Below are 72,089 nucleotides of genomic sequence, written 5' to 3' on the forward strand. Positions count from 1 at the left end.
ATATATATATATATATATATATCAAAATCTTTCATTTCCTAACAATGCCCATCAGTAGTTAGTGCCTTCAGTAGTATGAGTCTTTTATTTAGCTGGCAGTAGTGGCGCTCGCTGTATTGCAGTAGTTCGAGTAACCAATATTTTTGTGAGGTAAGAGATTTGTGAAAGGAATAGGTTAATGTTAGTCAGGGCCATTCTTTTGTAGGGATTATTGAAAATCAGATTCCGTTGCGCTAAAAATATTGTGTGTCAGTTTAAGCACAGTCATGTACAATTTTTCTAAGGGGACGTTTCAGAATTACTACAGTAAAGGGTTGCCTCAAAACACAAAAGGCAATATTATTTCTGAAGGTTTGAAAAGCGGAAATTGTACCTGTATGAATACGGAAATGATATTATCTGTGCCCTCATGCGATCGTTTCTAACCCTCTTGGCCGTTATTGCTGAGCGGCGCCTGCTACTCCGACAGTGGCCAATTAACTTCTAGGCGCTCTTCATCCGCTGACGCGGTGGGTACCCTAAAGAGGCTCTGCAGAGTGACACGGGTCGGTAAGAACGGTGGCCACCTGCCGTATTGGGAGGCTTTGTCCCTCCGACGAGTCGTAAATTGCTGTCTCGTTCTGGAAGGAGCGCGACGCCGAGGTTCCAGGAAGGCAGGTCGACCTGCAAGCGGCAAGAAGAGACGGCGCCGCCGCCATGGGTATGCATGAGGAGAGGGCCGCGGTTCGCAGCCCGTGCGCTCCCTACATCGCTCTCTGGGACCCGCCATGTCCGCTGCCATGTCGCCGCTGTAATTACCCTGTGCGTACGTAATTCTTGTGTACGAGTGAAGGCGGGCTAAGGCAAGTAACGTGGGACAGCACCGTTCCGTGGTCAAACTGCGCTACTGAATATCAAAACTTCTACAACAGGAGGGATATCAAATAAGAAAATTTACTTATTGTTGTGTCACCGCCAGACACCACATTTGATAGGTGGTAGCCTTTAAACCGGCCGCGGTCCGTTAGTATACATCGGACTCGCGTGTCGCCACTATCAGTGATTGCAGACCATGCACCGCCACACAGCAGGTCTAGTCTAGAGAGACTCCCTAGCACTCGCCCCAGTTGTACAGCTGACTTTGCTAGCGATGGTTCATTGCCTACATACGCTCTCATTTGAAGAGACGATAGTTTAGCATAGCCTTCAGCTACGTCATTTGCTACGACCTAGCGAGGCGCCATATTCAGTAATCAGAATGAATTCTGAACAGACAAACAATCATGTACCGTCAAGAGCGACGTTCATCATTAATGGATTAAAGTTAAGTATCAAACTAATTACGTCCGCTTTCTCAATTCTAATTCCTTGTCATGTTGCAGACCTCATGTCGGTATAGCTCTTTCCTCCTCACGTCAGCCTGCGTGAGCTAAAACGCGTGCATTTCGGCCTCCTCTAGTAACACGGTTTGGCTCTTCTGCCAACACAAAACTTATCGTGTGCATACAGTCATAAAGTGGTGTTTGGGTGGAGTGGAGTTCGGGTCTGGCGGTTGTACGGAAGTGGGGCACAAAATTTTTGTCACCGCATTATGTACCTCAAAATTACCAGTCTAATAAGTTAGAAAACATTTGTAAGATGGCTATTTTTTGATGACGTTATTGGGTGTGTTAATAGTTGTAAAGGAAAATGATATATCTGAAGAACTGTGGTCGGACAAACAGTCGTGTCTGCGATGGCACCACTGTGGAGTGGTACAATCTTTGACAGTGCGGTGTCCAGCAGGTAGGATTCGTTGAGTATACAGGGTAATGTATTTATGTTCAACAAAAGCAAAACGAGGATAATTTAATGTAGTCGAAATAAGTCGGGTGATGCTGAGGGATTAGGAAATGAGACACTTAAAGTAGTAAAGGAGTTTTGCTATTTGGGGAGGAAAATAACTGATGATGTTCGAAGTAGAGAGGATATAAAATGTCGACTGGAAATGGCAAGGAAAGCATTTCTGAAGAAGAGAAAGTTGTTAACATCGAGTATTGATTTCAGTGTCAGGAGGTCGTTTCTGAAAGTATTTGTATGGATTGTAGCCATGTATGGAAGTGAAACATGGACGGTAAATAGTTTGGACAAGAAGAGAATAGAAGCTTTCGAAATGTGGTGCTATAGAAGAATGCTGAAGATTAGGTGGGTAGATCACATAACTAAAGAGGAGGTACTGAATAGGATTGGGGAGAAGGGGAGTTTGTGGCACAACTTGACTAGAAGAAGGGATCGGTTGGTAGGACATGTTCTGAGGCATCAAGGGATCACCAGTTTAGTATTGGAGGGCAGCGTGGAGGGTAAAAATCGTAGAGGGAGACCAAGAGAGGAATATACTAAGCAGATTCAGAAGGATGTAGGTTGCAGTAGGTACTGGGAGATGAAGAGGCTAGCACAGGACAGAGTAGCATGGAGAGCTGCATCAAACCAGTCTCAGGACTGAAGCCGACAACAACAACAACAGTGTAATGCATCGATGGACTTGTGGAACCATGCGAGTCGCAGATTCATTACGAAGAGGAATGATGACTCGGTGCAATGGTTCGCAGCATACGGACATGAAAAAAGGTTTTCAAATGAAGAACAAGGTATTATTTTATGAGGTAAAAAGTTTATTTTTATTTTTGTAGTCTTGTACTGCTGGTACACTCCACCCTCGTCACAGTCGAGTTTTTGATAATTATTCTATTGATTGATCTTCTGTGCTAATTTACTGTACCATGGAAGTTATTAGATTAAACGAATTTTCATATTAGAGCCTACAATTTTTTTTAGTTCCTTTCTATCTGAAATTGAGTCATGTGTTTCATTGGCACTCTGTGTCAGTATCATGAACCCAGTTTCCCTGGACCAACCGTAGTAAGGCGTCAGCAGAATTTTTTTAGGTGTTGCGGAGTGTTGCTGTCTTGCTGTTTCTGCCAGTTTTTTGCACGCGAGACTCGTAATACGTGACTGTTTAGTTTTCTTTGGGCGATGTAGGTTCTGCCAGTTTCTTTATTTTATCATGGTCACTTGTCAGTTCAGAAATTTTCTTGTGTTTGTGGTTACATTCTTGTACAGGCAGACATTACAGTTCCTCCTTTTTTTATATAAGTTACATTTTTCTTTCAGACAGTTCGCACTGACTAAGTCTACTGAGCTGCAATTATTGGTTTGCTTATTTACTTGCTTACGAATAAGATCGGTTTTCACAAGTACTGGATTCTTTTCAGTTTCATGTAAATGATGTGGCTTTGAGCTTAGTGACACATTTAGGTTGTCACTTAACATTCCCAGGTCCTTATTTACGGTAACACACACATAAGTAAAGGCTACTCACTTACTCACTATTATAAACGAAAGAGGTCCTAATAAACTTGAACTGCGCTTGAATAACATAAAATATCTTATATATGAAATGCATTAGCAGTTGCGAATATGGACAACCGTCAGTTTTATAATGAAATGACGACAATGAAAATTTGTGTCAGATGGGGACTCACTTGTTTGGCCTTTTCTGCCTACGTCCCGTTCCTAATCAATTTAGTGCAGAAACATTTCTGTACGACTTTCTTGCAATCGCAGCGCCAATTTTCACCTGATGGCTAAAATTGGAACTAATTTTTTTCCAGCGTAAATCATTCTGCATCACACACCAAGTTTTGCTACCGTTCGGTAATTGCAGTCCTTACTGGACCTCACTGAATAGCTACTCTTCACTTGTAACCATCCGGTATGTACATAATGTATGTGCCTTTACTACTGCCTTATTTCTGCAGTTCCGTCGAACGCTAATCATGTGCGTACTCAGTTTCACGCGAATTTGATGTCTGTTGCTTGGCGTATTCAATGTGTTGCAGTTTTAATAGCGTCGAGGCGAAGCGATTATCTCTCCTTGTTGGACCGGAATTAACAGCGCTCATATTGTCATAATATTTAACCTCAAAGGCCACCTTTTGTAGATTCACAGTACTTAACGAATTGAACAATCACTCTCTGTGTAATATTTCATTTCTCTCTATGCGAGTGGGCAGCTCTACAGTAAAGTCTGTGTGTTAGCTCATCTTACCGTAGCTTAATTTTCGCGGTGTGTGATGGAGCATTATCTAGGTAGCTGCAACACAATTTCCACTGACAACAGTTTTCGGAATTTCTGGAGCGAGTTTCTAGAAGGTACGGCAAGTCTTGCTTAAAATGTTTCCCACCTGAGATTTTTCTATTGTAGATCTGAGTGGTACACCTCTAATCCTTTTCAGGGCAATCAGTAAGAACAGTCACCTCTACACTCAGTAAAATATGACTAAACTTGAAGGGTGAAAAAACCGATTTCACTTTCTGTGATGTAGGATTCAGTATCCAGCCAAGACGCTACGATTCACGTCTCATTCACAGCTACAAGTCGGCGCACAAAATTCACTGGTTTCATTTTTATGTAAAGAATTCAGAACTGTTTTATCGCCTATGCAATTCATCAGCAAAAATATAGAAGGAACTTGCCATTATGCTTCTGCCCGTAAGTGTTTCATACATATAGAGTTTTAGTATAAAAAAAAAGTAGTGATTAAAGATATTTTGAGTTTATTGCTTAGACTTATCAAAGGTAATATATTTTGTATTGCTACTTAGCTAATCACGTGTTTAGTAACCCCTTCACGAAAAAAATGTGTGTGAAATCATATGGGATTTAACTGCTAAGGTCATCAGTCCCTTAGCTTACACATTACTTAACCTAAATTATCCTAAGGACAAACTCACACACCCATGCCCGAGGGAGGACTCGAGCCTCCGCCGGGACCATCCGCACAGTCCATGAACCCCTTCAGTTCAGTGTTACGGCGACTGTCTTATTGTTTTTGTTCAAATGCCGTATCTTCTGTTATCGCATTGGAAAATGTATTCATATTCCACGCACTGTTGGTATAATTAGAAAGTTCAAATTCAATAACTGAAAGCTAATGGATGTGTCCTTATCTTTTATTGCTGTTGCTTCTATTTACTTTTCGATGGACATTACTGAAAGTAGCCTGTTAGCTGTCCAATTTCAGTGTTTCGTAAACCATTCGAGAAGCTGGTAGATAAGCACTTGCCTTTACCAGTAGCAAAAATATCCGTCTTCATGGTTCAAATGGCTCTGAGCACTATGCGACTTAACTTCTGAAGTCATCAGTCGCCTAGACCTATGAACTAATTAAACCTAACTAACCTAAGGACATCACACATATCCATGCCCAAGGCACGATTCGAACCTGCGACTGTAGTTGCCGCTCGGCTCCAGACTGTACCGTCTTCATGTTGCAACTGTAAATTTAAGCTGCATATCTCACCAAAAGCCGGGTCAAACTGCCGTGAAATATTATTGTTGGTAGTCGTAAGATGGTCCACGGAAAAACTGTGCGATGTGTGTTTGGTTAACGTTAGAAAATTAAATCAAGAACAAGTTCAAAAGCCTCTTTACACCCGTACAACATTAAATCAGGAATAATTGTAAAAGCCCTTTACACCCACAGGCCGAATAAAGTGCTGCCAATGATCAGTGCGAGCTTATGAGACACGTGAGAGCTGTTGATGTGGATACTTGTAATCTACCTTTAGACTGGTTTGATGCAGCGCACCAGAAATTCCTCTCTTTCGGGAATCTCTTCCCCTCAGTGTATCACCTCCACCCAACGTCTTCAGTTACTTGTTTGAAGTATTCCAGTCTGTGTTCCGCTTCAGTTTTTAGTCTCTGCAGCTCCCTTGAATGTCGTGGAAGTTATCCACTGATGCCTTAATACACCCGTGTCTCCTCTTGTCAATGTTTGCCTCCTCAACGATTCTTTGGAGAACGTCCTCTTGCCTTATCTTGCTGTGCGCATAATTTTCAATATCCTTCTGCTGTATATCACCACAACTCAAACTCCTCGATCCCCTTCTCTCCCGATATTCCCGCAGTCCATCATTGCATACAGTGCTGTTCTCCACATATAAATTCACGGGAATTCTTCTTTAGTTGAGACCAATGTTTGATACGTGTGGACTTCGTTTGGTCAGGAATCCTCTCTTTCCTCTCTTTTCTCTCTTTTGCTACGGTAGTCTGCTTTCGTTTCCTACTTGCTTCGTCCGATGTAACGCTATTTTGCATCCGAGGTGGCCGAATTCTTTCACTTCGTCTACTTTGTGGTCCCTAATCTTGACGTTAAGCCTCGCGGGATTAGCCGAGCGGTCTAGGGCGCTGCAATCATTGACTGTGCTCGGCGGAGGTTCGAGTTCTCCCTCGATCATGGGTATGCGTGTTTGTCTTTAGGATAATTTAGGTTAAGTAGTGTATAAGCTTAGGGACTGATGACCTTCAGATTTCACACCCACAGACACACAAACACACACACACACACACACACACACACACACACACACACACACACACACACTCAATTGACGTTAAGTTTATCGCTAGAACCATTGCAACAAGTTTTGAATTGTGCGCATACACAGCTGTAGAATCGTACCATGCTGAATAAGACCGGTTCAGCTGTATGATAAATCTTTATTTATGATTCAACTAATTTCTCGGCGTTAGAGCGTCATCTTCATGGATACATATTTATTTCAAAATCTATTCAAACGATAACCAATAAATGATCCAACATTCCTTGTCTAATGGTGATAAAATATTTAAACGTCAAGAAGACGGTAGTCCAAAGTAAAATATAGCAGAACGTAGGGATCATCATCTCGACACAGGAAATCTTAGGCTTAACATCGTCATGACAACATGACGTCCCCCTGATCACCTGCTACTGCTTATTACTTCCGTCCTTCTTCTAGTCTTTATCCATATTCTGTAGTCTGCAGATTGTTCATTCTAGATAGTATGTTCTGTAATCCTCCATCACTCTCATTGAGGATAAGATTGCCATCAGCGAATATTGTTGTTGATGTTCTTTAGCCCTAGAGTTTAATCCCACTAGAGGGCCTCGTTTTTATTTTCAGCATTGCTTGTCGGATATACAGAGTAAACAGTAGGGTACGAAGACAACATCTCTGTCTTTCACTATTTCAAATCCGAGCATTTCCATCTTGGTCTTCCATTCTTACTGTCCGTTCTTGGTTCTTATAAGTATTGTATATTACCCGTCATACACTATGCCTTTGTCCTAGTAGATAACCGAGTGAGGTGGCGCAGTGGTTAGCACACTGGACTCACATTCGGGAGGACGACGGCTCAATCTCGCGTCTGGCCATCCTGATTTAGGTTTTCCGTGATTTCCCTGAATCGCTCCAGGCAAATACCGGGATGGTTCCTTCGAAAGGGCATGCCCGACTTCTTTCCACGTCCTTTCCTAATCCGATGAGACCGATGACCTCGCTGTGTGGTCTCTCCCCACAAACAACCCAACCCCCTTGTAGATATTGTAAATTACCCGTCGTTCTCTATAGCCTACACCTGTTTTCCTGCGAATTTAGAAAAAAAAATGGCTCTGAGCACTATGGGAGTTAACATCTGAGGTCATCAGTCTCCTAGAACTTAGAACTACTTAAACCTAACTAACGTAAGGACATCACACACATACATGCCCGAGGCAGGATTCGAACCTGCGACCGTAGTGGTCGCGCGGTTCCAGACTGAAGAGCCTAGAACCGCTCGGCCAGTATTTAGAACATCTCTTCCCATTTTCTTTACCGAACGTTATATCTAGCATGAAAAATTCTGTCTGTGTGTCTCGATTTTTGTTGTGTTGCTTCCATCGCCAAGCGCAAGTTTAGAACTGCCTCTCTGGTGTCTTTACCTTTCCTAGAACCAAACTGATCGTTATTTGACAAGTACTCAATTTTCTGTGTTTAGTAGGCAGAGGAAAGAAAGGTCTCTGAGAGACAATTAGTTTCAGATATATCCATCCGAGCAATCCTTCCAGTGAGTTTATGGTAAGTCTACATCTACATGATTACTCTTAATTGACTTTTAATCCATTTAACCACAATCACACTATTTCTGTACCATTCCACTCCCGAACAGCGCGCGGGAAAAACGAACACCTAAACCTTTCTGCTCGAGCTCTGATTTTTCTTATTTTATTTTGATGATCATTCCTACCTATGTAGGTTGGGCTGAACAAGGTATTTCCGCATTCAGAAGAGAAAGTGGGTGACTGAAATTTCGTGAATAGATCTCGCCGCGACGAAAAGCGTCATCGCTTTAATGACTTCCATCCCAACTCGCGTATCATATCTGCCACACTCTCTCCCCTATGACGTGATAATACAAAACGAGCTGCCCTTTTGTGCACCCTTTCGATGTCCTCCGTCAATCGCACCTGGTAGGGATCCCACACCGCGCAGCAATATTCTAACACAGGACGAACGAGTGTAGTGTAAGAAGCTGTCACTCTAGTGGACTTGTTGCATCTTTTAAGTGTCCTGCGAATGAAACGCAACCTTTGGCTCGCCTTTCCCACTATATTATCTATGTGGTCTTTCCAGCTGAAGTCGTTCGTAATTTTAACACCCGGATACTTAGTTGAATTGACAGCCTTGAGACTTGTACTATTTATCGAGTAATCGAATTCCAACGGATTTCTTTTGGAACTCATGTGGATCACCCCACACTTTTCGTTATTTAGCGTCAACTGCCACCTGACACACCATACAGCAATCTTTTCTAAATCGCTTTACAGCTGATACTGGTCTTCGGATGACCTTACTAGACGGTAAATTACAGCATCATCTGCGAACAGTCTAAGAGAACTGCTCAGATTGTCACCCAGGTCATTTATATAGATCAGGAACAGTAGAGGTCCCAGGACGCTTCCCTGGGGAACACCTGATATCACTTCAGTATTACTCGATGATTTGCCGTCTATTACTACGAACTGCGACCTTCCTGACAGGAAATCACGAATCCAGTCGCACAACTGAGACGATACCCCATAGCTCCGCAGCTTGATTAGAAGTCGCTTGTGAGGAACGGTGTCAGTTGGAGCCTAGACCGCTGGAAGTCCATATGAGACTTGATTTCAGTCGGTAAGAGCTGGTGGTAGGGTAAGAGTGTGGCGCAGACGCAAAGGAGCCATGGACATGGGCCCAAGTTATCAACGAGGCAATGTGCAAAGTGGTGGTGGCTCCATAATGGTGTGGACCGTGTTTACATGCAATGGACTGGGTCCTCCGGTTCAAGTGAACCGATCATTTACTAGAAATGGTTACGTTCGGATACTTGGAGACAATTTGCAACCATTCATTGACTTCATGTTCCCAAACAACGATGTCGTGTCTCCGGGCCGCAATTGTTCGCCATTGGTTTGAAGAACCTTCTCGATAATTCGAGCAATTGCTTCGGCCACCCAGATATACATCCTCATAGATATCCCGCAAACCACTGGACTGCACGTGGCGGAGGACCCTTTACCACTACTAGTGGCCCGACATGAGTCCTGCCGAACATTTATGAAACATAATCGAGACGACAGTTCGTAGCCGGCCGCTGTGGCCCAGCGGTTCTAAGCGCTTCATTCCCGAACCGTGCTGCTGCTACGGTCGAAGGTTCGAATCCTGCCTCGGGCATGGATGTGTGTGAGGTCCTTAGGTTAGTTAGGTTTAAGTAGTTCCAAGTCTAGGGGACTGATGACCTCCGATGTCAAGTCCCATTGTGGTTAGAGCCATTTGAGCCATTTGATAGTTCCTACACAACACCCTGCACCGGAAACACTTTCGCAATTATAGACGGCTCAGTATTTCTGCAGGAGACTTGCAGGTCGATTTGCTGCACTACGCAGGTACTTGAGAACAGTACTATTTATCGAGTAATCGAATTTCAACGGATTTCTTGTGGAACTCGTGTGGATCACCTCACAGTTTTCGTTATTTAGCGTCAACTGCCACCTGACACACCATGCAGCAATCTTTTCTAAATCGCTTTGCAACTGATACTGGTCTTCCGATCACCTTACTAGACGGTAAATTGCAGCATCACCTGCGAACAACCTAAGAGAACTGCGCATCTTTATTGCGGGTCGTTGGCGGTGTTGTGCTGGTTGACGGACGTCCTCGGGGCGCACCGCGGCCGTGCGTGGTAACCACGCGACGTGCGTGCGTGCGTGCGTGCGTGCGTGCTGCGCTGGCGGTGCCTGCGCCGCCTCATTAGGCTCCAAGGGCCGGCCACGCCGACCAACCCCGCCTCCCCCGCAACCGCTCGCCGCCGCGGAGCTCCGTTTTAATTAATTCCGCCGGCGACGCGCCTGTCCGCTCCCGCTGCAATTAACGGCCGGTCGCCTCCAGAACGAGCCGCCGCCGTGATTCCCACAAGGTGGAGACGCCGCACCGTGGCCCCCTGAAACTCTGCCTCAACTGCCCCGCCGTCCTAACTCCTAACCAGACAACTTCAGCAGTCTAACGGCGCGTAGGCGCCGCCTTCAGTGCCGGTGTCTGGCGTCGTCTGGTTGGCGGGAGAGGGTATAGCTCTTGGAAGCACCAGCCTGAGACAAGTACTCTAACTCCCATCAGGGCTCCAAAAGCTCTGGTGTTGGCAGAATAGTTTGCGCGATCAAGTGTCCAAGCACACGTTACAAGGAACTGATTTCACTTCCAGGTTTAAGTCTTACGATCCCTGTATTTAGTTCGAGCTTAACCGTGCCTCTCGCTGAATTAGCTTCCAAGGTACAAAATTATAATAGCTTCGCTGGTAATGCAGCGTACATCACTTGAAATCAGGGTTAGCAGGACAGAGCAGATCAGGTTATGGTTGTGGAAAGGGGGCCAAGATCAGTTTCTGTTAGTTGCACAAAACACACAAACTTTATTTTGCTGAAAAACACTTAATCACAAATGACCTTAAGGGGGGCAGGACGTCAAAGGCGCCGACTTGGATCAGGAGAGGCACCGCAGGACATTTAAATTTCCAGTGTCTGCAATTTTACAAATAAATTCATAAAACTTTGTCAGCACCAGCAGGAAAGATTCAAGATTCACACTCGTTGCATTGGAAGTTCGAAAACATAACAAAATAAATTTTTTACGTGTGTAATTTCATCATTTTTTCACTTGCGTGTGTAATTTCATCGTTTTTTCACTTACTAATGGCTGAATTTGTTGCTATAGGTACACTTTTCTTCAGAAGTTAGAGACATCCTTCGATGAATTTTGCGCAGCGTACATACCATACTCACAGGTGTATGAAACTCTAGAATTTATTTAATTTATGAAATAACAAATGAACTGTTATATTTTAAACTTCATGTTCAGAAAAAAACACAAATTTTATACTTAAACACATCAATTTTTACCACAGTTTTTAATAGATTTGGAAAACTCTAGAGGTTCATACGCCTTTAAGTATGGTTTGTATGCTGTGCAAAATTCATAGAAGAATCTCTCTTACTTATGACGAAAAGTGTACCTGTAGCAACAAATACTGCCATTAGTAAGTGAAAAAATGATGAAATTTCACAATTAAAAAACAATCATTTCGTTATGTTTTAGAACTTCCACTGCTATCAATGTGAATTCTAAATCCTGCCTGGTAATGTTGACAAAGTTTTATGAATTTGTTTGTAAAAGTATAGATATAGGAAATTAAAATGTCCTGTGGTGCCTCTCCTCATCCAAGTCGACCCGTTTGACGTCCTATCCCCGTTAAATGGATTAAAAAACAATACGGCTGAAGGCCCGAACACAAGTTATTAAAATTTCCTTAAGGAATACACACGGCTGGAGGCCTTAGTTACAAAAAAATTATACACAAATGCTCGGCTGAAGACCACACACTGGACATAGAAGAACTGAGGGCTTAAGGAATTTCAGACAGAGAAGAAAATTTTACAATGTTTTAAACAAGTGAATTTTCAAATTTTAATTTAAGACGGCTGAAGGCCTTATCTTAAAAATATTTAACATAAAGCTCTGCTGAAAGCCACGTGCTGAACATAGAACAACTCAAGGCTTAAGGCCTGGATAATAATAAGGATTTAACAAAATCCCCCTTTATTTAAAAAAAAAATAGTTTAAGCAAGAACCTTCAAAGTTTTAATTTAAGACGGCTGAAGGCCTTATCTTAACATCGAAACAAACTAAATTAATAGACGGCTGAAGACCTCACACAGTATTTGAGACTAAAAGAAAATCACAATCTAAAACAACAGAACAGTGGTTTCTAGAATGAAATTTTCACTCTACAGCAGAGTGTGCGCTGATATGAAACTTGCTGGCAGATTAAAACTGTTTGCCGGACCGAGACTCGAATTCGGGACCTTTGCCTTTCTCGGGCAAGTGCTTTACCAAACGAGATACTGGCAGAAGTAAAACTGTGAGGCCTGGTCGTAAGTCGTGCTTGGGTAGCTCAGTTGGTAGAACACTTGCCCGTGAAAGGCAAAGGTCCCGAGTTCGAGTCTCGGTGCGGCACACAGTTTTAATCCGCCAGGAAGTTTCATATCAGCGCACACTGCGCTGCAGAGTGAAAATTTCATTTTAGAAACATCCCCCAGGCTGTGGCTAAGCCATGTCTCCCTAATATCCTTTCTTCCAGGTGTGCTAGTTCTGCAAGTTTCGCAGGAGAGCTTCCGTGAAGTTCGGAAGGTAGGAGACGAGGTACTGCCGGAGTTAGGGCTGTGAGGAAGGGGCGTGAGTCGTGCTTGGGTAGATCAGTCGTTAGAGCACTTGCCCGCGTAGGGCAAAAGTCCCGAGTTCGAGTCTCGATCCGGCACACAGTTTTAATCTGCCAGGAATTTTCAGAACAGTGGTGCTCAGAAGTACTCCAAAGGTCGGCCTGAGGAGGTAACTCTAACATAAGTTTAGGTGAGACAGGCAGCCAAGCGTAATACTAAATAATCGGATGGCAACCCGACCCAGTAACCGCTGAAGGAACGACCAACAACCTAATCAATTCCCTTCCGCCCAACCAACAGCACGATAACGGAAAAATGAGCGAGGACGAAGATATCAGCAGCACTATGTCTTCATGCATTGCGTTTAAATACAGCCAAGGCACAATAACCACTCAAAAATATAAACAAACACCAAAGGGTGTGTAACTACATGCCGTGCCGGACAGCATCAACATGGCGAGGAACAGACTCGCTGCTCTGTCCCAACCGACAGACTGGCTACACCAGTTTGCAGACAGCATTCATAACTGCTCAGAGCAAATTACAGAAACTACACACAGGTCCACGTAAACACTTGCAACAAGAACCCAATACACGTCGTCCGATGAGAGGACCGACAGAACGACCAACCAAGGTCGTCCCAAGTTATGAGTGTCAGCAACGGTCAGGTGAGTCATGGCTGTCCGGAGCTCACTGCAGCTCCATCTCGACTCCCTTGATGTCCGTTCGGAACTCGGAGACACGGCGACCCGCGCACACTGGCTCAGACCCAACCACGCAGAGGGAACACTTGTCCATTGGCCACCCGACATCTCTGCACAAGGAAGGAATCTACCCACGTCGGGCCCAGAAACGGTCAAAAGACCAAATACACGTCACCCGATGAGTCGACCGACAGAACGACCAACCAACGGTCGTTCCTGCTCCAGACTCCTGCCGTCGGACAGTACACGTGTGTTGCGAGCGGTCGGCGAGTACTGGCTGTCCGCAACTCACTGGCGCTCCGGAAATACTAGCGGTCGCTTCAAACATAATACGACAGTGCTCTTATGGATACGCGCTGCTGCTGCCACTCACGGGCAGGCAAACCAGCAACTTAGTGACGCCAGTAAATCGAATAAGAAACGAGGCGACAGTTCCGCAAAAGAGAAGCTTTTAAGCAAGAAATTGCACGAACATGAGCCGCGCACGGCTCATCTCATTTTGTCCGAAGCAGGGTAAGGTTGGGTAAGAGTTCGCAGTGGCATTTTCTCTACATAGGCAATACTGACCGACGACGAAAAACTACATTCAGTAGTTGCTTCTATAGCCACGTTATCACATGTACTCTTGAAGAGCTCAGCCAGATTTATAGGTTATAGCACGTGAATATAAATTTCTGTTTCAAATTATGTAATTTAAAGTTGTACATCGTAAGCGATAAGCACTATCTAGATATGCGCGAGAAAATAAAATTTTTTGCCCCCCCCCCCCAAAAAAAAAAATCTCAGTTCTGTGACGAACAAATCACGGCACGACAAACAGGGGAACCAAGAAGTGATTGCCGTTTGTGATTTTTTTTTAACTGTGTGATGCATCGTTAAGAGTACGCTGTATAAGATAGTGGGAAAGACTATGTATGTACTCTTAACCGCAATCACTTCCCTCTTTGTATGTAACGGTTACTATTCCCGGAAGACGCATTAGGCAGACAGATGTGAGTGCTTTGTTTCGAACTGCATATTCTATAATTGCGCAATCCAGCAAATGAGAAATCCTTCGAGACAACTGGAATATTCCCGTTCAATTCGCATGTCTTCGCAGCAGAAGACTTTTGTCCATAAAAAATCACTGAGAGCACCGAATTTCCAACAACTGAAGAAGGCAAAAGAGTTCAACATGAGCCCACGAAAAAATGTTGCACCTTCATGACAAATGATTACAATGGGTGTCCGTACAAAAATGCATTGTTAGAAAAAAAGCTCAACCAGACAAAACACAATGAGATAAAAAATACTAACAACGAACAACGCAGAATCTCTAGGGCTGCTATTGAATTATCCGCGGTATCACCTTTAGGAACATCCAGGTCTAAATACAAGAACGGATCTGATATTTTGAATTGCCCATGGTGTGGAAAAGCCTACAAGAATCCTATCACGGAAGAGTGGATTGTGATAACAGCTCCCAATGGTGGCATAAAGAATACACAGGTTATGAAGGTCATGGTGAATTTTCTTGTGATTATGTTACTGAGTACTCTTTGATACACCTCGCATACCGTTACGAGAAGATGCAGCTAAAGGGACGAACGAACAGTATCTTACAAATGTTGACGTTTAAGGTTAGTGTTAAAAGTTAGGCAGCTGTAACTGGGATACATTGTTTCTACTTTGTTGAAAGAAAGATTTGCTTTAACCATTTCATATACTAGATAAGCCCGGTTAAATACTAAGTGCATACTCTTTCCCGACTGTCCCCTCCGTTTGATTTACAGGTCGGTCTAATGTTTCTTACAATTAGTTGAGAACAGGGGTACAAAATAATATCATCTAGCAACAAATTCCAATAACATCTCTGTAATGTTAGTACAGTTGATTGTATGTAGCCATAGTAACCAGCGATATAATAGCACTGCCCCCGCACACAGACATACATTACAAGACTGGCAATACTGGAGTCACTTTAGAATCGCGATACGGCGAAGAGTGTAAAGGACACGTAAACAGCTGTTTATTTACTGCTAAAACAGTGGTAAGAAATGGGGATACACTGACCTTACTACGTTATCTTGAGAGTTTTGACGTAATGGTCAATGCATGCTTCGTGTTTGGTTCAAATGGCTCGAAGCGCTATGGGACGTAACAGCTGAGGTCATCAGTCCCCTAGACTTACAACTACTTAAAACCTAACTAACCTAAGGACATCACACACATCCATGCCCGAGCCAGGATTCGAAACTGCGACCGTAGCAGCGGCGCGATTCCGGACTGAAGCGCCTAGAACCGCTTGGCCACAGCGGCTGGCGCTTCATGTTTCACTGTAAGTTTTCATACCGCAGACGGCCCGATAGGAACATGTCTCAATGCAAGCGTAATTAGAAACGTCTCATGTATGTTTGCTTTTGTGCTGTGTGTAAGCGTAAATAATTACATTACAGTTTGTCTTACCTGAAGTAACAACAGTGTTTAAATAATTTTTGTATGTTTTAAGGAGTTTAATAGACCTAGTGTTAATAGACGTAACTGAGTGGTGTGTTTTTAACCAGTTTTGATCAACTTCTGCTTTTCTTCGAGTAGTATGCTCGCTACGAAAGGGATCCTATACATAGATGATCCAAAACATCAAAACATTGTGACCAGTTGCTAGATGGCTTATTTATCCGTTTTGGAACAAAATACGTCATTGATCGTGCGTGTCAGGGATCCGAGAGTTTGTTGATAGGTTTTGGTATTAAATGTCTACGCACAGATCATGTAACTCGCGTAAATAAGGGGACCGCTGATCTGCGGACGGGGTGATTGCGCCTGATAACGGCTCAGATGGGCTCCATACATAAGGCGAATTTGGTCGCCGATATATATATATATATATATATATATATATATATATATATATATATATATATACAGCTGCAGGTTAACTTTATCATTTACCTAGGTTTCAACGTTAGTAATAACGTTTTCTTCAGAACGTAAAATATTATTCAAATGTTTGCCTAAAACAAGCCATACAACGGGCTTAAAGTGAATTTGCTACAGCCTGCTTAATAGAAGTGACAAAACCTTATGAATATGCATCAAGTTTTCTAAAGTTGACTAAGGACATGGCTTGTTTCAGGCAAACATTTAAATAATATTTTATGTTCTGAAGAAGACGTTATTACTAACGTTGTTACCTAGGTAAACGATAAAGTTAACCTGCAGCTGTAGGGTGCATATTCTTATATAAACAATATCAGTTGATGTCGCTGCATAAAAATGTTAAAAATTATGATCGCCGATATATCAATTCGAGTCCACTATAATGCTCCTGAAACCATTGTAGCACGGTTCTAGCTCCGAGAAACGGGCGATTATGCTGCTGAATGACGTCACCGTCGGGGAAGACATCAAGCATGAAGGGACGCAAGTGGTTCGCAGCTGTCAGCGTGTCTTCAATGACTACCACAGGTCCTATGAAAGCGCAGGAGAATGTCTCTCATAGCATCATACTGCTCCCACCAGCCCGAGTCCGTGGCGCGCTGCACGTTTCAAGCCGACGTTCACCTCGCTGACGGCGTTTGTGGAGACGACCATCGACGCAGTGTAGCAAAAAATGTGGTTCACCTGAAGTGCCGATACATTCTGACTCGGAGCTCCGTATTCAGTAGTGTACGGTGAACAGTGTGCTCAAAAAAACTTGTCCGTGCTCCAGCATCGTGCTCATCCGGCAAAGATGCCACAGATCACCATCTATCGTGCTTCACAGAGCAGACGAGCCTCCGAACACCTCGTTCTGCCAAGAGTCGTGGACATCCAACCATTTAGCGCCTAGTGGTAGTTTCATTATCCTCCTACCTGATTCCGTAGATGCTCACGACAGTGGCGCGTAAACATTCGACCAGCTCCATAGTTTTCGAGATACTCATTCACTGCCTCTGCGTAATAATAATCTGTCCTTTGCCAGAGTCGCTTATCTCAGTGGGGTTTCCCATTTTGCAGTCCACATCTTCGCTAGGGTGGTCCCCTGTCCGTGTCTGCTCCGCTTACGTACTTTTCTTACCGAGTCATGTGCCCGCAGCGACACCAGATGACATCCAAAGTCGTTATGGGCAATGGTCACAATGTTTTGGCTTAACAGTGTAAGTGAAATGTCCTGTTTGTCGTTGATAACGTATGTCTTTATTCATTTGAGTCTTCTTACGGAAAGCACAACGACTTTAAACATATGTCTATGTAACTTAATGTTCTTTTTTGTGTTAGCTGAAGAGCCAACACCGTGTTACGAGTGGAGGCCGAAATGCACGCGTTTTAGCTCACGCAGGCTAGCGTGAGGATCGAAGAACTATACTGACGTGAGGTCTGCAGCATGACAAGGAATGAATTCAGAAAGCGGACGTAATTAGTTTTATACTTAACTTTAATCCGTTAATGATGAACGTCGCTCATGATGGTTCATGATTCACAATATTATCTGTTCAGAATACATTCTTGAAGATAGTTCTTATAGTAACTGAATATGGAGCCTTGCTAGGTCGTAGCAAATGACGTAGCAGAAGGCTATGCTAAACTGTCGTCTCTGTAAATCAGTGCGTATGTAGACAGTGAATCAACGCTAGCAAAGTCGGCTGTGCAACTAGGTCGAGTGCTAGGGTGTCTCTCTAGACTATACCTGCCGTGTGGCGGCGCTTGGTCTGCAATCACTGACAGTGGCGACACGCGGGTCCGACGTATTATAACGGACCGCTGCCGATTTAAAGGCTACCACCTAGCAAGTGTGGTGTCTGGCGGTGACACCACACTTTTCATAACACGATTCTACAGTAATGAGTTAAACTCAACTAGTATGCAAAAGTTTGCTCAACTGTAGGACTTGTTTGGCCTACCTCGTAAAGCTTACAACATCGTATCGTTCCAGAAAACCGTAGTAGTATCATAAATGAACTTCCTGACATCGTCAGACTTTAGTATAAGATGGGCCTACGCCGACGTAGTAGTATCATACACGAATTTCCTGATACCGTCAGACTTCAGCAGTATAAGATGGGCCTATGCCAGTCTCATGATGTACTTCAGTCGCCGTGCAGCTGTTTTCATTAATCTCTGTATACAGATAAAATTATTTTCAATTAAAATCAAACTGTCTTTTAAGATGATTTGATCACTTTTCAAAATATTAAGTTCAAATGGTTCAAATGGCTCTGAGCACTATGGGAATTAACATCTGAGGTCATCAGTCGCCTAGAACTTAGAACTAATTAAACCTAACTAAAGACATCACACACATCCATGCCGGAGGCAGGATTCGAACCGGCTACCGTAGCAGTCGCTCGGCTCGAGACTGTAGCCCCTAGAACCGCACGGCCACTTCGGCTGGCAAAATATTAAGTATTGTACCTTTCAATGATGGTTATCTCATCCCTACTTCCTTTAAGAAAATATGAAGTAAAAAAATGTTTCAAAAGGCTCTGAGCACTATGCGACTTAACTTCTGAGGTCCGCAGTCGCCTAGAACTTAGAACTAACTAAACCTAACTAACCTAAGGACATCACACATATCCATGCCCGAGTCTGGATTCGAACCTGCTACCGTAGCGGTCGCTCGGCTCCAGAGTGTAGCGCCTAGAACCGCACGGCCAAAAGATGAAGTAACGTCTAATAAATCTGAATCGACGTGATATCGTAGATCTACGAATAAATAAGTTATTTCAGTTTGGTGTCGTTTCTACTTTTAGCGTCACTTAACTGAAACATGTCTCCAGTAAACAAATTTAAAGCTAATTACGCTTAGATGTTTTCATGAAAAATGATCATACGGACACCTCTCAGTTTTCAAATAATAGCTTCCAGTTGGTTTGTGCACAGAATAAAATATGCGCCAAAATCATGACATGTACGCAAAGAAAGCGTGGCTTAGTCATAACTGTTTGCTGAATGAGAATTTACATTTTTTTTCATGATTAACACAATAGTCACAGATAAAAATCGCAACCAGGGGCCTGTTCTCACGATATACGGCCATCGACTAGGGCAAGATTTTATCTGGCGACGTGGAATTTCCTTGCTGTCCGAAGGACGGCTGTCAGCTCTAGCTCGATCTCCGCTCGTACAACCAAGAAATACATAGCAAAGACTTCGTAGTTTTTTATGTTACATTTATAGTACTAAAAATCAATAACATGCACAAATAATTAATTATAATCTGAGATTACTATACTGTGTGATCAGAAGAGCTTGAAAGGGGCGGTTGTGCTGAGAAGCAGTTGGTAAGGAAAAAGCAGATACGCTACGCCGTTCGCGAGTTATTTAGCATTTGGGTTAGCCAGTGAGTTGATTGTGCGCGGAAGTTCAAGCAGTGGGACTCGCTAAAATGCGCAGACAACTGTGAGTCAGTCAGTAACCACTTGTTCAGAGGCTCATTATTAGTTAAAATGTCCCTTTATTGGAAGTGATAGATTTAAGCTACGTGAGCAAAACCTACGTATCTTCGATTTGTGAACAGCGAACGGAGAATCCGTTCGTTGACACCGTCCCCGGTAGGCTACCTTAAATTTGTGCAAGACGACCTGATTGCCTAACTTCAATCCTAAAGACCTCGGAAAAGGCGCAACGTATAGAATTTTTTTTGAATAATTATTTCTCAATACAACCTTACCTAAACACTCTTACAAAATTCTCAGACTGTTTCTGACCACTTTTACATCGTAGAGGCGATAGAACTACACTGTGGTTGTGGTTCATCGTGATACAAGGTGAATGTTGTAGTTTTTCGGCAAAGTCTTGCTCATACTTGGAGCTTTACATTAATTGCAGAACCTTACTTCAAGAAATATTTTTATTTTAACAGCTTATAGAAGCTTGTTCGAAGATAATTATTTAGATAGCAGTCCTTTTCAAGAAAAGTAATCTACAAGTAATGGGCTCTACGAATGATTCCAAGGAAATTGAAGTAAGAAAGTAAGTTTTATTTGGTTCAACGGGTACGCTAACACAAGATGTAACGAAAAACTCAATGATTTAGTGAAGACCGCCGCTCAAAACTGCACGTTTAGTAACACTATCACTTTAGGTGTGAAGGACACGTTGTATAGTAGAACAGGGGGCCAGTGGGGAGACGAATATCAACCATCGATACGCAATAAAGAGAAATGTTAAGGACAGCACAGCCAAACATTCCTTAGAAGACCTAGTTCTCTAAAATTAAGCCAAAAAAGTTTATAAATTCCGTAATTTAGATGAGATTTAATCGTGAGTAATTTCGTAGCCATCTTTACCGAATGCATATTCGAGATAATCCTTACAGTAACCGTGATGGAGTAATGACAGAAGATGTCAACCAAGTTTTTTTCGAATGTTAATTATACGTCAACCAGCAAACTGATTTCAAACAACAGTTTAGCAGAACTCAAAAAGCTATTGCCGTCCAATGTAGTACCTCTCAGTCCCCCTAATTCTGAAATGTTTAAGTAAATTTGACCTTACCATGCATAATACTATACAATTCATGCATCGTTCAATAGAAATGACTTTCGATGCCAGCATATAATGTATGGATGACTGGCATGAACTAACTTACGGAATGAACGGTGTGAGACAGCAGTCACAGGCACCCACTAAATTCCTTGGCACTATACCACAGTACCGAGTAGGTTTGTCTGAAACAGTACCAACTACCGACTCTTCTGCCCCTGGGGCGTGCCTTAGCGGTCCGACCTCTCTCTGCTGTTATACAGTGTACCACGCAAACTGCTAGGTCACCTAAAGCACCTGCCCTCGTATGCTGTACAGCATGCTAGTCGAGAACAGATTCTGTCTTAACTTGTTGACAGCGACTAGTATATTTCATTTTTTTCACAATTTTGTCGCTTTGTTGCAGCATAATTCCGGTAAAGGTATATATATATATATATATATATATATATATATATATATATATATATATATGTGTGTGTGTGTGTGTGTGTCTTTGTGTGTGGAGAGAGAGAGAGAGAGAGAGAGAGAGAGAGAGAGAGAGAGAGAGAGAGAGCACAAGTGCAACTTGGAGGCTACGTGTGGTTCGAAATACGCACCAACATATTCAAAGGATTTCGTACAGTCGTAGGCTGGTAGTACAACCTAATCTTTCGCCCGTTTGTGGTAAAACCGGAGACTCTGGTCACTCACCAAGGGTGGATGTATAATTCCACTGAGCCCAGGTACAGAATTTGACAACAGGTCCCATTTTCTCTCCTCTACTGCAAGCTAGAGGCTTGCTTCGCAACAATAGTTCACCACAGTTATTTTGGGTCGGTAAGTTACAGATGCACTTTTCTAGTTTTCTCTGATTTTATGGACAAATCGTTGTCTTAAATTATGCCATTTGATCCCCGGATTCGATTCCCGGCGGGGTCAGGGATTTTCTCTGCCTCGTGATGACTGGGTGTTGTGTGATGTCCTTAGGTTAGTTAGGTTTAAGTAGTTCTAAGTTCTAGGGGACTGATGACCATAGATGTTAAGTCCCATAGTGCTCAGAGCCATTTGCGCCATTTTATGCCATTTGATGTTTACAATTAACTTAGAGGAGTTTCTCGGTATGATAAAGCAATTAACGCGATTTGTCGAGTTCCACGAGTCGTGCTTTGTCTTGGAAGAATGACCTGGGGCTATTTGATAATGTTTAAAGATGAGATACATTAAAGAGAGCCCGTGTTCTATCTGCGCTTTGCGTTCTATCTATCCATTTTACTCAAATATTAGTCGCCTTCGCTTTGTGTAAAGTGATAGATTTTCATCCATCAGCCCTACAGGTATGTCTTAGTAAAAGACTATCTCTTTCCTATAATGTTTGATGAATAGAATTCACGTATCTCGTACTGCCTGTATGCACATCAAATATTAAGTTGAATCGTAGAGCTATTATCCATTGGGCATCTGAAATAAATCTCTTAACGAATAACTCGTTTAGATGTTGTCACTACATATCTTATTATATTCTCTCGATTGGCGTACGAGTTGCTGAAGAACACACATGTGATCCAGATCTTGTTGCGAGAATAGCTAGGCCTGAGCAAAAATTAGTAGTGAATGAGATTAGTTTACATTAGGCGATTACTTTCCCACCAAGTAGGCGTATTTCACTGCAAATTCAAATTTCTTGACATTGTTTTTTACGCAGGGATTTCCAAACATTCATCGTCAAAAATATACAGGTGGATGCTAAAAACATACAGGTGGATCCTGAGCAAGGTGCTTTCCATAAGGGGCTAGCAGATGGATGTGAATATTTAGTCTTTGTTGCCATTAACAATTTGCATCTTTTAACAGTAACTTCAGCTCATAACTCTTTAACATGACGAGCACTAAACTGAATGCCTACATTACAACGGCGCATAAAATCTTTGAATGCCTTTGTCTTTTGTCAGTGAGAGAAGCAACAGAACCCTATCAACCAGATATGACATATATTACTGTGTTCTAGAGAAGAAAATCGGATTTGCTAAGGATATTCCGCAGCTTTTTGGATTTGTAGCTGCAAGGCAATGCTATATTCCGTGTAGTTAATTTTAGTTAAGAATTGAAGAGTTTTGGCTATAGAGCATTGTTGCTACAATAGCAGGGAGAAGTAATCTGCCTGAACTACTGCTGGCACAATTTATCTGTTGAGTTGGTTCACCCTAAGTTTGCTATTGTGTTTCAGGCAACTAATTGGTAATGTCTGCTCTTTTTCGCCAATATTGTTATTAATTTTGTTCTTACCCTCTCCTAAAATGTGCATTTTGGATGTGTTATGATAGCCATCTGTAGATGTGGGACATAAATAGATTTGTTAACTTCATTCTTCCGTTTGTACTGAAATTTTAGTGCGTTTGGAAGCCTGCACTTTCCTGCATAAAGAAAACATTGAAAGAAATATTGAATTTCTGGAGAAACTGGTAATATACCAACACAAATTGACGTTTATTCAATGAATGTAAGCCATGTATGCACTATTCTTCGTTGAAACTCCTCCATGGTCTCAAGTGTTATGCTTTAATCCTCACGTCCCCTTTCCAGAGAACGTACAGAGTGCCATAGTCTAAAACTAATTTATTTTCGAGATGTTGTTGTTGTGGTCTTCAGTCCTGAGACTGGTTTGATGCAGCTCTCCATGCTACTCTATCCTGTGCAAGCTTCTTCATCTCCCAGTACCTACTGCAGCCTACATCCTTTTGAATTTGCTTAGTGTATTCATCTCTTGGTCTCCCTCTACGATTTTTACCCTCCACGCTGCCCTCCAGTACCACGCTGGGGATCCCTTGATGCCTCAGAACATGTCCTACCAACCGATCCCTTCTTCTAGTCAAGTTGTGCCACAAACTTCTCTTCTCCCCAATTCTATTCAATACCTCCTCATTAGTTATGTGATCTACCCATCTAATCTTCAGCATTCTTCTGTAGCACCACATTTCGAAAGGTTCTATTCTCTTCTTGTCCAAACTATTTATTGTCCATGTTTCACTTCCATACATGGCTACACTCCATACAAATACTTTCAGAAATGACTTCCTAACACTTAAATCTATACTCGATGTTAACAAATTTCTCTTCTTCAGAAACGCTTTCCTTGCCATTGCCAATCTACATTTTATATCCTCTCTACTTCGACTATCATCAGTTATTTTGCTCCCCAAGTAGCAAAACTCCTTTACTAGTGTAAGTGTCTCATTTCCTAATCTAACTCCCTCAGCATCACCCGACTTTTCGACTACATTCCATTATCCTCGTTTTGCAGATTTTCCAGATAGTAAGTCACATTTGTACCAAGTTTGCTTAAAATTACTTCCAGCGTTACAGAGTTATGAAAGCAATTTTGCTGCCCTGGAAAGAAATGTAAAGAGTAATGTGGGTGGCATCAGTGGCGATGCAGTGATGTCTGTCCAGATATTTCAGATATGCGTACCCAGTAGCAGAACCTCTGGAAGTAGTGTTCGGAAGAAATAGTTCATAACATCAGTAACTGTTAACGGTTGAGTAAGGCCTACAGGTGTGGTCCGGTGCTTAATGTCAGTGGTCCCGATGAGCGGTTCCTCTCGCAGTCTGGCTCACATTTTCAGTTGTTCCCATGTATTACATCCAGAGTTATGCTTTTCATGTCACCCTTTCTTGACACCACTCTCAAACCAGAAGTTAAATGTTCTCAGAACTGTCACTAATAATCACTGATACCTCAAAAACTGTGGTTTCTGTAGTAATGCAGTTCGTATGCAATGTTTCCATGTTACCCTGTTCACGGTACTGCTGGTGGTGCGTCAGAATCGCACGTGCTTTGGTTGAAATTATCCCAGGCGTCCCAGAGGTACCCTGGAATATACACTCGTGTATATGTACATACACACATAAGTACATACGTCCATACAAATCTTCACAACAATAGAAGAAAGAGACAGTTCTGGGGATGCGGTTACACTTGAGAAAAAGAAAAAAAACCGTAGGTGCTAAGTTGACTACATGTAGCTAAATTTTACTTCAAGCTGGCCTATAATATTCTATACAATGATAAAATTAAGTATGTAGTATTCCAAAATCAAAAATAACAAAGGGGAAATTAAAATTTATGACGTGTGGAGAAACTATCTAGTACGTTCCTAAATGATTGTCAATGAACCACTTACGGAACAGGTGTTACATTAGCACCTTAGGCTGTGAGTTGGGGTGTAAACACGAAATTTGCAAATTACGTCAATTTGCCAATGTACACCTGAGATTCATGAAACGTGTAGAACAAGCAACTACAGAGATGACATTCATATCTTTAAAGTAACAGATGCTTCAGTATCGAAACGTGAAATTTCTGGGGACATTGGATGAATAAGAAAACGGCGAATAAAGTCAACCTTGAGAGCCTACAAAAGGAATAATGACGCTTGGGTGACATTGGAAATGTGATCGACAAAAGAGGGAAAACCATAAAGTTTGTAAAAGTGGAAACGTAACGAAACAGTGAATAACGATGAATTTGTGAAAACAAGTAATAAAATCTGGAGCACCTAAAAGCTTTGGCAGACACAGAAAAATGTGTCTGGAGTGAATACAAACCGTGTTTTTAGCCTAATTGCTAAAGTGAAGAACAAGATATTTTTATGTAGTCCAATAAAACCAGTTAGCTACCAGAGCCCGTACTAACTTTGACTACATCACCAAACTGTAATAAAACTTAAGTAACACCTCTTAATTGATCAATAACATCCTACTAGTATCATTATTGCGTGTCGGTATGGAGTTTGTTTTGCTGGGAAACTCTAATTTAATAAACTGTATTCCGCAGAATTAGAGAATAGGCTAGGATATAAATATCGTGGCAGAAAGGAAAAAAAAAATGCGGACATAAACCTGGTTATGAGCGCAAGTAATGCTCAGAATTTCTTCAAGGCTGAGGTGCGGCCGCGCTCACGGCCACGTTTGCTGTCGTCAAGTTGCGTGGAAACCACTGCGAAATTTATGTCTTTAAGATTTGCGAGCCGCCTGCTAGGCACGTCGAAATTTATCACGTCTCGAGTCTCAGGTGGATTTCGGGAAGCGCGTCGTGAAGAAACACCGCGGACGCCATCGGCTGGGTTCTTGGCGCCGTCCGCGAGTGATACATTAACCTGTTTTTCGGCGCCGTTCCTCGGAACGGCAGTCGGGCCGTCTTTTTCCTTCCAGCGAACGCGCCGCGGCTTTGTCTTCCGATGCGCAGGCGCACATCTGCCGCATCGACGGGGATAAAGGACGGACGTACGCGGACGTGACTGATTGCTACAGCGCGTCCGCCGTGACGCCGCGCTTTAGGGGTCGCCATTCGCACACATCGGTCCAGTGCCCGTGCTACATGTTGCTTTCAGAGGCGAGATTAAAAATAATGTTTGGGCGCGATCACATCTCAACTGTCGATTCACCAGAGGCTTTTATGTTGCAGGTGAGTGGATTACCAGCACGTGGGAGGCGAATGTTCTGCGGTCTCTAGTACTGGAGCAGCACGGGTGTGACGTCATGCTTCATTCGCTCGAAGTATGTATAAAATTATTTGTTCTGTAAATACGAGGAAAAAGTATAGGCAGTATGTGCCACAATTTCCGGAGCTGCGGCGTAGCCCCGCCAAAACTCACAGTGATCCAGGAACGGTTGATTCAACACAATACTTTATGAGCTGGACGGCCATAAGTATCCCGACTGAAATCTAGGTAAATTCTAGGCAAACAGTGCAACAGAGGCTGTTAATTATTAATATTAAAATTAAAATTTACACAACTGCTGACAGGGCCGCGAAATGTTGAAGATATTTAATTATCATTTAATTTTAATTTTATTTGCGTTTGGACTTGAACACTCTGAAGACCGGATGGTGAAGGAATTTGTTTCACGTGGTCAATATATAACGCATTATACATGCAGCGGTTTATTCTAATTCTTTAATGTGAACAGGTACATCTAAAGATGAAGACAGTAGCTTCTGAATCGATAATTTTAGAATAAAAACCGGAAGATCATATAATTTCAGTGTACATAGATTGATTCTTACTCTCAGTTTATCAGACGACTACGCACTCGCCGGCCGGTGTGGCCAAGCAGTTCTAGGCGCTTCAGTCCGGAACCGCACGACTGCTACGGTCACAGGTTCGAATCCTGTCTCGGGCATGGATGTGTGTGATGTCCTTACGTTAGTTAGGTTTAAGTAGTTCTAAGTTCTAGGGGACTGATGACCTCAGATGTTAAATCCCATAGTACTTAGAGCCATTTGACTACGCACTCGCGGGTCTGTCAACCACTGAAACTTTAAATATATATATATGGTTACTGTCTGAAAGGATACAGATTCGTTTCATGGAAGGATCAACTTACTAACAATGCCAAGGCATACATCGGCCAGCACTAATTAGCACATAACTAGCAGATGCTTATATGCTTACACTGAGGTGACAAAAGTCATATAACAACTCGTAATATTGTGTCGGACATTGTTTTGCCGTTGTAGTGCAGCAAGAGTCGAGGGGCATGAAAGGGAAGCAGTGGTTGGGAAGGGAGTGAGACAGGGTTGTAGCCTCTCCCCGATGTTATTCAATCTGTATATTGAGCAAGCAGTAAAGGAAACAAAAGAAAAATTTGGAGTAGGTATTAAAATTCATGGAGACGAAGTAAAAACTTTGAGGTTCGCCGATGACATTGTAATTCTGTCAGAGACGCAAAGGACTTGGAAGAGCAGTTGAACGGAATGGACAGTGTCTTGAAAGCAGGATATAAGATGAACATCAACAAAAGCAAAACGAGGATAATGGAATGTAGTCAAATTAAATCGGGTGATGCTGAGGGAATTAGATTAGGAAATGAGACACTTAAAGTAGTAAAGGAGTTTTGCTATTTAGGAAGTAAAATAACTGATGATGGTCGAAGTAGAGAGGATATAAAATGTAGACTGGCAATGGCAAGGAAAGCGTTTCTGAAGAAGAGAAATTTGTTAACATCGAATATAGATTTAAGTGTCAGGAAGTCATTTCTGAAAATATTTGTTTGGAGTGTAGCCATGTATGGAAGTGAAACATGGACGATAACTAATTTGGACAAGAAGAGAATAGAAGCTTTCGAAATGTGGTGCTACAGAAGAATACTGAAGATAAGGTGGATAGATCACGTAACTAATGAGGAGGTATTGAATAGGATTGGGGAGAAGAGGAGCTTGTGGCACAACTTGACTAGAAGAAGGGATCGGTTGGTAGGACATGTTTTGAGGCATCAAGGGATCACAAATTTAGCATTGGAGGGCAGTCTGGAGGGTAAAAAACGTAGAGGGAGACCGAGAGATGAGTACACTAAGCAGATTCAGAAGGATGTAGGTTGTAGTAGGTACTGGGAGATGAAGCAGGTTGCACAGGATAGAGTAGCATGGAGAGCTGCATCAAACCAGTCTCAGGACTGAAGACAACAACAACACAACAGTGCAGCAAATCGACCTGCAAGTCTCCTGCAAAAATACTGAGCCATGCTGCCTCTATAGCCGTCTATAATTGCGAAAGTGTTGCCGGTACAGGGTGTTGTGTACGAAGTATCAAATGGCTCAAATGGCTCTAACCACTATGGTACTTGACATCGGAGGTCATCAGTTCCCTAGACTTGGAACTACTTAAACCTAACTAACCTAAGGACGTCACACACATCCATGCCCGAGGCAGGATTCGAATCTTTGACCGTAGCGCGGTTCGGGACTGAAGCGCCTAGGACCGCTGGACCACAGCGGCCGGCTACGAACTGTCGTCTCGATTATGTTTCATAAATGTTCGGCAGGACTCATGTCGGGCCACTAGTAGTGGTAAAGGGTCCTCCGCCTCGTGCAGTCCAGTGGTTTGCGGGATACCTATGTAGATGTATATCTGGGTGGCCGAAGCAATTGCTCGAATTATCGAGAAGGTTCTTCAAACCAATGGCGAACAATTGCGGCCCGGAGACACGACATCGTTGTTTGGGAACATGAAGTCAGTGAATGGTTGCAAATTGTCTCCAAGTATCCGAACGTAACCATTTCTAGTAAATGATCGGTTCACTTGAACCGGAGGACCCAGTCCATTGTATGTAAACACGGTCCACACCATCATGGAGCCACTACCGCTTTCCGCATTGCCTCGTTGATAACTTGGGCCCATGTCCATGGCTACTTGGCGTCTACGCCACACTCTTACCCTACCACCAGCTCTTAGCGATTGAAATCAGGTCTCATACGGACTTCCAGCCGTCTAGGCTCCAACTGACACCGTTCCTCACAAGCGACTTCTAATCAAGCTGCGGAGCTATGGGGTATCGTCTCAGTTGTGCGACTGGATTCGTGATTTCCTGTCAGGAAGGTCGCAGTTCGTAGTAATAGACGGCAAATCATCGAGTAAAACTGAAGTGATATCAGGTGTTCCCCAGGGAAGCGTCCTGGGACCTCTACTGTTCCTGATCTATATAAATGACCTGGGTGACAATCTGAGCAGTTCTCTTAGACTGTTCGCAGATGATGCTGTAATTTACCGTCTAGTAAGGTCATCCGAAGACCAGTATCAGCTGCAAAGCGATTTAGAAAAGACTGCTGTATGGTGTGTCAGGTGGCAGTTGACGCTAAATAACGAAAAGTGTGAGATGATCCACATGAGTTCCAAAAGAAATCCGTTGGAATTCGATTACTCGATAAATAGTACAATTCTCAAGGCTGTCAATTCAACTAAGTACCTGGGTGTTAAAATTACGAACAACTTCAGTTGGAAGGACCACATAGGTAATATTGTCGGGAAGGCGAGCCAAAGGTTGCGTTTCATTGGTAGGACACTTAGAAGATGCAACAAGTCCACTAAAGAGACAGCTTACACTACACTCGTTCGTCCTCTGTTAGAATATTGATGCGCGGTGTGGGATCCTTACCAGGTGGGATTGACGGAGGACATCGAGAGGGTGCAAAGAAGGGCAGCTCGTTTTGTATTATCGCGTTATAGGGGAGAGAGTGTGGCAGATATGATACACGAGTTGGGATGGATGTCATTACAGCATAGACGTTTTTCGTCGCGGCGAGACCTTTTTAGGAAATTTCAGTCACCAACTTTCTCTTCCGAATGCGAAAATATTGTGTTGAGCCCAACCTACATAGGTAGGAATGATCATCAAAATAAAATAAGAGAAATCGGAGCTCGAACAGAAAGGTTTAAGTGTTCGTTTTTCCCGCTCGCTGTTCGGGAGTGGAATAGTAGAGAGATAGTATGATTGTGGTTCGATGAACCCTCTGCCAAGCACTTAAATGTGAATTGCAGAGTAGTCATGTAGATGTAGATGTAGATATGGTCACGATCCCAGGAGAGCGCCCAAGGCTGCAGTCTCTCTTCTTCAGCCTGCTATTCGCATGATTCCCTTCGCCGATCTACGGAATGTTTCATGTCGTCGTGTTGCTCTTTTATGGCACGCACATTGGTCGACACTTCCCAATAATAAATTGCGGGACGTGAAATCTCTTCCCTGTGCTTAGCCTCTTCCTCCCGAACTCGTCGTCGGGAGGAGGTAGCTTTAGCTAGACTCCGGATAGGGCACTGTCTTTTTAGCCATCGACACCTTTAAGTGGCGATCCTCCCCCATTCTGTCACCACTGCTCTCAACTGTGGACGGTGAGACACCTTTTACTTGAGTGCCCGCCTACAGCTGTCGTCTGATATATATTCCATTTTAGCAGATGACACGCGCTCAGCAGATTAGTGAGTGCCAGTGAGATGACGTCAGTCATTTGAAGCTCCTTTTGGGGACAAGCAACCACACTTCTATAGTGGTTTTTTAAGCTTTCCTTCTGTTTTTAGTTTACCCACTTTTTTGTGTTTCGCTCCCATTGCTGCTGGTTTCGTTTGGTTTGTTACCCTTTCCTAAGTTCCAGACCGGGCGCTAATCACCGTAGCAGTTTTGCGCCCTAAAAACATTACAAAAACAATCCCAGGAGACGCACTACAGGTGGTCTCGTGCTGTTAGTAAAGGCACTGGTGGCTTCGTTCTCCTGCCATAGCCCATTAACGCAAAATTGTACCATTCGCCGTATGTCCGACATTGATTTCTGCGGTTATTTCACGCATTGTTACTTGTCTGTTGGCGCTGCTTCCGGTTGTTAAGTGAAGGCCATCGGCCACTGCATTATCTGTGGCGAGAGGTAACGCCTGAAATTTTGTGCTCTCGGCGCACTCTTGACTCTGTGAATCTCGAATGTTGAATTCCGTAACGATTTTCTAAATGGAATGTCCCATGCGTCTGGCTTCATCTAATATTCCACTATCGAGGTCTGTTAATTACCGTCGTGCAGCTATAATCACGACGGAAAAATTTCACATAAATCACCTAAGTACGAATGATAGCTCCTCCAATGAACTGCCCTTCTTCACCTTGTGTATGCGATACTACCGCCATCTGTGTGTGTGAATATCGCTATCCAATGACTTCTGTCACCTCGATGTATTACTCCATTGATAGGAAGAACACTTTGCGGTGTGGCGTTGATCTGCTATTCTGTTATTCTGCGCAACGGATTAATCTGAGATGTACCCTTTACCCTGTGGCTCCTGCAAGATGCAATTTCCACCCCCACACTACTACAGAAGTCAGAGAGACGCCCCTAACGTTCTAAAGCGAAATGCCTGAAAAACTTTCAGCAATAAATATCTTCTGGAGTCGTCCGATGTAAGGAAATGACACAAAAATTCACAAAATTTCTTACGTAACTAGTGGGATACTTGGGTACTGGAGTAGTGCTAGTTAGTGTAAGAAAAACATGAAACTAACGAAAATTACTATTTATTTTGCAACAATTCTGAGAAATCACAATGGCACTTTTAGTTATGAATTGAAAAAGTTATATCCTGGATCTTTTCGGAATGTGAAGTTACCTATTAAGGATAGGATTCGCTAATGAAATTTCTATACAAAGTTTAAGATTGTTATTGACTTGGCAGAATGGCTGAGAGGCGCACCTACTCAGCATGAATAATTATCCTTTAAAATGTTGCTTGGTACGGTCGAGGCTGTCGCTTGCAAAATGCAGTGAAGTGTACTATTGTGGAGAAAATATGGGGCTCGCAAGAGCTGTAGCTCACAATACCGTAAGCTGCGAGGACTGCTTTCTGCACCGCTCGCTGCTGACAAATAAGATAACTCTCGTTCTATCTGGACTGACGTTCGCCAATCAAACTCTCCCTACGTCTTGATGAAGTCAGGGATTCCTATTCTCCCCTAGTCTAACTATTGACGTGGTACACCGATCAGATAACCAGTCCACCACGATGCCACTCAAAAATTCGCTTGCAGGCGTTTAACTATAACTCTGTCCATTCACACCGCACAATAAGTGTGGCGGCCAACACAGTGAACGACGCTTAATCGCAAGGACTCAATATAGAGTCGCACTCCGATTCGCTCTCGACAGAGTTGCTCTCCCAGTGAAGTACTGAGGAGAGACTTGTTCCTCGCTCCAAGAGTGACAACGGAACGGCGCCTCTCCACGCCAGACGTGAAGGGGTATATATTTCGGTCCCTTCCATTACTCCTTCAGCTCAAGGAGTCAGAAATATCGTCTGCCAATCAGCATTGCTCTTGTGAAACGGGAGAATGACGTTTGTTTTAAGGCGACCAATCCGGCGTTTGCTGCCTCCCTGTGAAAATCTCTAAAACTGTGTGCTATGTGTAAAGAATGCGTAGGCTGTCCGCTCCCACACAATGTAGCGGAATTTGCTTTTAAGCCGAACACGGGGTCGTTCCCCCTTTCACTCGGGCACACGCTGTCTGCTCTACGGGCGGTCGACGTTGACTCGTCCTCTGAAGGGACCGGCCTCCCGGTGTGTGGTCTACCTCTCTCGAACTAAAAGCTTCTCTTTCATGGAATGTATGTGTGTACTCCAGCCTCGAGTATTTCAACCCCAGTGCGCACTTGTTACTTGCATATCGTTTACATTAATTCATACGACATTGACTTTTTTCTTGTCGAGTTCGGGTTCGAATGAAGCGTTTTGATGTGCGGAATATGATTGTGAGGGCGGAATATTAAGCAATGAAGGCCAGGAGACCACGACGTCTTACAACTTCAACGAAAATCCTTGGGCGCACATGTAAAATAAGGTGTGTGAGCGCTAACGGGGGACACCGGATGACCTGTCTCGACGCTGCGCAGTTAAAACCAATCAGTATTCTCTCTGGGGTTCTGAAGTGAGCGCGGTCGGTCGTGAGCTCACAGCGGGTGGCCGGCGGACTCTGCAGTGACTGCTGGCGGCGGCGTTGTCCCGGTTCCGGTTTTTCCAGCGGCGCGGCGAGACTAGCACCGCAAACCTGCCGGCTCTGCCGCTCCGATAAGGGAAGCGAGGCGACGCCGATCCGGCGGCAGTAGCTCCCCCGCCGCGACTCCGGGGGACTCGGCAGCGGCAGCAGCAGAGCGACGGGAAAATTACTCCCGCCTGTGCTTGCCGCACTTCCGCCACTGTTTTGTCGGACGTATACGGCACCCGTCGCCTGTCCTTCCCAAACGGGACGAGTCCGCAGTACATAAACTCGTTGGACATTTCGCGCCGGCAATTGCTTGTCTCAGCAATAGCTTTTACTTCAGTTGGCTGAGTTTGCTCCAAAGGTTCCCCACATTGTGTTCAGATACGTCTGGAATTTTCTTCTCGCACCTCGCTGAATTCAAGTTTTTTTGTGCATTCTGTAAATTAAGCTGGATTTATCCATTACGTTATTTCTCTATACGAAGTGGTGGCTGGTGATCATGCGCTAGTGTGCTTAGCACATTGCACACTGAGGTCGTGGGATAGCGAGATGTACAGTCGTGGACAAAACGAGCGAGACCCCTCGCCTTTTCGTTATGCTGATCCGCACAGCTTTAAAGTCTGCTACACAGCATAACAGGCAAGGCGACGAAGTGCTACCAACATACTGTGTGCAGGCGTGAAATTGATAAACTATCCAAACTTTGTCAGACTGTTTTCAATCGTGTGAAAGACTATATTAATGCTGATAAGTGTGTTAAACACAACACATAAATATAAGATATAAGTGAAAGAAGAAACGTTAATTAGAATGAACTGTGCTAATAAAAATGAATTTCAGCTTATCGAGATAACACAACTGTTCTAGTAAGACAAAGTAGCCCAGATCGTTACGAATTAGCAAAATATTATGCGCATTCTGCCGCGAAACGGTCTGTGTCAAAGTTCAGACCAGTCATACTGGATTATCGTTGCTGACCTGCCATGAAAGTGTGCAAATTTAGCAATGCGTGAAGATTCATAACGAAATTCAGTTAAAAATCATTCAGTGCCACATGTAAGTCAATTCAGTCATTGACAGAAGCGGAAGGAAGGCAGTAACACGTATGAAATTCTACAAGAGTTTCATATTGACCTCCACAGGGCGGCAGTACAGAATAAATGTAGCAATAAAACGTATTGCTGGCGCGAGAATTTCTTAAAACTGCTTTACTGATAGTCCATCTGCCTCCATCGAGATTAGAACCGAAAAAAAACCAGACCTCGCTTGCAGTAGCAAACACCTTTCACTATACTAGCAGACAACCCAGGCAAACAGCCCTCTATTATTATCCCAGACATGAATAAGCCGGCAACTTCGCAATGAAAATGGCAAAACGATCTACAGTTTCTGTTGCATAGAGCTTTCTGGACTCTAAAACATGAATATTCTACCTTTATGTCACCACTTATGTGACAATCATTCGGGATGTTTTTCGAAATAACAAAATATTGTTATTAGCGTGTAACAACAACGGGTTCTACACAACACTGGTGGCTACTTTGTAAGACAGTAACAGGTGCAAAAATGTAACTCTTTTGTATCGGTTGTAAATAAATAGTTGCCACTATTTAAGTTCTAACCCTCGTATAGTCTTACATATGATTGAAAACAGTCTGACAAAGTTTGGATAGTTCGTCAGTTTCACGTCTGTGCGTAGTTTGTTGGTAGCACTTCGTCTCCTTGCTTTGTATGCTGTGTAGCAGACTTTAAAGCTGTGTGGATCAACATAACGAAAAGGCGAGGGGTCTCGCTCGTTTTGTCCACGACTGTACATATACAGATGGCGGTAGTATGGCGAGCGCAAGGTATAAAAGGGCAGTGTTATCATTTGTACTCAGGTGATTCATCTGAAAATGTTTAGTGCATCAGTGAATAGTGATGAGTTAACGAACATGAGTGTCTACAGATTCTTTTTTTTTTTTTAACAATCTTATTGACCAACTAGGATCACGTTAACAACTTCAGTTCCTCTTCTTCCTTCGTTGTTGTATCCTATTTTTCCAGTATTCCCTCATTTTCTCCCCATGAAGTCTCTTCGTTTCTTCTGTCCATGTTGTTCCAGATTTTTTATTTCTTCTGCTTTGCAAGCCTTCTAAATTTAATATTTTGTTCTTAAAACGGTTTCTTTCTCCTATTTCTGATTCTTTGATGTTGTTTCTTTCAAGATCTTTTCTTACTTCTGTAATCTATGCTATCGTCGATTTCTTCTTCCAGAAATATAGGAGTATTTGTTTTGTTAGTTTATTTCCACCCATTCGGTAGAGATGTCCAAAAAAGGTTAATCTTCGTTTGGCCATTACTTCAGATATTTTCTCTATATTTTTGTAGATCTCCTCATTACTTGTTATTTTCCAACCATCTGCAGTTTCCATTCCACCCATTATTTTTCCAATAATCCTTCTTTCCAGTACCTCTAGTTTGTCCATCTTATAGTTCATCGTTAGGCATTCAGATCCATATAAACATTCTGGTCGTACCACTGTGGTCTAGTGTTTTATTTTTCTAGATATACATTCCTTGTTGTAAGTATTTTTGGTCAAACCATATGCTCTTTTCATTTTGTTAATTCTTACATCTATTACAGATTTTTCTAGTCCACTCTGTTGTATAGTTTCTCCAAGATATTTACATTTATTTACTCGCTCTATTTTACCTATTTGTGTTTCTATGTATTTCGGTTCACTTTTTAGATTTGTCATGAATTTTGCTTTTTCAGCTGCAATTTTGAGACCAGTTCTGTTTGCTAATTTTTCCAGAATGTTCATTTGAGTAACTACTTCTCTCAGATTTTCTGAAAGTACTGCGAAATCATCCACAAAAGCCAAGCATTTTACCTTAATTCCATTTGTTTTCCTTCCCAGAGTTATTGGTTCAATTTTGTGACATATGTATATATCTCCTGGGATATGTAACAGCGTCACGAATGTATTTAATAGTATGACAACTACAGATAAATGTATTATTTTTTAATACAATGTAGGAGTGACAGTGATCAGAGTATTACAAATATTTACTATTAAAAATAGTGTTGATCACAATTTATATATTTCGGTGACCGGTTTCGACGACTACTGTGGTCACCTTCAAACCAATGCGTAAGAACCTCCTTCTACTAGCGATTTACTCATTGTTCTGAAGATGACCACAGTAGTGGTCGAAACCGGTCACCGTAATATATAAAGTGTGATCAACACTGTTTTTAATAGTAAAAATATAATTATGTCAGCTCATTTTAAATTGGCATTGCTTAAATCCACAAAAATAGGCACTTGATAATGGCTTAAGGCCGAAATTGCAGTCGTGAAATAAAGAAAGTGTTACAGTCACTGGCGTAAATGTGATGTCTTTTAAAATATTGAGGCTTTCAGTCCCAAAGCTATAGATAAATTCTGGAGCGATGTTGACTTCATTTTCCTTCACTGAGTACTACTTGTTATTTTAATATATATTTTTGTGAATTTGTTTTCTTTTGAATTCTGTACCGAAAAACATTGGAGATTTTAGAAGGTTCCTGAGAAAAATTATCTGCAGATGGAAGCCCCTGTCCGAAACAGTGTTCCACCCAGGCAACACAGCAGCGCCTTCATAGGAGACAACGACTTTTTACGCACTTGTCCACTTACTACCCTCGATCTGTTCCTCTCTACAACATGTGTCGCAACATTTCTGGGATATTTTTTATATGGCCATGTAGTCAAATAGATCAGCCTTATATTCCTTACTAGACTTTGTCGCAATGCTTTCAATACACTACACACCTCCCACTAATGTGACATGCATAACCATGTGGACCTTACCACCACCTGCTTTATAACTTGTTGGTCCACATTTGGAACGGAGTTCTGCGTGGCGAGGATTAGTCCTCCTCCGTGGATGGCCCGTGGTATGTGAACCTGGTGTCTATGGAGAAGTCACGCAATTTCATAAATTATGAGTCGGTGTGCGGCGCTGCACATTACTTTTTACCGCCCTGCCGATGCCCAGCAATGTTCATTTGTCTGGCTAAAAGCTGTAGTAGAAAATACTAGACCACTACTGTCTACTGCAGGTCGCAACATACATAGATTTGTCTGGTAAACGGGGTGTGGCTAGTACTGAAATAAAAGTTTTAACTTGGAATGTAAATTTAAAGGTGTGTTTTTACGATAAAGACCACAGTTAATACTGCCAAGTCCGTACTAAGTGCCTACACAATGTAAAGCTCCGACGCACACCACAATCACACATGTAGCCAGTTTGTGGTATTTACAATCGTTACCGAAGTTAATAGAGTTCACTGAATCGTTTAGTTGTGAAAATTCTCGCTCAAATGTTCCGCACTCTGCTCTACACGTAATACCTGTTCCAGTCTTAGATCGCACAACACGCCACGCGGTTTTAACTACCAGTCAAAAGCAATAATTTTGATATTCCGTCCGAAATTCCACACGACTTCCACTATACCGTTCACTTAAATACGCTTTGTACTACTTCGCGAACTCGTAATTAGTATTTTTCCGCGATTTTACAGTACTTTCGTCGGAGCTGCTTTCAATGAGATGTTACTAGTTCGAACCCTCAGCCCTGACTTTTCTAGATCACACCAAAGGCTTTGTGCCCAACATAGATTGGCGCGAGCCTGCATTTTTCTGATTGGCTGGTATCACAAAGGAGCAAATCATGTTGCAGTATTATCCCGCGCTAACCCGCGCTTTACTTCAATGACCAATCATAGTAAAACATTTCTGTCTATAGCAGTTGCTAAATAAATAAATTTAGAAAAGTATCAAATACAAAATTACTCTTTCTGAAATTACCGATTAATTTGTGTTCTATTCACGATTTATTAGTGCCATAAACTGACTGCACATTCAATTATAGTAAATCCCTGTATAGTTTAACTGGTACTTCGTGAATAAACAAAACAAGTTTCATTTACTTCTTCTTCACTCACACAGCACTCACACTGCTAATTACTACACATATAAAACATTTATAATTATGCAAATACATTAAATATTAGTCAAACATAACGTTACAACATTGTTTGGACTACGACAGCTAGCACTGTCCGTCAACTGCTGACCTCTGCCGCCTACTAGTACAACTACGTGCAGCTCTGTAACTCAGGTCTATGTCAGCTGGTGACGTCTGACGATGACTCATGCCTATAACGATATCGTCCTAACAAGTGACAGGAGCGAGGCGAAGGCGCTACGCCTCTGGTGCTCTGTGGATGAAGGGAATTTGGTGGCAAAGTATCGACATCCGTTCAGTATCGTGCACCACAAACCACAGTAGCACGATGTGATCGTTGTGACACGGGCAGTTATCCTCCTGAAAGCTGCCATAGCAGTGGGGAAAGATATCAAGCAAGAAGGGCTCAGCGTAGGTGGATCCGTGTTCAAGCGCTCCACAGCTATCATACCGGCTCCGATTACCGCTACAGGTCCAGCTGGAAGTCCAGGTAAATGACCACCGGCGTCCATAGCGCGGTGTACGTTTGGAGCAGCTGTTCGCCTTCATGACGGCCCATCCGAACACAACCATCAACCTGGTGTATCAAGAAACCATGTGACACATCTCCATTCATCCAAGGTCCAATCTCGACTATTCCGTACACTGGAATCGTAACTAATTATGTCGTTTAGTCAATATAGGAACACGTATGAGTCGTCTGGTGCAAACCTCCATGCTCCAATGTTCAACAATGTGAGCTCTCTCTCTATATCTCTTTTTCTCTTTTCATTTTGAATCATCAGTCTTTGACTGGCTTCACGCGGCCGGCCACCAGTTCATCTTCTGCGCCAACTGCTTCACCTCACAGTAGTACCTGCAATATACGACCCCACTTATTTGCTGGATATATTCCAATCTCTGTATTCCTCTATAGTTTATATCCTCTACTGCACCCTGTAGTGCCATGAAAGTTTTTCCGTGATGTCTTGACAGATATTTTACCATCCTGCCCTTCTTCTTGCCAACCTTACATATATTGTTTTCCTCGGTGAGTCTTTGGAGAACCACCTTATCACTTACCTTATCAGTGCACCTAACTTAAGTATTCTTCTGTAGCACCACACCTCAAATGCTTCGACTCTCTTGTTTTCCTGTTTTCCCGTAGTCTATGTTTCATTACCATACAATGTTGTACATTCTCAGAAATTTTTTCCTGAAATTAATGTCTACTTTTGATACTAGTGAACTTCTCTTGCACAGGGTGCCATTTTTGCCACTGCTCGTTTTCTTTATTTTGCTGCCTAGGTGGTGGAATTACTTAACTTCATCTACTTCTTGATCACGAATTCTGATGTTATGTTCCTCGCTCTCCTCATTTCTGCTACTACTCAATAATTTCGTCTTTCTTATATGTTCTTTCAATTCATAATCTTTTATCATTAGACTCTTCATTTAATTCAGAATGTCCTGTAATTCTTCTTTACTTTCACTGAGGTTAGCAATGTCATCAGCGAATCATTGGTATTCTTTCACCTTGAAGTTTAATTCACTCCTGAACCTTTCTTCATTTCCGTCACTGCTTCTTCGATATATAGATTGAACAGTGTGGGCGAAAGACTGCATCTCTGTCTTACCCCCTTTCTAATCCGTGGACTTTTTTTTTTGTCTTCCAGACTTGGCTCTTCTAGATTCTGTAGATTAGGCATCTTTCCTCATAGTTTACCCCTATTTTCCTCATAATTTAGTACATTTTGCACTATCTGTCCATATCGATTGCTTTCCCCAGTTCAGCAAGGCCTATGAACAGGTCTTGATTTTTCTTTAATCTTGCTTCCATTATTAACCGCAATGTCAGAGCTGTCTGTTTCTTGCCTTTACCTTTCCTAAAGCCAATTTCATAGTCATCTAACACACTGTCAATTTTATTTTCCATTCTTCTGTATATTATTATTGTCACAGCAAGAGCTGTGAAGCTGACTGTGCGATAATTTTCGCACTTGACGGCTCTTGCTATCTTCGCAATTATGTGGATGATATTTTTCCGAAAGTTTGATGGCATATTGCCAAACTCATACTTTCTACACACCAGCGTGAACAGCCGTTATGTTGACACTGCCCCCATTGATTTTATATATTTGCATCGAATGCCATCTATGGAATGCTGTTGCACCTGCATTGTACTCTGTCATGAGATCTGTTGCAGATCGCTACTTATCATGCTTTACAGATAGGGGGATGCCTGCGACCTCAAAGGTGGAAAATGAGGCGCGGACGACCAGCTCCTTGTCGTTTACTCGTGGTTTCACTGTGCTTCATTTAACTTCCCTAGATGCTCACGGCGGTTACCAAGCGGACAACAGAACAGCTTCGCTGTGTCCAAGATGCTCGTTCTCAGGCACCATCGGTGCGCCTCTCAAAACCGGCCAGACGGGTATAGACCGCTCCGTCTGTTATTTGTGAGTGATTTGCATTACCGTATAGATCTCGGTACACATCGCTGTCTTAGTTATGAATTCACCGTCCTATTTTTCGATATTGGTTTGCCATTTCGACTTGTTTTCTGCCGTGCCATCTCCGTTATCTGTCGTTTGTTGTTCTGCTGTTGTTCCAGATTAGAAGATTAGATTAGTTCTTCGTTCCATAGATCCGTACTGAGGAGATCCTCGTGGATGTGGAACATTTCACTTTATTTAAGGTGAAATAACAATACTAATAGTATGAGTATATACAATACATACTTTTTTTTAAGCTGAAATAACAATATTAGTAGTATTGATATATACAAAACATCATTTGTTTCTATTAAAAAATTCGTCAATGGAGTAGAGGGAGTTGGCCACTAGTAAGTCTTTCAGGCTTCTTTTAAACTGATCTTTATTTGTAACCAATTTTTTTATGTTTGCTGGCAAATTATTGAAGATGAGTGTTCCTGAGCAGTGGACCCCTTTTTGAACTAAAGTAAGTGCTTTTAAGTCCTTGTGCAGATCATTTTTGTTCCTGGTATTGTATGCATGAATTGAGCTGTTTGTTGGAAAAAGAGATATATTATTTAGGACAAATTTCATTAAGGAGTAAATACTCTGAGAGGCAGAAGTTAGTATACCCATTTCTTTGAAGAGGTTTCTACAGGACGTCCGTGAATTTACTCCACAAATAATACGTATTACACGCTTTTGGACTCTGAAATCTTTTGTTTCACTTGAAGAGTAACCCCAAAATATTTTACCAAATGACATTATGGAATGAAAGTAGGCAAAGTATGCAAGCTTTTTCATTTTTATGTCGCCTATGTCTGTTAACACTCGAATTGCAAATACAGATTTGTTAAGGCGTTTCTGCAGTTCTGTGGTGTGCTTCTCCCAACTGAATTTATTATCAAGTTGTAATCCCAGGCTCGATTCCCGGCGGGTCAATGATTTTCTCTGTCCCATGATGACTGGGTGTTGTAATGCCCTTAGGTTAGTTAGGTTTAAGTAGTTCTAAGTTCTAGGGGACTGATGACCATAGATGTTAAGTCTCATAGTGCTCAGAGCCATTTGAACCATTTGTAATCACAGGAATTTAAGACTGTCAACCTCTTATATCTGCTCTTCTTCATATTTTATGCATATGCTGGCTGGAAACCTCTTACAACTTCTGAACTGCATATAGTGATTCTTTTCAAAGTTTAATGTCAGTGAGTTGGCTTTAAACTATTTATTAATATCCATGAAAATATCATTAGAAGATCTTTCTAGAACTACACTTGACATACTATTTATTGCAATACTTGTGTCATCTGCAAAAACAAAACGAACTCTGCTTCTCACAGTGTAACTGATGAGAGATCATTAATGTACACAAGAAAAAGCAATGGCCCTAAAATGGATCCTTGTGGGACACCGCATGTAATTTCTTCCCATTCTGATGATGATTGATGACTTAACTCACTAGTCCCTTGCACTGACACCCTTTGTTTCCTGTTAGCGAGGTATGACTTGAACCATTTTGCAGCACTGCCCGTGGCACCATAGAATTCTAATTTATTTAAAAGGATGTAGTGCTTCACACAATCAAATGCCTTCGACAAATCACAGAAAATACCTGCTGCTTGTAATTTGTTATTTAATGAATTAAGTACATTTTCACTGTAGGTGTAAATAGCCTTCTCGATATCAGAACCCTCCAGAAATCCAAACTGTGTTCTTAATAATATGTTATTTATGGTCAGATGGTTGAGAAGCTGCCTGTACATTACTATTTCTAAAATTTTTCTGTAGTTTGATGGTATCTCTTTATCCCTGGCCTGTTGTCGACACCCTCTGCCAGTCGGCCAGCGACCACTGATTCTGAACTTGTTCCAGGACTTGTCCGATTCTGGTCACTGTAGTCACGTCATAACAATGAGACTTTTGTCTAAGTCAGTCTGTGCATATCTCCATTTGCGTCCCGTATCGTCGCTAGAACGATTCCTCATGCACCTTTGCTCCGTTTATACAGGATAGTCTGAAAAGCTTGTAAGGGTGTTGGAGGGGTGGTTGCAGTAGGAAACAATTGTTCAGAAAAAAGTCGATATGTTTCTCCGTTTTCGACTTTTACAGCATTGAAGTTAGCCAATCACATCGTCGCGCGCGTATATTCATTCACTTGGACGCGCTAAAATGCGGTAACGTAAGGACATATGTGGGACCGTGAGTGACGACTTGTTGAAATGCTTATTACCATCTCAAATGTGTAGGTTGGAGTTAGGTGAGAAAAAGCTACACTTGTTCGGCCTGAGGAAACCATACTAAAAACAGGATAGGCGACACTGTGTCTGGTAGACTGATTGGCTAACTTCAATGCTGAAAAAGTCGAAAACGGAGGAAGATATCGAACTTTTTTTCTGGACAGTTACTTCTCAGCACAGCCTCTCCTGTTTCCGACCACCCTCCTGTATACTCTACTTTCTATGCCACTTGCATGCATCGCCGCAAAATGCCACTGAATCTCGCTATGGACAAAGGTCATACTGTTTGGGTTTAGGAATGCAAATAAACGTGTAAAATCCAGAACAAATATTAGTAAGTTTAATATTCAAGTTTTAGCACGAAATACAAACGAACAGCGTTATATTAAAAGTCAGCTGAGAATTCCAGTTTGATTCAGTTTTCTTCGGTAGACCCGAGACTGAGATGATTCTCTTGAGTGTGCAACATGTCACAAAATATAATATGAAAAACATCGAACATTTGAAAATAATACTAAATTCGCTGATCTTTTGTCAGCAGATTTTCATGATATGTGAATACATTACAGTGAAGTGTATAACTACCCAGGTCATGTTGCGCCGACTCCGCTGTAGCTTGAATGTATTTTTATATGTTTGTTTTATATGTCCGACTTCTAATTTCACCACACAAGTCTCCAGGGTTGAGCAGTTATATTGCCCGATGACGACACGCAATACAGTCTGTTAAAGCGGAGTTCGCCGTTATTAATTATGTTTTTAGATTTAATTTTATTACTCGTACAGAGACTCAACGTTCCTTTGTTTAACAGCGCGTCGTCAAAATAAGTATGAAATGCTAATGTCTTTGCAATACATAATGTCGACTATTGAGTTAAAGTTCGTTTCTATTTTGCCATTTTAGAGAAGAGAACCCTTAAGCGATTCTGCTTCTATAGTCTCAGTATCAAATGTTCATTAATTTGAATTAACTTCCTATCTCAGTTCATTATTTAACACAAATTATTTATCAGTGTCATTTCAGTGATATTACGTCGGTTCCACACTAACGGAATAACACGTAATTGTCATTTAACATCACTTTTATTAAAAATCCTTTTTCTTATAACGTAAATGCTAATGAATGATCACTATGTAGGAAGAAAGAAGGATTGATCCTAATCATGAGATAATAGCTTTTAATGAGGCCGCAGTCGTTAATTAAATAAAAAGTCACGTTCAAGGATGATATGCGAACAACTTTCGCTACGTCCGTTTTCCCGTGTCTGTCAAAACTAATCCTGTCGCCCACAATTTATATTAACACTGACGTGAACCCCTTTTGTCGGAACATCGAATCGTAACTATCATGTGAAAGTTTATTCCAGTCCCCGAATTAATTCCTTTCAGATACGCGCACGACCGAACAGCAGAACGGAACACAAAACGACTTGTTTTAACAACCGAACAACGCAACGACGTTACATTTCGACAATGTCCGCCCAATGAACATCTCTTTGACTTTATCTTCTCTACTCTGCTTAGTTAAATTATTCCTAATTACAATTTATTCAGCTATTTAACGAAAACATCTAACAAAAAGTAAATTTATCCGAACGTAAAAGATCCGTTATTAGTGGAACTGCTAATATTTACAGAATTAATACTCTGTCATAATGAAACATAGGTACGCCTTTTAATAAATTTATCATGCAGAAAACACCTAATCTTTAATGTCTTGACCAAGTGCTGTCAAGACCTAAATCTAACAGATATTTTCACTGAAGCTGGTCTAACAGTCCCTGTTAAGGTAGTCGTCTGTAGAGCAGGAGTTGCTTCTGACGGTATTACACTATCATATTTATTTGTCAAAGTTGATCTGTCGAATATTTACGTCAACGAGATTTGATAGTCTAATAGGAAACTTTCTCAAATCTCGCCTTTCGTCAAAGAAATATCTTCAAATCTAGTGCCTCACCGTAGATTTGATCATAAAAGTCGTTTCGTCTTCTTTTCATGGCAATGTGGAATGTAGCCGCTCGGAACGTTGGCATCGTTATAGCTACTTGACGTCTGTAGCGTGTTTGTAAACATGGTTGCAAACTTTCATGGTGTGTCTCTTCGCAGTTTTTAATAACCTTGCTTCGACTTGGGTGGGGGTGAGAAAGGGACTCCATGTATGCTATTAACCGAGGCTGATGGGCGGGCGAGAAATGCTGCAGGCTACTTCAGAGTCACATTCGCAGATACAGCAATCCACCTCTAAGTCTGGGAAGTCAGAATAGAGGCGTAAGAAAACTCTAAAATAATAAAGTTTCTTAGCTTTAAATTCTACTTGGTCTATTTTTTACCTCTGGATGCCACAAGTTAAAGAGTGCTTCATCTGTTTCCTACATTTTATCAATTTTCTAGTTGTGGGGAAACTAATTATATTAATTAAATTACTAAAAATAAAAATAGTTCCTTATATCCATATAGTTTTATAAATCGTATCACACGTTTCTGAAATTGTTTTGGTGCACTGTGGTATTCGACTGCTGTATTGTTAGCTAGAGTACCTCCACCCTGTAGTAGGAAATGACAGTGGTATGATGAGCCTGTCTTCTGCACGTAGGATACATTTTTCAAGTGAATATTTTGCTTCGTAATATGGCGAATGTAAGACAGGGATGTAGTCTTTCACACCTACTGTTCAATCTGTCCATCGAAGAAGCAGTGATGGAAATAAAAGAAAGTTTCAGGAGTGGGATTAAAATTCAAGGGGACAGGATATCAATGATACGATTCACTGATGACATTGCTATGCTGAGTGAGAGTGAAGAATTATTATATGATCTGCTGTATGGAATCGTTTAATGAGTACAGAATATGGATTGAGAGTAAATCGAAGAAAGACGAAGTAATGACAAGTAGCAGAAACGAGAACAGTGAGAAACTTAGCATCAGGACTGATGCTCACGAAGTAGGTGAAGTTATGAAATTCTGCTACCTGGACAGCAAAATAACCAATGCGGACCGAGCAAGGAACACATCAAAAGGAGATTAGCACTGGCAAAAAAGGGTATTCCTGGCCATGACAAGTCAACTAGTATCAAACATAGGCCTTAATTTGAGGAAGAAATTTCTGAGAATGTACGCCTGGAGCACAGTATTGTATGTATTCCGTCTCCCTTACTCCACCTCTCACTTTTTTTTACCACTTGAGTTAATTTTATTCGGCTTGTGGTTTTATTTATTTAGATGTGATTATATAGGTGTAGCAGCAAGTAAGGTGGTACATGGTAATTAGTAACTTTGCTTTTCGATATTGAAGTTTGGATTTGCAATGTTCAAACTGATATAAAACTGAAACTGAGAGCTGGTGGCAGTACACAATAATGTTTGTAACAAGGTGCTATGGTTTTGATTCAATGTTATTACACTGTATTTACTTAATAATTCATTCTTCATAAAAGCAAGTAACTATGAGTAATGTTGAATAAATATTTCACTTTGGCTGTATGAGTCACACTAGCACACATACGTTAATTTCAGACATGGAGTGGGAGAGGGAATAAACACTTTTATCATAAGTGTGGCTCACCGTGGAGGAAATTATTGCTTTTCCAGATCTGCTCTGGATGATCATGTAGGGAACATTCACTTGCTACTCTAACATAATCAAGAAAGAAAGAAAACTGTATCAGAATTCGCTACCTTGCATCGTATTCAGAAAAGTCATTAATGAAATTCAAATGATTGTTACAGCACTGAATGTTTGTCACGTTATGCAGTGGATTTTTTAATACTGTTAATTAGACCAGGCGCGCGGCTAGCTCGCGTTCTCTTAATCTCAGGGAAAAATGTAAAATATTGCTTTAGTTTCACAAAGCAGACCTCGCCACAAAATGTGAAAATGATAAAGTCATAACACAGTCATTAGTTATATTTTTTCAGCCGCATGGAACATGTCGCACAGCACCTTCCAAATCCAACTGAGAAATGTACTGAATAATATCATATAGTCTGCCGGCACTGCTGGAAGCTGTAAGAAAATGTTAAATATTATTATGTTACCTCACTTTACCGGTGAGGCGACTGCGATGCCAGAAATAAATATTTTTTAAATGTGCCGCGTCTGCGGCCGTTGCCCTCGCAGATTGGTACAGCGGCTTCCGCTAAATTAAATGCTAAAAATGTCTAAATTATTTACGGGGCCGAATGGATGGCAACTTTACAAATTATTTTAAAAAGATATTTGCTCCAACTCTATATATGCATTAATTTTACACACCTTTTTACAACAACTCGCCTAATGGCGGATCTCAAGCTTCATGAACAAAAGACTCACGGCTAGCATATACATTTGCTTAACACGCAAGTGTTACGCATAACGAAACCCAAAGAGAAGAGAGAGATTATAACAATGCTTTTTACCATTTATACATGTACTGACTTGTCCTTTTTATCTGAGGCACAGATCATAATCACTGATTCATTTAACAAGACAATAATATGTCATGGATTCAAAGTTAAAAAATGTATAAAACGTCAAGTAATTATGAATGTTCTACTTACACACATAATACATTCGTGAAATGTTTACACAGTCTTGCTTTATTGTTTCACTTGGTCATGTTTATTCGTGTTTAAATTATTTCTCTTTCGTCATGTGCGTAGCACTATATCGATACATGTTAACTCGTGTTACACACACGGAAAAAATTCTGTCACACGCTTTTTATGACGACTGGCCAGGAGAGGCTACATCTGGGAGTGCTACTTGGACTGGGAACAGAAGAGAATCTAAGTATTTGAAGTGTGGTGCTACAGACGAATGCTGAAAAGTTGGTGGACTGATAAGAATTAGAAGGTTCCTCGCAGAATCGGAGACGAAAGGAAAGCACTGACAAAGAGAAGGGACAGAATAATAGGACATGTGTTAAGACATCAGGAAATGGCTTCCGTGGTGCTAGAGGGAGGGGTAGAAGGAAAAAATTGTAGAGAAATACTGAGATTGGAATGTTGTTGATGTGGTCTTCAGTCCTGAGACTGGTTTGATACAGCTCTCCATGCTGCTCTATCCTGTGCAAGCTTCTTCATCTCCCAGTACCTACTGCAGCCTACATCCTTCTGAATCTGCTTAGTGTATTCATCTCTTGGTCTCCCTCTACGATTTTTATCCCCCACGCTGCTCTCCAGTACTAAATTGGTGATCCCTTGATGCCTCTGAACATGTCCTACCAACAGATTCCTTCTTCTGGTCAAGTTGTGCCACAAGCTCCTCTTCTCCCCAATTCTATTCAATACCACCCATCTAATCTTCAGCATTCTTCTGTAGCATCACATTTCGAAACCTTATATTCTGTTCTTGACTACACTGTTTATCGTCCACTTTTCACTTCCATACATGGCTACACTCCATAAAAATACACTCCTGACTCTTAAATCTATACTCGATGTTAACAAATTTCTCTTTTTCAGAAACGGTTTCCTTTCCATTGCCAGTCAACATTGTATATCCTCTCTACTTCGACCATCATCAGTTATTTTGCTCCCCAAATAGCAAAACTCCTATACTACTTTAAGTGTCTTATTTCCTAATCCAATTCCCTCAGCATCACCCGACTTAATTCGACTACATTCCACTATGCTCGTTTTGCTTTTGTTGATGTTCATCTTATACCCTTGCTTCAAGACACTGTCCATTCCGTTCAACCGCTCTTCCAAGTCCTTTGCTGTCTCTGACAGAATTGCAATGTCATCGACGAACCTCAAAGTTTTTATTTCTTCTCCAAGAATTTTAATACCTACTCAGAATTTTTCTTTTGTTTCCTTTACTGCTTGCTCAATATATAGATTGAATAACATCGGGGAGAGGCTGCAACCCTGTCTCACTCCCTTCCCAACCACTGCTTCCCTTTCATGCCCCTCGACTCTTATAACTGCCATCTGGTTTCTGTACAAATTGTAAATAGCCTTTCGCTCCCTGTATTTTACCCCTGCCACCTTTAGAATTTGAAAGAGAGTATTCCAGTCAACACTGTCAAAAGCTATCTCTAAGTGTACAAATACTAGAAACGTGGGTTTGCCTTTACTTAATCTTTCTTCTAAGATAAGCTGTCTGGTAAGTATTGCCTCACGTGTCCCAACATTTCTACGGAATCCAAACGGATCTTCCCCGAGGTCGGCTTCCACCAGTTTTTCCATTCGCCTGTAAAGAATTCCGCGTTCGGCAAATAATTGAGGACGTAGGCGGCAAGTGCTGCTGTGACACGTCCAGCACTTGTAGCCCTCGTAACATATTTTACTGAATGATTTTATTATCACGACATAAGACCCACGGCTTCACCCAAGTACGTTACGGATTGCGCAGTACAATTGAGGTACAAGCAGCTATAGCACACAGTAACAAGTTGTTGTTCTCCGCCTTCTTGAACTCTGATAAAAAATATGATTTCAGTGTAATACATCTTTTTAGAGTCGCGTCAAAGATCATTGTCAAACAAATTTGACGAACATTTGGTGATATTTCTTTGGGAAAAAAATGAGAGTATAATACCGTCCTTACCAAAAAGTCTTCCAAACTCTGTTTACACTGTACTTTATCTGAGACCAAGTTTTTAATTGTTGCTGGTAATTATTTGTTGAAACTATGTTGGCATCACGTGCTTTACACTGTGCTCGCGACGAAGGTATCCCTACTGTACGGCGGAGAGCAGGGTAACAGCGCAGGTGGACACCTGAGCCGGCTGGTGGCTGCGGCGGCAGCGCACAGAGAGCGCCGTATGACGGCCGCGCTCCGTGTGTAAATCAGACGTCCTCCGCGGCGAGATGCTATCCGCTGGCCTACCTGTTGCGGTAACAGGCCGCGCAGCGCACTGAGATCGCCAGACAACGCAGCGGGCGCACTCCCTGCCACCTCCGTACCTGGCCTCTGACCCCCGCGCTATACTCGCCCCCACATCGAGTCTCTGTATCAAAGTCACGCGTTTTCGTTTGATAGTAAGGCTGATCTGTACGCTTCCATATGGACGAAAATAATAACTAAAAATATACAGCCAACTTGAAAGCTGTAAGCAATTTGAAATTGGATCTCCGCATATGTTCTGAACCACAAATATCGCTGTGTCTACAATACAGGGTGTTACAAAAAGGTACGGACAAACTTTCAGGAAACATTCCTCACACACAAATAAGGAAAAGATGTTATGTGGACATGTGTCCGGAAACGCTTACTTTCCATGTTAGAGCTCATTTTATTACTCCTCTTCAAATCACATTAATCATGGAATGGAAACACACAGCAACAGAACGCAGCAACGTGACTTCAAACACTTTGTTACAGGAAATGTTCAAAATGTCCTCCGTTAGCGAGGATACATGCAACCACCCTCCGTCGCATGGAATCCCTTATGCGCTGATGCAGCCCTGGAGAATGGCGTATTGTATCACAGCCGTCCACAATGCGAGCACGAAGAGTCTCTACATTCGGTACCGGGGTTGCGTAGACAAGAGCTTTCAAATGCCTCCATAAATAAGAGTCAAGAGTGTTGAGGTCAGGAGAGCGTGGAAAAATGGTTCAAATGGCTCTGAGCACTATGGGACTTAACATCTATGGTCATCAGTCCCCTAGAACTTACAATTACTTAAACCTAACTAACCTAAGGACATCACACAACACCCAGTCATCACGAGGCAGAGAAAATCCCTGACCCCGCTGGCAATCGAACCCGGGAACCCGGGCGCGGGAATAGAGCGTGGAGGCCATGGAATTGGTCCGCCTCTACCAATCCATCTGTCACCGAATCTGTTTTTGAGAAGCGTACGAACACTTCGACTGAAATGTGCAGGAGCTCCATCGTGCATGAACCACATGTGTCGTACTTGTAAAGGCACGCGTTCTAGCAGCACAGGTAGAATATCCCGTATGAAATCATGGCGGTGAATCGATGAAGTACAGTACATACTGACGAAACTAAAATGAGCTCTAACATGGCAATTAAGCGTTTCCGGACACATGTCCACATAACATCTTTTCTTTATTTGTGTGTGAGGAATGTTTCCTGAAGGTTTGGCCGTACCTTTATGTGACACCCTGTATAAGCTGAATCAGTACATGCTATATTTTAAATTAAAAATGATTCCATTGGCCTGCCTCCACAAAAAGAAAAGGAACGAAAAGTACATAAGTCTTTAGACTAGGTCAAAAGACATAACGACTCGGGGATTTAAGAATATTTTAAAATCTCGGGGTTGCTGATAAAAAATTGAGAGAGAAATTAAAATGCATAACTCAAGACAAAAAGTTCAGTCGCTTGCTGCAGTAGCGGTGCACATACGAAAAGGTAAAAATAAATAAAAAAATTGAACATGCTTGCTTAGGCCTTCTATGTCGACAGCAAATCCCAATCCTGATAAAATATAAAGGGATGTTCTTATTACTAAAAAGGTCGGAAAATCCATATTAAAATGTCTGTGGCCGGAAACAACACGCTCGTGCTACGAGTCGCAAAGTTCTTGGCCGGAAAGCTCACGACACTGGCTGAAGGTAACGTACAACGAAACCTGGGAGTGGAATCCATGTAATGCATCTTGTTCATCAGGCCCAGCAATTTATCTTCCCACTGGTACAAGACGTTACGTCAGCACCGTTAGATTACTGCGTGACAGGTGTTACAGGTGTCACATCCATCAACTCATTTCCCTCAATTTATTGGTGCACGTTCCTGTGCATTTTTTAGGCGACAAAGGGTAGCGTGCATATATGAACTAGACTGTCAGCAGCACACATGCGCTACATGGCTGAAGTTGTGAGTTAACGAGCATTGCGCTCTCATTTAAATATATGGCCGAAAGAGTCAGCCTGCAGGAATTGTGAAACGAACCCTGTCGTCCAGGACCGCATGCGTCAAAGGGTGCAGATTGACTACGAGAGGGGGAAACTCGCAGGCGTCTATTGTCTATTGAGGCCTAAGCGCTGTAGTGTGCGAGTGAGACAGACGAGAACCTACGTCATAGGGAAACGCAGTAGAAACTGCTTGTGGCCCGGAGACGTAGCAGTGTTAAATATGGTGGACCTAAGATCAGCTATAAAGGGAAACATTTATGAAAACTATTTAATTCTGTAATAATGCAGGGAATCAAGCCACAGTAATTTTAATCTGACATCCTCCACATATTTTCATGGTGATCCCAATAAAACTTTAATATGGATCATATCTTTAATAGTTTAGGATTTATTGTTAAAGGGAAATTACCAAGTTTTGTAACAAAGACCGGAACGCTAAAATCTGAACGCTTTTGTTTATATTAACGATCGACATTTCATATAGAAGCGCATCATTAAAATGACAAATGTTGTAAATATCAATGCTGTAACTTTATTTGTTTAAAAAATATAGTAAATTTAAATTATCAGTATTTCAGTTAATCAACAGATTATGATTTCCTCCACACAAAACACATTGAACGACGACAGCATGACACCTTATTGAATCATTAGGTAATAGAATATTTGTTGTAAAGTTTTGTGCTAATAGTTACTTTTGTTCTTTATTTATTTATCAGAGAGCAAATAGGAGCAAGGCTGCTCGCCGTGACATTCAAAGCTAAGAAGGAAATTGTATTGGTTTAATGTAAAAGAATTTAACCCTTATTATGTAATGTATATTGTTGTTACTTTATTTAGAACGTGAAAGTGGTCAAGCTTTGATTCCAGAATGATATTTTCACTCAGCAGCGGAGTGTGCGCTGATATGAAACTTCCTGGCAGATTAAAATTGTGTGCCGGACCGAGACTCGAACTCGGGATCTTTGCCTTCTCCGGGTATTCTGTTTTAAAAGTGGTTCAAATGGCTCTGAAAACTATGGGACTTCTGAGGTCATCAGTGCCGTAGAACGTAGAACTACTTAAACCTAACAAACCTAAGAACATCACACACATCCATGCCCGAAGATTCGAACCTGAGACCGTAGCGGTCGCGCGGTTCCAGACGGTAGCCGGGTATTCTATTTCACGGCTGGCTTTAAGTAATTGCCTTTTCGAGCTTGCGGTGTCTTGTGAGCTAACGTAAGGAAGCTAAGAATCTATTTTCTGTACTTGAGTTTACGAATATTTACTGTACTTTGTTTTTGAACGATTAACTTTCATCTGCAATTCACTGCTTTCTCGGAGGATTGTTGTTGAGGACTCGTTTTGTATGATTTAGTTTATGAATTTTTACGTAATTCCACAGTTATACTTGTTGGGGTTTTATTTATTGGCCTTAAGGCCGTTTAAAATTTTGAGTGATTTTGACTTGTAGTCTGCTGAAGTTTTAAGGGTGCCCTCTGCAGGCATGAGGGTGGCTTCAGCCTACTTAATGTGATAGACAGTTGTTATTTCAGTTATTGTATCTCCGTTTTAACTTTGCTTTTGTAAGTGAAACGTCTTGGGTAGCTGAGATGGTAGAGCACTTGCCCGCGAATGGCAAAGGTCCCGAGTTCGAATCTCGGTCCGGCACACAGTTTTAATTTGCCAGGAAGTATCTTTCTAATTTTTAACATATTTTGAAATAAATTTTTAATTTCTTAAAGAAAAATTACGTGTTCAGCCTGGGTTTGTCCTTCCACGTCTACTATTCTTTCTCCATCCCGTTATTTCAACATGCAACAAACTACATTAATAGTGAGTGCATAGGTTGAGAATTTGGGTCTAGCGCGAGGCGTGTCTGGACTAGGGTAGACCGCGGAGTCGCGCTCACCACTGTGTCCAGATGAGGCATTGGTCTGCCTGGTAACCAGGAGAGCCGGGTTCGAATCGGGATCCGGCACAACTTTCTCCATTGATTTAAATCAATGTACGCTCGAAGCCTGTGTCTGTAATTCCTTTGTGTCTTAAAATTTTTGTGTAGGTAAATGAATATTTAAATGTACACTGAACTCAGCCCCACATTTATTGAAAATCACGTGGAACAAGGTGGTGCAATCGGTAAACTGAACAGCGTGCGATTTAGGGCACCTAAACCGCTGAACGGAACACCAAGGTAACGTCACAATACAATATGGCGGCCTAGGATGTGGAGAGTGATGGACATAAGAATGAAGGGCGACGAATGCTATGGGAGTGCTGTGGTAATACGGAGGTAATTAATTAATTTTGAAAGAATGTCGAGGTACAAGGTAAGTGTGACTATTCAAGAAGAAAACTGTCGAACACTGTGAAAAAGTGCGGTACAAACAGTGGTGACACTGAATGGTAATAGTGCAATGAAAAATTGGAAACAATAAGCTATAACTCAAAAGGAATAGTTATAAGTCTTATTTAATCATTCACTGCAAATTAACGTAAAGAAAAGATATGTGCACTCAAGTGGAGCTCACTTTCATCTTGAAGGTAACAAGGAGCATACTATACATCGAAGATACAGATTCGGTTATTTCAGTGATAAAGATTAAAGTCTGCATGTCACCGATACTCTCACTAAGATTTAATCGCAGTCAGATTACATCATACGAACTGATATAAAAATATCAGTGCAAATAACAAATTAATAAAAAAGAAGACAGTGCGTTACAGTAGCGGTGTGCAGTGGTGTATAATGCTGATGCTCTTATGAGACAGTATCAAATACGTATTTGTAAACTTAATCTGGACTAGTGTCATCTTGCACTGAAGTACGCGCATAAAAAATTAAATTGCGTCAAAGCGTGTAACTCCCCCTTTCTGCTCGAAGACGAAGAATTATAGGGAGTGAACTCTAACTTTCCGCGAAGATAACGAGGTGGAATATTAGACTTGTATTTCGCGGTGTGATTATGAATGATCGAACTGTGTCAAATGGATATGTGCTCGAGCGTAACAGCAATTCTAGATGCGACCACTTTCGCTATTAGTTTGTTTTGTGAATAAACATTACGCTAACCGAATCGAAACTATGTGGCCTACATCATTTTTGGGTCGTTAATTTAGTTCTCGATATTATTATTACTGTTATAAGTTATGTTAACTATGTATTTCGCTAACTTTCCATCAGCCAGACAATTTAACCAAAGAGTCGCAAGTGTCTAATTTAGGTCGTGTAATACGACACGTGCGGTTCAACCCTTAGACGAGTTTGAGCCGACATTTCGACGAAGAGTCCGAACATCTTTGGGATGTTAGCTCGCAAGGCTTACGATAATATGTATTTTACTAGCGAGTATACTCTTCCAAAAATTTTTTAAATCACAGCTTATCGAATTTAGTTACTCGTATGGTTGACATTTGTAACTATTTTGTTAAAATTTGTTCAGTTACGATATTTTCCTTCTGAAGAAGAGAAATTTATATCTGTAGAAACCTTGGGTAATAACCCACTTATTTTTCGACTGGTTGGCTGTTATTTTTCTATCCTATCAAATTTCTGCGTGGACCGATGCTGAAGGACAGCGATTTTTAAAATTTACACAGATTTTCTTACATGGATGCAGTCTTTTAAGGCGCTCGTTATACATTAATCTTTGTGTGTTTTCTTGTCCCATGTTGGTATAGTTCTGTGTTAGTTTTTAACTGTCTGTGTCGTTGTTCTGTGGTCTAATTTCTTCCTTTTTGCCGGATCATAAAGTGAACAAACAAAGAAAAGGAGTAGTCTTCGTCTTCGAGGTAGGCATGTCGCTCTAACAATTATTTTTCTTGTGCAACACGCAAATTCTACCTCCAAATATTTTTCATACTCTTGCCGTGTTACTATAAGAGAGAACCTCGCTGCTATTCCCGACGTCATTGAAATCACCTCTTCTGCAAGAAGTAGGCCGTCCCCATAGATTTCTGCGTAAACAGTACGACACTCGGAACCCTCTTTGGACTTTCTTCGGAATAACGAGCCCTTGGAGGGGAACTCGTAATGGCTGTGTTTGATTTGTTTGTAGAACAAAGGAGCTGTAAGCGGTTTACCGGACCTCCCGACTCCTCCATTCTACGCCCCTTCCCTAATGGTCCCACCCTGAATGGCTTCTCTCTCTTGTTGAGTTCGTAGGAGGAGCCACCCGTATTCTTTTAAGGTCCTCCGGTGCCATCCCAGAAGCAAGGAGTGTTCTCTGAAAAGATTATACTCGTGTTGCTCATGATGGTGATGGTCCAGCATTTAGTGTGGTAGCAAGGAGCTATTGTTTATCAATTTAGGCTACAGATAGTTCTTCTTCTCCTCCTCATCGCTTCATTTAATTACGCGTTAGAGCAAAGACATTATAAATATACTTCAGAGTTCTTTCACATTTTTCTAATTTTGCATCGCCACAAAATCCTCGGGTAGTTCAAGTAGATCGCACTGTTTGGGTTGTATACACGTAACTTTTTGGTTAGAATTCCCAACTCGCCTACTTGTTTTACGTTAGTATATTTTCCTTTACTCGAGTCTTAGTTGGTCCTTACTGTTTTATTCAAATGGTTCAAATGGCTCTGAGCACTATGGGACTCAACTGCTGTGGTCATTAGTCCCCTAGAACTTAGAACTACTTAAACCTAACTAACCTAAGGACATCACACACATCCATGCCAGAGGCAGGATTCGAACCTGCGACCGTAGCAGTCGCACGGTTCCGGACTGCGCGCCTAGAACCGCGAGACCACCGCGGCCGGCTTACTGTTTTATTGATCGCATACATCTGAAAAGAGTGAATTGCAGGATGTACCTTATCTTGCACTACTCTGTTGTTCTTTAATGAACGTGCATTAAAAATAGTTTCGTTAAAGTTTGATCGCAGAAGTAGTTTTTGTAGCATCGAATTCAAAGGCCTCACGTCTCTTAAATTTCAGCGGTGATTGGGTAACAGTGTTCATTGGCAAGAAGTTCTTCTGAGGTATATCCTGCAAACAGTTCTAATACAGCTACAAGACATTCTAGAACGTGTTGGACAGCCTTCCCGTCTCATTCCGGGACGAAAGCATAATTGCAAGGACGTGTCTCTTCTGTGGCGACCTATGTACAGCATTCTGGGCAGTAATACTTTATGGCCACATTTATAGACATTTCTTAATGCTTAACAAAACGCATTGGAAAGAGAGGAAAACTGAAAGGTACACACAGTGAGCACCCAAAAGCCCACTGCTTGGAGAAAGTAGAGAAGGAATCTAGGTTAACTGTAGAAATCTTAGGTGAAGAAATTGGAATCGGTAACTCGGCTGGAAACCCGAAAACATCTCTTTGGTCTACTATTGTCTTGAAACTTCCTGGCAGATTAAAACTGTGTGCCCGACCGAGACTCGAACTCGGGACCTTCGCCTTTCGCGGGCAAGTGCTCTACCATCTGAGCTACCGAAGCACGACTCACGCCCGGTACTCACAGCTTTGCTTCTGCCAGTACCTCGTCTCCTACTTTCCAAACTTTACAGAAGCTCTCCTGCGAACCTTGCAGAACTACCATTTCTGGAAGAAAGGATATTGCGGAGACATAGCTTAGCCACAGCCTGGGGGATGTTTCCAGAACGATATTTTAACTCTGCAGCGGAGTGAGCGCTGATATGAAACTTCCTGGCCGATTAAAACTGTGTGCGTGACCGAGACTCGAAATCGGGACCTTTGCCTTTCGCAGGCAAGTGCTCTACCATCTGCGCTACCGAAGCACGACTCACGCCACCTCCTCACAGCTTTACGTCTGCCAGTATCTCGTCTCCCACCTTCTCCCACTGTCTCCTACCTTCGCACACTCCGCTGCAGAGTGAAAATCTCATTCTGGAAACATCCCCCAGGCTGTGGCTAAGCCATGTCTGCGCAATATCCTTTCTTTCAGGAGTGCTAATTCTGTAAGGTTCGCAGGAGAGCTTCTGTAAAGTTTGGAAGGTAGGAGACGAGGTAGTGGCAGAAGCAAAGCTGTGAGTACCGGGCGTGAGTGGTGCTTCGGTGGTTCAGGTGGACAGTCTGCCTTCGGCAGTGACACGGTGCGGACTGTGTTGCCTGCCGGCCGCGCTGTGGAGCGCGCGCCTGTTTGTTTACGCCGGAGCAGCTTCGCGTGTGCGGTGTTGTGAGTCTAGAACGATATGGCTCACTCGTACAGAACAACGACTTTGAAGTTTAATTTTGCGAACGTCTATACACGACCAAAGGCACACGAGATTCTTAAGAGAAGAAGTAAAAATCTATCCTCAGGAAATCGTGGGAATCAATTTATCGATCGTTTCAAGCATCGCCTATGTCAAACTTGTTGACGAGGCTGCTTGCGATAGGCTTCGATAGCGATCACCGAACGGGTATCGTTTCTGTCATGCCGACGGGAATGTCGGTGCGGTTACGGTCGATCACGCGGGAATGGGGATGCGCACTCTACGAGTCTTAGAACTTCCGTTTGAGGTCCCGTCTGAACTTGTTATGGACGCCTTTCGACCATACGGTACAGTTCTATCCCATGTGGCCGAGAAATGGACGAGTTTTACCACGTACCCCGTTTTAAATGGGGTGAGACAAATACGGATGGAACTGCGAAAGCACGTCCCCTCTTATTTGTACATAGGAGGTTGGCGAGCGATTATAATCTATGATGGGCAACCTCGCACTTGCTCGGGGTGTGGGAAAGAAGGTCATGTCCACTCGGAATGCCTCCAGTGACGTTTAGTGCAAACTCCACGGGATGACGTTCAGGCGCCACAACTGATGACTGTCTTACCGTTGACCTTTGTGGAAGCCCTGAGAGGCGACGTGAGGGAGATTTCCGCTGGGCACCAGCAGCTGCCCCCTATAGAGAACATGGACACCAACGGACTGGATCTCCGACCACCGGTTCCACCGCAGCAGACACAGGACACCACACAAGAGGTGCAGCTAACTGCCGCTCCAGGCTCATCCGTGGTGGCTGCCAGTGCTTCCACCGAGAGCGTGATAGGCCAGGACCAAGACGGAGGATACGCAACCCAAACAGCCGATGCGGAAGCAAGGCAACGGAAACAGCGTTCGCCGAAGAGAAGAAAGGAGCGTCGACTGACTCCTGCTGACGATACCCATAGTCCGGAGGGGACAGTGGACGACAACGACAGTATCGACCTGAGACCAGTGGATTCAACAGATACCGAGATGACGGCGCAGGAATTACACAGCGACGATAACTTGAACTTTCCTTGTGGTGACCGGAAAGCGGAAGTGGAGATGACAACTGTCCAACATCAGAGCGGTGACAACGTTGCCTCGCATCCTTCGACCAGTTCCGGAAACATGCTGGTGGACTGGGCGCAAGAAATGGACAGACAGGAACAGAATGAAGATACGAACGCGACGATTGAGGATAGTCCTGGCCAGGGGCCGGGAGGGGTCGGGAAATGTTGAACAACTAAGTGTGGTGAGGAGCGCCGGGGGTGCAGATAGACGCTTAATGACACCGCCCTACAACTGATGAACACACGCCAGGCGTTTCGCATTGCCACGATAAACATTAATGGCATTCGGACACCGCTTGAAATTCAAATGCTGAAAGATATGTTACGCGCTGCGGACGTGGATATTGTACTCCTACAAGAAGTGCGTTTCACATCGCCGCCAGATTTCTACGGCTACGAGGCACATTATTCAGCGCACGATGAAAGTGGATGAGGTGTGGCGATTCTGACCAGGGAACGAATAGGACTGGAGGACGTCATGTCTCTCCCTTCGGCACGTGGCATAGCGATCACTGTCGACGGCGTTCGTTTCATCAATTTATACGCGCCATCTGGCTCCACAAAACGAAGAGAAAGGGCGACCTTTTACACCGAAGAGATAGCACCGTTGTTCGCTGGACGCTATGATAACTATATAGTGGGCGGCGACTTTAATTGTGTCGTCGACAAAAAGGACCAAGTACCTCATTATGTGCCCTGCATGGAACTGCGTGCATTGATTAGCGAAATGGCGCTTCTGGATACCTGGGAACTGCAGCATGGCGACAGACCGGGTTATACGTTTGTAACGGGACACTCGGCGAGTAGACTTGATAGAGTGTATGTGACACGAGATCTGCGGACGGCGATACTGGATGCCGAGATCTGGCCAGCGGCTTTTACGGATCATATGGCGCACGCCTGTACGATTTCACTAACGCGTCAGAAGATATGGCGGATTAAGGGTCACTGGAAAATGAATTGTGCACTTTTACGTGACACTGAATGTCGCCGGTCGATAGAGGCGGCCTGGGAGACCTGCGTTCGCCGCCAACGAGCATACACCTCGGTTCTCCAGTGGTGGATCAAATGCGCAAAACCAGCGTTACGGAGAACGTTGATACGATACGGGCAGGACAAATCGCAGTGGAACCGCACGACGGCTGATTTTTATTTTACAGCCCTGAGGGAGCTGATGACCCAACAACCATCGCCGGAAAGGCACACGGCCATGCGCAGGATAAAAGCCAAGTTATTACAGCTGACGAGACTAAAAATGGAAGGTACAATGGTCCGGGCGAGATTGGCGGACACAGTTGCTACCGAAACCCCCTCCATGCACCACGTAGTACGTGAACGCCAACGACGACGCAGGACGTTGATCAGGGAACTAATCTCTGAAACTGGCCAGCAAGTTGTGCCACAGCGTGATATTGCGCATGTGTTTACCGACTATTTCCGCCAGTTATATGGATATGTACATGTGAACCACGAGACACTACATGATGTCATCTCGGAAATGCCGGATAGAGGACCTCCACTGGATGCAGAGACTTTGATCACAGCGATAACAGAGGACGAGCTGACAGATACAATTGCCAGAGGGGCTCCGAACAAGTCCCCAGGACAGGACGGCTTCCCAATTGAACTTTACCGCGCCTTTGCATACCTCATGGGACGGACCTGCATTCAGATGTACAACGAACTCCTGTTACCGCAGATTGAGATACCTGCCGAATTCACGGAGGGTATCATCATCCCAATACCCAAACCACGCGGTGGCAGAAGGCCAGGAGATTATAGACCACTCACTCTCTTGAATTGCGACTATAAGATTTTCGCGCGCATCCTCGGTGCTCGCCTGCGGTCTTCACTTTCTGATAGACTACTCATAGATCAAACTTGCCTCGGCGGTAAGAGTAACGTACATACGGCGCTCGGTGACTACCGAGGTATCATTGCATTGGCAGCTGCATGCAGAGTGCGTGGCGCACTCGTCGCTATTGACTTCGATCATGCGTTCGACAGAGTGGATCATCCCTTTTCGCATGCGGTGATGGGCAGATTGGGAATCCCACAGGCCTTCGTTCTAGTGATCATGCGACTGTTACACGGCGTACGATCAAAGGTCTCGGTGAATGGGGGGGCACTGACTGCATTGTTATTTCAAGGTCAGTTCGTCAAGGTTGCCACCTTTCGATATTTTTGTAAGCAATGGCTTTGGAACCCTGTCTATATGGTCTCCGAAGACGGCTGGAGGGAGTGCCGTTGCCACAACTGACCTTTTATTACCGCGCTTATGCTGACGATGTGATGCTGGTGGCAAGGACAGGCGAAGAAGTACGTACGGCGTTGGCATGGATACAGCGATACGGGATGGCGGCAAGAAGCGTGCTTAACTACAAAAATCACGCTGCATGAATGTCGGTCGAGGATTACAACCGGGGGAGGAAGGCCCGCTCATGTTAGTTAAGACCATAAAATGCCTAGGTGTTACGTTCCACACGGATGTGCAGCGGACAGCAGCGGATAACTACCGACACACATTGAAGCTTATGCGGACAATGGTGCTGTTACGGAAATTAAGAGCGTTGGATATGATTCAGAGGGTGACCTATGTTAACGTATACCTAGCACCGCGACTCACGTAGCGCATGTCCTGCCTTTAACGCGCACAATGGCATCACGGTTACAAGCAACTTTCGGAACCTACGTGAGCGTGGGACACCTGTTCATGATCCAATACACAACGCTTACACTACCACCTGGAGAGGGTGGACTTGGTCTAGTGAACGTATATGAAAAGGCACGGACGTTATTCGTCAGTACGATTTTCCGACAGTGGCGCGGCCAGTTTCGCAGTATCTCGGGTGCGTTGGCCGATGTACTAGCGCCCACTTCAATGCTGCCCCCAGTCAATGTGGGCCATATCTCACCGAAGCTGTCACATTTCAAGTTTGTTTTTTATTATTTTTTTTTTTTAGCTTAGCTATGTCAGAGATTCCTTCCCAACAACACGACTACCGACGACGCGAGATGTATACCAACTCTTACTGCGCCGGTGCCCCAGGAATACCCTGGAAATGAAGTACCCAGACAAGAACTGGCGACAGATATGGCGCGTTACACGGAACGTTTACCTCCCAACGTCGCTCCGCTCAACATGGTATGTGGTGGTAAATAGGAAGTTCGCAACGAATCAACGGCGGCACGCGATTCATTTGGCAGACGCTCCACTATGTTTAGGCTGCGCAACAGTGGACACTGATGAACATCGTTTAGCATGTAGTGGGGCGGCTCCAGTGTGGCACTTAGCACAACAGATATTAGCGTTCCTGTTACGCTCCGCCCCTCACACAGTTTCTTCAGACACACTTTTTTTCGCCCAAGAATCTTATTTTCCGGTCCAAAAAACCAATGCAGTGACATGGGTACGGGGAATGGTGGTGGGCTACGAGTATAGCGAATCGGAAAAGGACAAAATGGATTTTTGGCATTTTCTCCTGGATGGACACACGAAGCTGCAACAGCATAAGAAATATAGGCAAGACTTCGCTAATTACCTGCGACTTACATTTACCGACCCGCCGGCCAGATGGGGTGTGAGAGATGAGATAGACGAAGAAGCCGAGATAGACATCGATCACACTTACAGACCCTTAGTTAATTTCGAGAAGACGACCCAGTTTTACACCAACGTCTGGAGAACGAGTCGATAGATGGCTCTCTTGCTCTATCGTACGTCGGGTCGTGAGCAGGTGTCGCCCCCGACATTAATTTCATTTCATTGCTGCAAGAACATGTTTCTTTTGTATTTGTACTATCCGCAATGCCTTCATGTCTTTCATTAGGGCATTTTCAGCTTTATTCATTTCCTTAATTAATTAATTAATTTTCTAATTAGCCACTATTTGTCACCATATGGACATTGTAGACATTATTTATGCGGTAGTACAAGAAAATGTATGTCAGCAAAGGTGGTAAGACTGACATAAAAAAAGCATGGTGGTGAAAAAAAAAGATGGATAAAGCGTCTGCTAGAAAAAAAAGATGGTAGAGCACTTGCCCGCGAAAGGTAAAGGTCCCGAGTTCGAGTCTCGGTCGCGCACACAATTTTAATCGGCCAGGAAGTTTCATATCAGCGCACACTCCGCTGCTGAGTGAAAATCTCATTCTGGAAACATCCCCCAGGCTGTGGCTAAGCCATGTCTCTGCAATATCCTTTCTTTCAGAAGTACTAGTTCTGTAAGATTCGCAGGAGAGCTTCTGTATAGTTTGGAAGGTAGGAGACGAGGTACTGGCAGAAGTAAAGCTGTGAGTACCGGGCGTGAGTCGTGCTTGGGTAGCTCAGTGGGTAGAGCACTTGCACGCGAAAGGCAAAGGTCCCGAGCTCGAGACTCGGTCGGGCACACAGTTTTAATCTGCCAGGAAGTTTCATATCAGCGCACACTCCGCTGCAGATTGAAAATCTCATTCTGGATACTATTGTCTTGTTTACTTTACTCCCAGATTCTGTTACTCATATAACTTAATAATTTTTTCATAAAGTGGGGCCCCAGTCATAATATATATATCTTTAAAGTCAGTACGGCCATCAGACTGTTTCTTTTTTTTAATTGAAGTTTTACATTTACACGATCATGATTTCTGCTCTAAAGTGCCATTATCAAGTATTTTAATGTTATACAGTGCCTAAGATGGCATACTCTCGTATTTAAAATACAGTATCAGTCACATTGTCTAAGGTTAATATTTCTGGTACAAGCCTACTTCTTTGTTTTATCACTGATTATACCATCTTGACTACTGCTTTGTTTTGTCACTATGAATACCATCTTGACTCAAGACTGTATATTCAGTGATAAAACAAAACAGTAGGCTTTTACCAGAAATATTGACCCTCATACAATGTGACTAACAGTGTATTTTAAATACGACAGTATGCCATCTTAGGCACTGTATAACGTTAAAACGCTTGATAATGTCACTTTAAATCCGAAATCATTATCGTGTAAATGTAACGCAGAAAATTAAAAATAAACAAGCAAAAAAAAAAAAAAATCAGTATAATGGCGGTACTGACTTTAAAGACTCATACAACAGTTGTGTCCTGCCTAGTCCTCGAGTATGGGGTGCCTAGGACTTGCTTTCTCGGATCACTAAACAACAATAAAAGCAAATCGTATTGAAGTTTATTACCTGTACCACTCGTGGTGATTGGCAGTCCTCTCACGTTTCTTCTAATGTCCTTCTGCTCATCTGTACGGTTTTTCGGCACCATTTTAGTACAAAACTTTCTTATGTGAAAAACTTCATTGAAAACTTGATGTGCGGTGAAAGTGCTGAAGTTTGACAGGCCATCCAACATCCTTATTACTAAACGTCGATCTGGCCTCACAAGAGTTCCCACATATTCGAAGTTTTCGTCGGTTTTTGAAGTTGAAGGTCTCCTTGACCGAGGTTCACATTCAACGTGTTCTCGGCCTTCCACAAACGATTTATGGCAGCGAAAAACTTGTGATAAGGACTGTTCCCCATAGGCTTCAAATGGTTCAAATGGCTCTGGGCACTTGCTTGAGGTGACTGTAAGCAAACGGAATAGTATTGTAAAAAATACAAGTGAGGATTGGCCATGAGTGGTTCAAATGGCTCTGAGCACTATGGGACTTAACATCTATGGTCATCAGTCCCCTAGAACTTAGAACTACTTAAACCTGACTAACCTAAGGACATCACACAACACCCAGCCATCACGAGGCAGAGAAAATCCCTGACTCCACCGGGAATCGAACCCGGGAACCCGGGCGTGGGAACCGAGAACGGTACCGCACGACCACGAGATGCGGGCCCCCATAAGCCTGTTTCAAATTTTCAAAGGTTACATTCGCGGATTCCCCGAGTTTAACCGACAACTCGATGGTATAACGTTGATCTAAATTCCACTGTTCCATTTCCGTAATACACAATAAAAACACAACTTCACTGGTAGTGCACTCAAAAAGTCACGTGACGGCTGTACGGAGCTAAGACTCGGACTGAGGATCTGGAAGGGATGAACACACGGGTCTCCACATCTTGAACGACCCCAGTGTTTCCAAGTCGCTCGCAGTGTTGTCAATCTTATTGCTCTTCTCATTAACGTAAGAGACGTAGCAGAGCCAACGAATATCGGCATATTTCATCACGGAATCGATTAGTAAGTACGAAACCGTTACGCAAATTCCCAGAAAACCCAAGTGGCAGACGCTACAAGAGAGACGATGCGCATCACGAAGAAAGTTACTGTTAAAAATGATTGAAATGGCTCTGAGCACTATGGGAATTGACATCTGAGGTCATCAGTCCCCTAGAACTCTGCACCACTTAAACCTAATTAACCTAAGGACATCACACACATCCATGCCCGAGGCAGGATTCGAACCTGCGACCATAGCGGCCACGCGGTTCCAGACTGAAGCGCCTAGAACCGCAGGGCCACTCCGGCCGGCTACTGTTAACATTCTCAGACCGTACGTCCGAAGAAGAGAGGCGCCAAATGATCACGACGAGGAAATCAGAACTTAAAGTTTATTGACATCATTCTTCGCACGTACCATCCGACAACGGAGCAGAGGAGCGGTAAAATAATAGTGGTATAAGAAGTACCCTCCGCCAAATACCGCAAGGTGGTTTTCGGAGGACAGATGTGGAACGCTTCGTCCGGGCGACCCATGTTTACTGCTATATTTTCGCTTCTGTTGTCGTGCACTTTCTCTCGTATCAGTTTAGCCACTGATTACTACGAACGCAATATGGAAATGTGTCATCTACTCTGGCGCCTCCCAGATAATGACGTCTTCGGCCGTAACTCGCCACAGGCGACGCGTCTGGACGATACGTCTGCAGACTACGGGCAGGGGGAGAGGCTGCCCCTGCACTTTAGAGACGCCACGGCCGGCGCCGGCGAGATTTGTGGGGCGACCCCTGGGCCGGCGGGCCGCCCCCAGCAGTGATTGCCGGGAAACAATCGCGGGGCGCAGGTGGCGCGGCCGACAGACCGGAAAACTGAATGCCCCCCCCCCCCCCCCCGGCCAGTAATAACGCCGTGACGTGCTCCGAAAACAAAGTGGCGCCGGAGGCCGGGGACCGCACCGCCCAAATATGACACCCATCTGGCGTCGGCCACAGGACCCTGCTGCCTTAACGGGCCTCTGTTAGCCAGACAAAATACACTACTGGCCATTAAAACTGGTACACCAAGAACAAATGCAGATGATAAACGGGTATTCATTGGACAAATATATTATACTAGAACTGACATGTGATTACATTTACACTCAATTTGGCTGCATAAATCCTGAGAAATCAGTACCCCGAACAACCACCTCTGGCCGTAATAACGGCCTTGATACGCCTGGGCATTGAGTCAAACAGAGTTTTGGATGTCGTGTACAGGTACAGCTGCCCATACAGCTTCAACACGGTACCTCAGTTCATCAAGAGTAGAGAGCGGCGTATTGTGGCCAGCCACTTGCTCGGCCATCATTGACCAGACGTTTTCAGTTGGTGGGAGATCTGGAGAATGTGCTGGTCAGGGCAGCAGTCGGACATTTTCTGTACCCAGAAACGCCCGTACAGGACCTGCAACATGCGGTCGTGCATTATCCTGCTGAAATGTAGGGTTTCGCAGGGATCGAATGAAGGGTAGAGCCTCGGGTCGTAACACATCTGAAATGTAACGTCCACTGTTCAAAGTGCCGTCAATGTGGACAAGAGGTGACCGAGACGTGTGACCAATGGCACCCCATACCATCACGCCGGGTGATACGCCAGTATGACGATGACGAATACACGCTTCCAGTGTGCGTACACCGCGATGTCGCTAACACGAATGTGACCATCGTGATGCTGTAAACAGAACCTTGATTCATCCGAAAAAATGACGTTTTGCCATTCGTGCACCCAGGTTCGTCGTTGGGTACACCATCGCAGGCGCTCCTGTCTGTGATGCAGCGTCAAGGGTAACCGCAGCCACGGTCTCCTAGCTGATAGTCCATGCTGCTGCAAACGTCGTCATACTGTTGGTGCAGATGGTTGTTGTCTTGCAAACGTCCGCATCTGTTGACTCAGGGGTCCGTTACAGCCATGCGGATAAGATGCCTGTCATATCGACTGCTAGTGACACGAGGCCATTGGGACTCAGCACGGCGTTCCGTATTACCCTCCTGAACGCACCGATTTCATATTGTGCTGACAGTCATTGGATCTCGACCAACGTGAGCAGCAATGTCGCGATACGATAAACCGCAATCGCGATAGGCTACAATCCGACCTTTATCAGAGGCAGAAACGTGAGGTACGCATTTCTCCTCCTTACACGAGGTATCACAATAACGTTTCACCAGGCAACGCCTGTCAACTGCTGTTTGTGTATGAGAAATCGGTTGGAAACTTTCCTCGTGTCAGCACGTTGTAGGTGTCGCCACCGGCGCCAGCCTTGTGTGAATGCTGTGAAAAGCTAATCATTTGCATACCACAGCACCTTCTTCCTGTCGGTTAAATTTCGCGTCTGTAGCACGTCATCTTCGTGGTGTAGCAATTTTAATGGCCAGTAGTGTACATACTGCTAGTCGCTAAAATTGCAACACCAGAGACAAGAGCAAATAACGAAATTCTACTTACTGTCGTATATGTATTAGGCAGAAAACGTGATTAAGTATGGAGGTGATCTGGCAGTATACAGGGTGTGAAATGTAGTACCTACGGCTGACACTTTTGGTAGCAACGGCGCTAGGGTAAGTATGTGCTGCAGTCTCGCTGGTGACACATCTTTGCTGGCACGCCGCACTTCGTTGCTTCCGGAGATCCTCCTTACATTTAAGGTAAGTCGCACTGAGCGGGACTACATGGAAGCAGTGCGTTGCAGCACGAAGCATTTGTACTGCAGCGACTCGACAATAGCTACAAAATTTTGTGTGTACACTGAGGTGACAAGGAGTCATTAGCTACCTCCTAATATCGTGTCGGACCTCCTCCTTCACCGCGCTGTGCAGCAACTCGACGTGACATCCACTCAGTAAGTCGTTCGAAGTCCCCAGCAGAAATACTGAGCCATTCTACCCCTATAAATGTGAAAGTGTTGCCCGTGAAGGATTTTGTGCACGAACTCACCTCTCGAATACGTCCTATAAATGATCGATGGTATTCATGGCGGGCGATCCCGGTGGCCAAATCATTCCCTCGAATAATAAGTTTTTTTATTAATAAATAATAATTTTCTTTATTTTACTTTTCGCACGATGCGTTTCGAGAAGTAATTCCCATTTCCAAGTGCGTTTTTTGTATGTATTAAGCCATTTCTTTTGATGTTGTCAGTGTGTGTGAGTCTGCTTCATTTCGTTGACTTTTACTGCAATATATAAGAAACACTAGAATTTTTAGTTGGGTGTCAATTCCTTTTGTGAAGTTAGTGGCTAAATTTAGAAGAATTTGTGCTTACAGTTTTCTGATGATCCATTTGTGCAGAGTCTCTCACACACTAAACATCACACACGAATTGTTGTACACTTTACACATCGAAAATATCTTATGTAAACAAAACAGTTACAAAGATCTTCTTGCAGATAGTCCACAGAGATAATATTATAGGTCTTCCACAGATTATATGTTTCTGTACAGAGGTTATTTATCTTAACAATTTGGCTCATAAATTACTTATATTTATTTTACAATTGTGCTTATTTCTATGTTTTATTATTTTTAGTTAAGTATGTTATCGAAACATCTGAAGAAATTCAATGATTCACTTTCAAGTTTTTCATTTAATATTTTACTTTCACATAACTCCAGTTCTTCAAGTAAATCCATTTTGTGTCCTTTATTTATTCGGAGGAGTACTTTGATGTTTTACTCTATTTTTCCAAATGGCTGTCCTGTATTATTTATGTGTTCAAATGGCTCTGAGCACTATGCGACTTAACTTCTGAGGTCATCAGTCGCCTAGAACTTAGAACTAATTAAACCTAACTAACCTAAGGGCGTCACACACATCCATGCCCGAGGCAGGATTCGAACCTGCGACCGTAGCGGTTGCTCGGCTCCAGACTGTATATGTATGTGTGTTGCTATTGCTGATGTAGTGTGTTCGTGTATGCTCTTATGTGCTCTGTGTACCTGGTATTGAAATTTCGGCCTGTTTGTCCTAAGTAGAACCTGGTGCACTCCTGGCATGCACTTGAAAAAGGGAATTATTTCTCGAAACGCGCCGTTCGCGAAAGTAAAATAAAGAAAAATCGTGACTGGTAGCAGAAGATTTATTTATTAATAAACAAACCTACTGTTTCTACAGTCGCAGGCTTTCAAAAACCATTTATAATGGATCAAATCAGATTCCCTCGAATAGTCTTCGAAGCCAACTGCGAACAGTTGTAGCCCAGTGATATGGCGCATTGTCACCCATAACAATTCCATTGTTTTTTGGGAACAGGCAGAACCATTTCCAGTCAATGATCGGTTCAAAAAAAAAAAAAATGTTTCAAATGGCTCTGAGCACTATGGGACTTAACTTCTGAGGTCATCAGTCCCCTAGAACTTAGAACTACTTAAACCTAACTCACCTAAGGACATCAACACATCCATGCCCGAGACAAGATTCGAACCTGCGACCGCAGCGGTCACGCGGTTCCAGACCTAGAACCACTCGGCCACTACGGGCGGCTTCGGTTCAGATGCGCCAGAGCACCCAGTCCATTCCATGTAATCACAGCTCACACCATAATGGAACCACAACCCTCTTGCACTGTGCCTTGTTAAAGACCAGTCATTTGTACTCAGGTCAGTCACGTGGAAAGGTTTCCGAAGTGATTACTGCCTAGCGACGGGTATTAGCAGTCTTAGAAACCGGAATGGTATTTATACGTAGCTGTGCGCCTCTGTTTTCCCATATGCACCGCTTCGCGTCACATACTCATAACACGCTAGGTTGGCCAGTGGGCCCCTTCTGCCTCTTATTTGCGACATGCAAAATCGCTACGTACACTCTTTCAGCAATTTGACGGCCTTGTGGCCTCTATTCTACTTCGCAACTGTTGGTGTGCACAACAATCCATTTCTGAAATCGTCGCGTAGCTCAATATTCCGAGACTCCCAGTGTCAAGACTTGGCCCAGAACAACAGGCATACCACGCATTAACTCTCACGACGGACGGTGCAGTGGCCGACGGCCTTCACTTGACAAAAGAGAGCAGCAGCGTTTGCGTGAAGTTGTCACAGGCAGCCAACAGTGCTTGATATACACGCAGAAATAGATGTGCGACGTACGACGAACGTATCTGTAAGCCAGTGCGGCGAAATTTGACGTATGTGGGCTATGGCAGCAGGCGACCGAAGCGAGTGCCTTTGCTGAGAGCCCTATAGCGCCTGCAGCACCTCTCCTGAGAGCTCGTGACTGTTTCGGTTGGGTTCTAGACTAACGCATGGAGAAGAAATAAAAACTTAGAGGATCGTCGATGACATTGTAATTCTGTCAGAGACAGCAAAGGACTTGGAAGAGCAGTTGAACGGAATGGTCAGTGTCTTGGAATAAGGATATAAGATGAACATCAACAAAAGCAAAACGAGGATAATGGAATGTAGTCGAATTAAGTCGGGTGATGCTCCGGGAATTAGATTAGGAAATGAGACACTTAAAGTAATAGAGGAGTTTTGCTATTTGGGGAGCAAAATAACTGATGATGGTCGAAGTAGACAGGATGTAAAATGTAGACTGGCAATGGCAAGGAAAGCATTTCTGAAGAAGAGAAATTTGTTAACATCGAGTATAGATTTAAGTGTCAGGAAGTCGTTTCTGAAAGTATTTGTATGGAGTGTAGATGTATGAAAGTGAAACATGGACGATAAATAGTTTGGACAAGAAGAGAATGGAAGCTTTCGAAATGTGGTGCTACAGAAGGATGCTGAAGATTAGATGGGTAGATCACATAACTAATGAGGAGGTACTGAATAGAATTGGGGAGAAGAGGAGCTTGTGGCACAACTTGACCAGAAGAAGGCATCTGTTGGTAGGACATGTTCTGAGGCATCAAGGGATCACCAATTTAGCATTGGAGGGCAGTGTAGAGGGTAAAAGTCGTAGAGGGAGACCAAGAGATGAATACACAAAGCAGATTCAGAAGGATGTAGGCTGCAGTAGGTACTGGGAGGTGAAGAAGCTTGTACAGGATAGAGTAGCATGGAGAGCTGCATCAAACCAGCCTCAGGACTGAAGACCACAACAACAACGACGAGCAGCGAGGCTGCAGTGTAATCGCACGGAGGCTCCCGGCGAGCAGCGAAGTGCAATGTCCCAGTGGCCAGCAGCGAAGCTGCAGCGGAAGCGTACCCTTTACCTGGGTGGGCACCGGGACTGAGCTTGGATGACTGATATGGGTACAACGTCCGTGCCTCTCCAACTGAACCCCATTGTTATTTAGTCACGGCGCGTGGTGGTACGCCATTCTCTCGGAAAACTATGGCTGCCGGTTTTCAGCTTGTGTCAGACGTGGAGAACTTGCTGGCCGGAACAACAATGGAACAACTTCCGTCTCATCAATAAAAAACAATACTAATCGCCGTTACACAGGTTTATTTCTAGGCAAACAGTTTCGACGTTACATTACGTCATCTTCAGGCCACAACTGCTCCAATCCAGTAACCTTCGTGTTACAAATATAGCAGTGCCTTTAACTGGTCTCGTAACAACTACAGTTTTGGCCTGAAGATGAAGTAGTGTAACGTCGAAACTGGTTGCCTATAAATAAATCTGTATAACTGCGACTTTTAATGTTTTTATTGAACATTAGACAGCCGTACCCATATTCCACAAAAAGATGGAGTTACTATTGTATGAGGTAGGTGAGAACACAGTGGGCAAATTATGGCATCGCGTTATTTTGCTGAAAGTTAATGTCACGAAGGACTTCTACATAGAGCACAGCCACACCTCAAAACCACCTTAGAAGTGGAAGAGCTGTGGCCCGAATTATTGTTAATGCTGACCAGAGCTGCCTGCACTTTTATGATGACGATAGGTACAATATGGCAAAGTTCATTCTCTTCATCGGCGAACGTCATAGTTTTTATTCCTTCTCCATGGATTTTAATTCCTACTCCGAATTTTTCTTTTGTTTCCTTTACTGCTTGCCTAATATACAAATTGAATAATATTTGAGATAGGCTACAACCCTGTCTTACTCCCTTCTCAACCACTGCTTGCCTTTTTCATACCCCTCGACTCTTATAAGTGCTATCTGGTTTCTGTACAAATTGTAAATAGCTTTTCGCTTCCTGCATTTTACGCCTGCCACCTTCAGAATTTGGAACAGAGTATTCCAGTCAATACTGTCATAAGCTTTCTC

The sequence above is a fragment of the Schistocerca gregaria genome, chromosome 5 (genome assembly GCF_023897955.1).
Source record: "Schistocerca gregaria isolate iqSchGreg1 chromosome 5, iqSchGreg1.2, whole genome shotgun sequence".
Taxonomy (NCBI): domain Eukaryota; kingdom Metazoa; phylum Arthropoda; class Insecta; order Orthoptera; family Acrididae; genus Schistocerca; species Schistocerca gregaria.